This window comes from Dromiciops gliroides, chromosome 2 (assembly GCF_019393635.1).
Source record: "Dromiciops gliroides isolate mDroGli1 chromosome 2, mDroGli1.pri, whole genome shotgun sequence".
NCBI classification, from domain to species: domain Eukaryota; kingdom Metazoa; phylum Chordata; class Mammalia; order Microbiotheria; family Microbiotheriidae; genus Dromiciops; species Dromiciops gliroides.
Window position 1 is genome coordinate 253493913 of NC_057862.1, and position 72089 is coordinate 253566001.

At 38.1% G+C, this 72089-nt stretch overlaps 1 protein-coding gene across 1 annotated transcript; it reads right to left on the reverse strand.

Annotated features, from left to right (window-relative positions):
• Positions 1–448: 448 nt before the first annotated feature.
• On the reverse strand, positions 449–58648 carry SGPP1 (sphingosine-1-phosphate phosphatase 1). Its single transcript, XM_043983906.1, has 3 exons — positions 57634–58648; positions 15618–15707; positions 449–8068 (listed from the first exon to the last, which is right to left on the reverse strand). The coding sequence occupies exons 1-3, from the start codon at positions 58336–58338 to the stop codon at positions 7517–7519; spliced, it is 1347 nt and encodes a 448-aa protein (XP_043839841.1). The 5' UTR covers positions 58339–58648; the 3' UTR covers positions 449–7516.
• Between the last annotated feature and the right edge of the window lie 13441 nt (positions 58649–72089).

A 72089-nucleotide genomic window follows, 5' to 3' on the forward strand; every position in this document is an offset into this window, starting at 1 on the left:
TCTGTTTTTGCTCTTCCTGGTTTAGCTATCAGCACCCTGTTTGTGTTGTGAAAAGGAATATGGAAGGACTGCTTCTTTGCCTATTTTTCCAAATAGTTTAATATTGTAATGAATTGTTAATTTAAGTGTTTGGTAGGGGGCAGCTAGGTGGTGCAGTGACTAGAGCACTGGTCCTAGATTCGGTAGGACTTGAGTTCAAATCCAGCTCAGACACTTAACACTTACTAGCTGTGTGACCCTAGGCAAGTCACTTAACCCCAATTACCTCACCCCCCAAAAAAAGTTTGGTAGAATTCACTTAGTCCTGGTGATTTCATTTGTTCCATCTGGTCCTGGGGATTTTTAAGGGACCTCATTGATGGCCTTTTCTATTTATTTTTCTAAGAGTTAATTTAAGTATTCTATTTCCTCTTCTTTTAATCCACGCAATTTATATTTTTGTAAATATTCATCCATTTCACTTGTACTAGTTCCTAATAATTGCTTTATTTCATCTTCATTGGTGGCAAATTCACCCTTTTCATTTCTGATACTGGTAATTGTTTTCTTTTTAAAAATCAAATCAAACAACAGTTTATCTATTTTACCAAATGCCTTTCTCAAATACTTTCTCAATCAGGTGTTCCCCTCCCACATCAGTTTATCTTCTCCATCTCTCACCATCAGGTGAGAATCAGTGAGGGAAACAAATCTTGGGCGCCTATCAGTTTATTGCTCCCAACTTCCCAATCTTTGGTGATTTAAAAAATTGTCTTTGAACAGTATAATTTGTGCCCATGTGAATCACTGGAAGTTGGTAGTAGTTATCTCTTTTTAAAAGTTTTAGAAGCTTCTCTATGTCTTTGATACAAGCCCTGTTATTATCAGGTTGACAAGTATTCGCCTCCATACCTCAGAGTAGAGAGTCTCCCAACAAGCACCTACTCCTCTCTTCTTTCTCTGATCCTTACTTGTACATTTTTTTTTAATTTTTTTTTTTTTTTGGTGAGGCAATTGGGGTTAAGTGACTTGCCCAAGGTCACACAGCTAGTAAGTGTTAAGTGTCTGAGGCCGGATTTGAACTCAGGTACTCCTGACTCCAGGGCCGGTGCTCTATCCACTGCGCCATCTAGCTGCCCCCTCTCTGATCCTTACTGAACGAAGCTCTGTGGCTCTACTCTGACTCTTCCTTAGAGCATCTAGCTCCTTCTTTTTCAAGAGCCTCGAATTTTATTATTTTTTTTAATTCTAAGTATACAGTAGCCCTTTAATTATCTTTCTTACTCTGACATTCTTCTATTCTCTAACTACCTTACCAATGTTTTCCCCAGCAGTCACTTAACTCTCATTGCCCTGAAAAAAAAAATTGGACACTATAGTTATTCCTGCAGATTTGAAATAAATGTATTTTCTACATTGCCAGAAAGATCAGTCTTTGGAAATGTGTATTTCTTTAAGTTACAAAAAATGTAGAAAATAGTGAGGGATTAGAAGTGCAGTTTCTTCATATCTATTATTTAGCTTTACCACATTTTCTATTAAAAATCAGAATACTAAATAAGCTTGATTTTCATGGAATATTTGCTTGATTACATTATTTTCTGGGAACATAAGATGTCCTTTTTGAAATAAAGAAATCTCTCAACAATTGATATTTACAATGAAGATTTTTTTTGTTTGTTTTTTGGGGGGCAATGAGGGTTAAGTGACTTGCCCAGGGTCACACAGCTAGTAAGTGTCAAGTGTCTGAGGCTGGCTTTGAACTCAGGTCCTCCTGAATCCAGAGCTAGTGCTTTATCCACTGCACCACCTAGCTGCCCCAATGAAGATAAAATTTGAAGCTCTTAGGGATTTAGCACTCATTTTGTCTCCATTTACTTAAGTACAGACATAAAGTGTAGGAGAAAGAACACTGGATTAGGTCAGGAGACCTGGGTTCTATTACTAGCTCTATCAACAGGTCATAATGAGATCTTGGGAAAGTCACTTACCTTTTCAAGGCACTTTCATGTATAACATGAGGAGAATTGAACTAGATAAGCTCTAGAGTTCTAATGACCCTTTGAGTCATTTTTCCTCTGCAAATCATCTTAGGTATCCTTTCTATTAGCTTCCTTATGACATTAAGGAAGTTGCCAGTCTTTATAGTATTAGGGGAAACTGTGGCCTACTAAAGATAAGTCCCGCCTATGGATCCTACTCTATTACCATTCAAACTAAAAGCCAAACCAAGTTCCAAAAGTATCTTCAGAAGATAGGGCTAATTTTTAGCTTTGGGGCCCTAGAAGCTTTTGACTTTCCATGGGACCAAAAGAAGAAGAAGAAAAAAAAGCCCAACCTGGCATCATAGTCTCAAATTATTGCCAATCCTGTGTATTTATGTACAGTTTTGGTCTTCACTAAAAATCTAAGTCTGTATTGTATAGGACTCACATAATTAGTTTTAAAATGACACGCTAGCCAAAATTTTAATTTATATTAAGTAACTAGTTTATTGCATATTGGTCAACCCCACAAGATTTTATTTTCAATTCAATTCAACAAAGGGATTTAAAGACTTATGTTATGGTTAGTGGAAGTTGTACCGCTATATTCCCATATGAATTGAATGTATTTTTCTTTTGTAGATCTGATTTAAATATTGAAGGAAACAAGCAATAGCTTAAAACTGATTTGGCTACAAGCCACATTTTGTACAGTAGATGCATTGTACTTACTACATGCAGTTTATTTTTAAGTACCTGAATCACTGTCAGCCCTTAAATATTTATATACCCAAAGTGACAAAAATCTGATGGATACATAATTTGAAGTATTTGTTTACAAACTGAAAATCAGAAAAAGTCAACTATTTAGACTAATGAATAAAGAAAACTCAAATCTGAAAATAAATACTGCTGTGGTTAGGTTTTTTAAAACCTCCCTAGTATAACAAATCCACACAGATCCTCAACAGAAAAATATCAGAGTATAATAAACTTGAGAAAAACCAAAACATTTTGGTTGGCTAATTACCTTGAATTTCTTTCTTAATTTGTTAATAAAGAGTAAACAATGAATTACTATACACATATTACAGAAATTTCTTAAAAGTTTAGGCTGCATTTGTACAATTTTGAAAGAATTATAATGAGATTATAGACAATATGAAACTGGTTATCAGAATGTATTTTTTTTAAAAATATTCTTCCCATGAGGAAAGTGGATGGAAAAAACAATTATGGAATTCCCTTGCCATTCCCAGAGGATATGTTCTAGAGATTCCTGAGAATATAGTGCTAAATAGAATTCTGCAAGGAGAAAACAGCTAAAGCCCCTTAAGTAACTTTAGGAAAAGCAGAAAGCTTTTAGTCTACTTAATAAGAAACTTTAAGCAAAAATATCTTTCCAGCAAGGAGATTCAAAAATGAATCAAAGAAATAAAATCATAGTTGTCATAATAGCAAAATTAAGCATCTGCCTGTGTGTACCTTTTAGCTACAAGTTTTTTGGTCCCTATGGAAGAAAATTATAGGTACAAGTCATGAGGAAGCTGATCCTAGGGCTTATTAGGAGACAAAAGTAACAGGTCACATCTCTCTATTAGCAGACATGTCTCAAGTAGACAGAAGACATTTTAGGTAGGTACTTTTTTTGTTTTTAAGTGAGGCAATTGGGGTTAAGTGACTTGCCCAGGGTCACACAGCTAGTAAGTGTTAGGTGTCTGAGGCCGGATTTGAACTCAGGTACTCCTGACTCCAGGGCCGGTGCTCTATCCACTGTGCCACCTAGCTGCCCCTAGGTAGGTACTTTTTAATATGAAGAAGCTCTGTGCAAAGGCAGCTTTGAAGGAGAGAGCTGCCAAGCATTCTAGTCTGTAGTTCCATGATACAAAAACAATCACATTTTTAGTATGTTATAAAAAGTAATGTACAATGCAATGTACATTAGAGTCTACTGAATGTAAAAGTCTCCAAAGATATTTTTTTTAATCTAATTATACTGAATGAAAAAAGAATACAACATGCAGAGATTATTTGAAACCCTAAAGGGTTTTCTATACAGGGTTCTATAGTTCTTTCCAAAAGTGCTCCTTAAAATGTCATGTTAGTGCCATTTCTTTTTGTTGTGCTAAATTATTTACATCTTACGTAGTCACTCAAAATTGGGTACAAAAACTCGTTTCAATTTAAAAAACTAAAAGTAACCTATTTTACTCTGAATGGAGTTGTAATAGTTTTAAAAACTTGACAAACTAATCAGCTTAGCAACCTGGAAATCTTTCAGATTGCCTCAAAAGTTTCTTCACTTTTTCTTAAAATGTCCTTTAATCAGGTTTTAAAAAAATCTTCATCAGCAAGAAAGCCTAAAGTACTACTTCACCTTTAAAGCTATATTGAAAATATTTTTGGTATAAGCTGACCAAAAGATTTTTATGTATGTTCACTAACAGGAATAAAAGGACTTTGAGTAATAAAACAAGAGCTCAAAGTATTTCTAATGATAAGCATTAATTATATACAGTATGTATGAAGTAATTTATGATAGTTGGTTGCGTTTGAATTAGGCTCACCATTTGTCAAATATTTTGCTGAAGATTTTCATTTTTTACTGGATATACATTGTTATATTGCCCTTAAAAGATAAGTGTTATTTTTTGTAATTAAAAAGATCTTATATTTTTTCTCATTATGAAGAAATAGACAAAATTAATAATTTTCATAAGATCTTGAGTTTTCTGCATTTCTTCAAAAAGCACAGGTTCTAAAGTCATAAGATATGAGTTTGAATCTCAGCTTTGCCACTTGCTTACTACACTTGGATGAATCAGTCTTTGTGAGCTTATCTTTCTATTAGTAAATGGGGATAATACAGTTTATACATACTATCTACTTTCATAGGGTTATTGTGAGGAAAGTGCTTAAAGGACTACTTTGCATTGAGTTATCATTTTTCAATGATACTAAATGAACTAGTTTCTAACTCTTCCAAAAATGCATCTCAGTATAGTTTCATTCTATTGAAAAGTTACCTTTTCTCAGCATTTTGATTAATTTTGGCATTCATATCAATTGCAAATACCAAAATCATAATTTTGGGAAGAAATCTACATTTATTCCAGGAACTGTTATTCATAAATCTAAGAAAACGTTTTAAGGGTGCCTTTGAAACAATACATTTCACTACAATGCAAGGCTATTATAAAAGAATAAAAGGAAGACCCATTAGATTGTTAAGGAAGTGCTTGACTTCCCACCAAAAAGATGGTTACTACCTCTGTGACAAGTTCGTTTACCCTTACAGGCTGCCCCAGTCGGGCCCTCCAACCTTTAGCACATTGCTTGTCCCACAGCAGGTGCCATATAAATGCTAATTAACTCTTGACTAACTTAGTTTCCTAATTTCTAAGAGGAGTTGGACTAGATCACCAGATGTCTCTTCTAAGTCTAGAACTAAGATTTCACAATGACAAAAACTAATGGTTTAATCTTGAATGAGCTACATATAGACTGTTTAGGGGAAAAGCCTTTTTGAATGAAAATTCGAATCATCTGTTCAAAATGTTTGTCAAATAGTGCAGAAACAAATCTGTAGAAGGAAGAAAATCTTAAATTTGGCTTTTATTTTTAGATAAATTTAGCATAGGATAGGAAAAAACCAATGAATATATTCAAGCTAATATTGTTTTAAACTTGATAAAAATGCATAGTATAGTACAGAACAGACCTATAGAAAACATTCCCCTAAACTCATTCTTCTGACCAACAATTTGGAAAAGTTACTTTCTCATCTTTAAAAGAATAGCTATCTGGGGCAGCTAGGTGGCGAAGTGGATAGAGCACTGGCCCTGGAGTCAGGAGTACCTGAGTTCAAATCTGGCCTCAGACACTTAACACTAGCTGTGTGACCCTGGGCAAGTCACTCAACCCCAATCGCCTCACTTTAAAAAAAAAAAAAAAGAATAGCTATCAATCAGTGCCTGTAAATTTTAATGCCTAAATTGTAGTTAACAGATTGAATTTAGGCCAGTTGCCATAAACCCAAGTTCTCAATTAGAAGACTATAACAGTAAGCTGCAATAGCTATTATTTATCAAAACAAAAAGATTGTTAAAGCTATTCCTGGGTCAAAAGTACAGATAGTGCATTAAAATCACCAATATATTATCTTGATGTTTATGTAGTAATTTCCTCATACTTAATCCTAGGAAATAGTGTTAACCTAATTTCAAAGGAAATTAAACCTCAAACTATAAAAAGTAAACAGAATAAATGACAGCCTAATACTGCATCCAAATTTTATAAAGAGAAAAAAAAACTGAAAAATTATAGGATCTGGAGATAGTTATTAACTACTTTCTTTTAACTTATTTATTCTGTCTTAAGTCACTAGTAAATGGGTTAAACCAAAAAAGATCAATACTGTCAACTATAGGCCTTTGGAAATAGTTTTAAGAAGAATGTTATAAATGAAGCTGAGTTAATGTTCAACTGCCCTAGTCTAGATTTCAATTACATTTCCATCTGCTAGAAATATCAACCTGCAATACAGTCAAGACAAAGTGAAGAAAAATAAACTTCTTCCTATAACTTATAATGCACTAACAACCAAAAAACCCTACAGACTACATAATCCATTAGCTGTTAAGTCACTGAGAAAGTTTAGTTCATTCTATTTATTAACATACAAGTGACTGTGTGAAGTATGGTTTACTTCTAAACGCTTCAGAATTTTCTCAGCATAAGTTTAAAAAAATATTTCCCTAATTATATGTCATTGAAGATAAAGTTATCAGTCCCATCTTTACATCACAGTATACATGGCATTTCTTAATTCAGCAACAGAAAGGCACAATTAATTAGCAGTAAAATACAGTACCTGAATTGTCAGAAATAACAAGAATGAATACAAACCAAAGTATTTTACACTGTACACAGAACTAAAAGAATAAGAAACCAAAAAGTTTTGAATGCAAAAGTTAATTTTACTTAAAATTTGGTCCATTAAATGCCTCCTGTGTAGATCAACAAGTATAGCATGAAAGGTGGTAGTGGGAGGCAATAAACAAATAAGTGGTTTGCATACTAATTTTGTTTTCATTAACTATGTAATTAAATTAATAAATGGCTCACATTCTAGATAAAGGAAATTTTTTTGTCAGGCTATCACAACATACCTGGGTTATTAAATCCAAATACAAAGGCATAACTGTATGCATATTATTTGTTTATTTATACAGCCCCATCGTTTATTAAGATTCACATATAGTATATATTAGGTACATAAATATATATTATATGTAGATCTATAACCCAAATTATACAATAGCAATAAAACACCCCACAACATCATACTTAAGGGATATCCATGACTTTCTCTATGTTGAAATTGCTCAGCATTCTCCAAAACAATATCCAGATGCGGTGGTAAAAAGCACTGTCTGCTTTACGTTCACTTAAATATTTATTTAAGTAAAATTCCTGCAAAAGCATTGATCTGACTTTTGCCTCAGAATTATTCTCACATACTACCATCTTTTTTTATAAATGATAGGCCATCAAGAAAGGCCAATAAGGAAAAATAAGCAAGGAACCAGAAATGTGATAGAGAAGCCAACCATTCCATAGGTTAAATAACGATAAGTAAGTTCAATTTCCATGCACTGTCTTGCTTTTCTAATATCATCACTTTTTATACCAAACATTTTACAGGCCAATGGGATGGTGATCTTTTTCATTACAATTCTCATAAGTAGCAAAAATACCATTCCTATTAGAACTCGTAATATGACTTTTCCAAAACGAGTCACAGTGATGGAGGGAACAGCTAAAGGTAATGTATCGAGAGGAAGATCTGACATTAGACCAATGCGGTAAGCAGTATGAGCTCCACATGCAATTCCTGCACCACTGCCCAGGATCTGAGCTGTATCTCCTCGTGATGTACTCCAAGTATCAAGGGTAAAAGAAAAGATCCCCAGGGCTAAATGCAAACTGATGATAATTAGTGGAGAATATTTATAAGTTTGGTTGAAGTTATCAATCAGCTCCACATATGGATAGAAGACAGCTAAGATAAAAATAGCATACAGGAATCCAGCAATAATGTCCTGAAGATAGAAAGAAAAATAGTTTTAGTCAAGTGTATTTTTGCTCTTTTAAAGTTAAGACTTTTTTAAAATTCAGAAAACTGAAGGACTAATAACTTTAAGAAAACAATAACATGAACAAAACAAAATCTACACAATGGATGTAAATAAGAATAAGTAGAAGATAAAAGAATTCTCCTGTTTTTATAATTAACCAATTATAAAACTTAACAGATTTTTTTCAAATAAATGAAATTATGTCCAAAATTTAAGGTATAAGTTGTCATAATAAAAGTCAGAAATATGAACTGTTAAAGCATTTCAAAGAAAATTTCATTTTCATGTTTCAAATTTAAAATTATGAGCATAGTAAAATCAAATAAGCAAATAGTTTTTCTGCCCGGGGGGGGGGGGGGCCGGCCCCCGGGCCGCTGGGGTGGGTCGGAGGTGACGTTTACCTAGCACACATCCCCATTAAACTTCCAACAAATGTTACTCTGGATAATGCAGTAACAAATGAGGCACTGAATCTTTGAGCTATGGCTCAAAGGGATCTGGCTCCTTCTTTTTGGCAGACCTGGTCTGAGGTTCAGGCCAGTTGTGACTATACACAGCCTTAACCTCACTAAAAAGTGTTAGAACTGGAGGGAAAAGGAAAAGGGAATAATTACCATAGTTATTAATCATCTTGTATTAGCATAGTGATTTCTGCCAAAACTTTTTTCTTAAAAAATATATCAATTTCCTTTTTTAAAACTACTCAACTCCCAGTGATCCTCTTCTGCCCCACCTAAGAACTCCCCCTCACATAGGTGAATAAACAAGTCAAACATATGGCTTATCATTCTCAAATGATAAATGGTTAAGGAATATGAACTACAGTTTTCAGAGGAAGAAATCCAAGCTATCAACAGCCATAAGAAAAAAATGTTTCAAATAACGATTAGAGAAATGAGAATTAAAACAATTCTGAAATTCTACTTTATACCTTTCATTCATTCAGTGAACATTTATTAAATGCCTACTATGTGCCAGGCATTGTGATGAGAGCTAAGGATACAAAAAAGGGCAAAAGACAGTTCCTGCTCTCAAGTAACTTACTATCAGATTGGCAAAGGTAACCCTCCCCCAAAATAAAAATAACAAATGCTGGGGTGGGGGGGCCTGTGGGAGAATAAATGTAACACTTTACAGCTGGTGGAGCTATGAACTTGTCTGACCATCTTGGAAAGCCTATTAAACATCCATATCCCTTGTCCTAGCAATACCACTATGAGGACTACTGTATACCCCAATATATGGCCAGCACTAGCATGCTAGGGTCCACAGGGTCACAAAGAGTTGGACAGGACTGAACAATAACAGTGTTTAAGAAGCAACAAATATTATGAATACAGAGAAATATGTAAACAGAAACAAAACAACCTTTACAATATTGACAATGGAAATGGAAAGAACAACCACAAAACAATCGAAGATCAATATTCAGAAATCATAAAGAACAAAATGAACTAAAGACACCTTCAGTGTCTATGAAAGTATCTTGACATATAATGGGCACTAAAATTTTTGATCACTGATTAAAGTAATTTCCATGGTTAACATCAAGAAATGGAATAGTAGAGAGGAATGAAAAGAGCAAATTATCAACCAGTTTTTAAAAGGCCGGTTCTTTAAAAACTTTTTTGTTTTTTTTATTTTTTTTAGTGAGGCAATTGGGGTTAAGTGACTTGCCCAGGGTCACACAGCTAGTAAGTGTTAAGTGTCTGAGGCCAGATTTGAACTCAGGTACTCTTGACTCCAGGGCAGGTACTCTATCCACTGCGCCACCTAGCTGCCCCTTAAAAATACTTTTAAGGAATGAAAAATTCACAGATGCTCAAATCCTTAAATTGCTTAAGAGTTTTATATGATTAAATTCCAGAGTTAAAGATTCTACCATTATAATAACTGCAAACAATCATAATCTCATTTGTTCCTAATAACACCTCTGTGAGGAAAGTAGGGCAAGTAGTAAGAGGACTAGTGGTCAACATTATGAATGAGGAAACTGAGGCTCAGAGAAATATAGGTAACCCATCCTAAGACGGGTCATACCTGCAATTTCTGGCCTTATGACTAAGTTTAACGGGCTGGCTTCCACCCTGCCCTACCATCCACCCGTTCTGTTTCAAACACAACTTTACCTGACTGCTATAGGGATCTGAGCAGGAACTACTGGTAACGTGGGCTCTAGTTCTATTTTTTAATCCTCAGACTCCAGATACTAACAACAAACACATAAACAAACAAAAACCCCAAAGTTTACTCTTTTACAAACCCATGTGTGACTGCCCTTGTTTACCACTGTGTCCTCTACTACCCGCTATGTGATTTTTCTATGAAAAAAAGAGAACGAGAACCACAGAGATAGGCAAATGTGTCTGAATATCTGGTAATAACAGAAAGCTGTTAATTACTTTTTCTTTTCATCTATAATGATGTTTTAGATTTTTAAAATATATACTGTGCTGAAACATTTAGTGACCTAATTTTTATACTGAGACACTGTGATTGTGGTCTAAAAATCAGGAAAACCTGGGAGTGTGTCCTGACTGATACATTCCACTTAATGACCCTGGCTTAGTCACAACATGGGGAGCTCTAAACACCTCTCTTCAGGCTCTAAGGTACAGAGCAGCTGCACATCTGCACTGAGATGGGGTATTTTTTTTACCTAAGTTTCATATAGGAAGTATCTAACAACTAGTTCACATTCTTCACATATTAGCTATCACAAGGATTTATACTTGTATGAAACCACACATATTACAAAATTTGTTTTATAAGGTTAATACAAATAAAGTTAATCTATATTAAGAATTTTTAAAAACTAAATGCCTCTTAGGTAGTATGTATTTCCTTTAAAAGGTCTGTTTCACATTACCTTACTAATTTTTTTTTAATGGACTCACTGAAATATCTTAAAAAAAATTTTTACCCACCAAACTTTACTGTTAGAAACTTTTGAAACTGAAAGCTAGTCAGCTGAGTCAATTTGTACTTTGACAACTGTATTTTTCAATATGACAAAAAAATCCCTTGTTTCTTTCCCTTACTTTATTTTTTAATGGTTCTGTGAGAAATTTTCACAATGAAATGTTATATTCAGTATGCTGCAAAAGCACTTTACTTAAAAATATTATCTGGTGGCTATACTGAATAAACTATTTAATCATTTAAGACAGTGTCCTTGCCTGTGAGAGCAAAGTGAACTTTGATAAAATTGGCCTAGAACCAAGGAACAATCAAGTTCATATGATGAATATGAGGTAGCCTATATGTGAGCCAATAAAAAATCCATCTGACACCAAAATTGACATGAAAGTATAAAAAGTTCACTATTTTAGTTAAATTTAATAAGATTTCTGCAAATAAACACCCCAACAATTATATTTATGATTTTAAAAGTTTTTAAAAAGTGAAACGTATATAATTAAGGTTAAGTATTGTGGAAAACTTGTAAGCTCTAAAAATGATCAGTAGGAGTCAGAGGATGAATAAGCTGGAAAGGTTTTAGAAATCCTTTGTCCAAACCACGAATCATGAACTTTCTCTATGACATGCCTGACAAATTATTCATCTAGCCTCTGTTCAAATACCTTCAGAACACTACTGATCACTATAAAACTTACAGTATAATACTGTTTCCCAAAAATGTCATAATATAGATCCCCAGAAAATTCAGGGAACGGAAGAACCTAAAAATTATCTTATTTTACAGATAAGGAAATTGAGGACCAGTAAGATTAATACGTTGCTTTTTCTGTTTCTAGGAATAAAATTTCTGATAATAAAGTATATTGTTAGAAGACAGCTCCTTTATAAATAGAGGTACTACCAAAGCTTGACAATTCCAATATCTGTAAGCTATTTTCCTAAAGCATGGCTCTCTGTTGCATAACTATATGAAAATTTTTTAATATGCTGTACTTGTGTAGGCTCAATGATTGTGGCAATTAACACATGTAGTGTTAATGTGACAAATGTAGAAGTACAAAATGATTCTTTGGTGATGACTCAATTCAAATAATTTTAAAATAAGTTTTGATTTTTTAAAGGAAATTAAAATTTGAAAGCTTGCTTTAAAAAAATTACACTACAGCTCTTCTACTACTTTCTTGTAGAATATGGAAACTGTTACAACTATTGGCAACACTGAGGAAATAAAATTAATGATTATATGTTGTTTCCCCTCAATAAAATGTCCTTCTGGACAAGGCTTTTCCTTTTTTTTTTTTTTGTGGGGGTGTGGGGGTGTGGGGGGTGGGGCTTTGTATTTCCAGTGACCAGCAGTACAACTTAGTAAGATTTCAGAAAATACTTTTCGATTATATATATATATTTTTTTTTTTTTTAGTGAGGCAATTGGGGTTAAGTGACTTGCCCAGGGTCACACAGCTAGTAAGTGTCAAGTGTCGGAGGCCGGATTTGAACTCAGGTGCTCCTGAATCCAGGGCCGGTGCTTTTAACCACTGCGCCATCTAGCTGCCCCCTCGATTATATTTTAATAAAAAATAGACCACAAAATAACTGAGGAATAAAGTTGCCTTTGTGGAATTTAGAGTAGATTGTTATAGCTCCTTAACTATTGAGCTCAGAAGACTGCTCTAAAAAAGTCATGTAGCCATTCATTAATAAATTATAGAGAAATGCCTGCTTGTTTTTATGAGCTAATTTTAGAGTAAATACTGAGGAGAATAACAAAATATATCAGAGAAATTGGCTTGAATTAGGGAAGATGTTAAAATTTAAAGTATTAGCAATTTAGGAAAAGTTATCATGTGTGGTTCTATCAAGTATCATAATGTAAATAAAAGGGCTTATCAGTAATAATTCAAATATCCAGTTATAAAAGTGGTAAGATACAGAACCTTACTGACTTTGCATAGTCGTGTGTGTACAACTATTATTGATAACACTTTCAACTTGTCCTTGATCTAAACTTTTTAAAGTCAAGAAAATAAAAGGCATGCTCCATTGGTGATAACACACAAAGACCCAAAGAAACAGTAGCTGTTCCAACTGATAGGCTGTTCTGCAGAACTGACCTTGAACAGTCAAAGGAGGCAGATGGTCAGAACCATGGATGATGCTATTATACATCCGCTTCTGTCATACATCTTTTTCAACTTGTTGAAGATTTTAAAAATAGAAAAAAATGATCTTGCATCATAGGATCAAAAGTCTCATTACTTCACTAGACAATGTATACACAAAGCACAATCTTAGTGAACTATATCAATGTCAATATATATTTCCTTTCTATTAGTTGTTGATCATTTCTGAGTCAGTTTTGCCATTTGTAAACTAGGGATGAGTTTTAGATGACCTACTTCACACTATTGGGAGGAAATTCCTTTGTAAATCTCAAAGTATACATCTCAATATGCTATATAAAAATTAGTTATTATAATTACCTTTCGATTCAAAATTTAAAGAACACAAACTACTTAAGGACAGAGATCATTTAATTTTTATATTCCCAGTATCCAGAATAAGATCTAATAGTTACTTAATAAATGTCTGTTATATTTAAAGAAATACTACAACCACTCAATCAACAAACATTTATTATACAAAAAAAAGGTAATTTCTAGTGAAGACACTAGCAACTGGGGGGAATTAGGAAAGGCTTCGTGTAGAAGGTGGCCTTTGAACTAAGGCATTGGAAATAGTGCCAACTCACAGAAAGATGTATTTACCTGAAAGAAAGTAATGTGCTATAAGGCTTGAAAGGTAAATTGAGACAAGTTGTAAAAGGCTTTAAAAACTAAACAGGAGTTTCTGTTTATGGCTTGAAGTAACAGGGAACCAAGTGAGTTTATCAAGCTGGGGAGTGACATGGTCAGACCTGTGCTTTAGCAAAATCACTTTGGCAGTTATGTGGAGGTTGAATTGGAGGAGGGAGAACCTATATTTAAAAGTGGTAGTTATCCTTGAGAATATATAAGTTTTAAAACCAGATTTCTTATCACTTTGTATCTAATGAACATGTTCTAAAATAATTGTTAATAATGAAGTGAAAAAGAAAAGGGCCCTATCAGTCATTTATTTCATTCTGCTGCCTCAAAAAAATTTCTAAAATGCTACCTATTCTATTAAAGAAAAAAAAATTTTAACTTCCTATAGTTGATTTTCTAGAAATCCATTATATGCAAACTTTGCTAATTTTCGGAGAAAAAACAAAAGAAGGCACACAGAGTATCCAGATTTTTAATTTTTTTAATTTCAGGGAGAAGGATTAGGAAGAAAAAAAGTATATCTGAAATAAAATGTCAATTTAAATGATTTATAAATAACTTTAATTAAAAGCAAACAAAATTGGTATTAAAGTAGGGTTTGATACCTTCTGGAGATCCCTAAGTGACAGTAGATGCTACCTGGGAGTATGGAATCTGAGTAAGAATTAGTGATTGAAAGGGATATTTTTATGGGAAAAAAGACTAAAGAACAGTATTAGATTGTTAAAGTAAAGAAACATTGATTGTGGCAAATAAAAATGTCAACGAACACAATCTCTTCATCTGCAAAATGAGGAAGCTGGACTAAATCTTAAATCTAAAGTCCCTTTCATTTCTCCTGTTTTATGATTCTAAGTACAGTCATAAAGCCTGAACCCTTCCTAAGATTGCTGCTACACAAGCTGAAAAGCACGTGCTCACTAAATCACCTGATGCTCTGTCTGACTGACAGATAGCATGCAGTTGCAGTCACATAAAAGCTCTCACCCACTAGAGAAAGTACTGCGCTACTGCCAATTTGCAGCAGTACCTGAAATGAGATTTTTTAAAAGTACCATGATACTTTGGGCTCACTTTTCCCGCTAGTTACTGAGTTCAGGGCTTTCCTCATATTGCAATTGTCAGTCTTTGTGAATGGACCAGGGTGAGGCTGGAATAAAGAAGAGAATTAAAATCTGGAAGAAATGGGGGATTTCTGTAGGGGGAGGGGAATGTGAAAAATCTCTTCCTCATTCACAGGCATTATGCTGCCCCAACTGATATTGGCTGATTGTTACTAACAAATACTTGAGTATCCATAACATATAAAAAGCTAAAGTCTTTACCTTTGAGAAGTTTATATTCTAAATGAGACAAGGCAGATAAACAAGTATCAAAAAAGTGCTTTTTCTTCTGTTCCTATTTTTTCTTTTCACTTTAAATTTTCATTCGGTTGCTTTAACCTACAAAAAAATTTGGATATCCATGGATATGTTCCCATTAGATTTATTTTAAAATTATGTAAGTCAGATTTTCTTTAAAACTTTGGCAAGGTTAGAGTATAACTACTGATTGACTTAAAATTTATTTCCATCACTGATTTAGAAGCCTATTTAGTGAAGGGAAGATTTTAATTACTGTATATAAATCTTGGCAAGCTGTTCTCTATATTGATATTTTTGGAAAACAAAATTAAAAGAATTACAAATTATTTTCCCATTTAGATTTCATATGAGCTTATCATCATGATAAAATTACTTCTTAACTTTACAAGACATAAGAGGTATGAAGGGCAACATTTTCCTTACCAGAATGGAGTGCATTCCCAAGTAAATTCTACTTAGGCAAACCAGAGAACACCAGCAGATGGCAATAACCAGTCCATATATAAGAGGATACTAAAGGGGGAAAAAAAGAGAAAAGATTTATATTTGAACTGGGCTTAATATAATAAATGTTATTCTAAGATGTAAATAAACTAGAAACCAACTCCTTTTTAACATTCATTCATTCTTAGAAAAGGGTTCCCGACCATGCTAGCCCATCAGTTCTATGAGGGGCCAGAGAAAGTAAATAGGCACAGTAACAATACTGAACTTTGAGGAATCTTGCAGGGATGAAATAAAAATGGCTCAGTTCCTTTGGTACTCATGGCATCTTGACTTCCTAACTTTGATTTCACAGGCCTGAATTTTTACCCTAACAAGTCTACGTGCCCATCTCCCTCAGCCTTTTTTTTGGTTTGTTTTTGTTTTTGTTTTTTTTGCAGGGCAATGGGGGTTAAGTGACTTGCCCAGGGTCACACAGCTAGTAAGTGTCAAGTGTCTGAGGCCAGATTTGAACTCACGTCCTCATGAATCCAGGGCCAGTGCTCTATCCACTGTGCCACCTAGCTGCCCCTCCCTCAGCCTTTGGATCCTGGTGCTCTCCAGATAATCTGGCCTGGTTTCTCAGTTTATACTTTCTCTTTTTTTTAAACACAGAATCTTGCTTCTTGCTTCTCCAGGCACAAATGGGCCCTCTTCCTACCTCTGGGATTTGCGTAATCACAAGCAGTTGTCTATAATGCCTCAAGTGAGATATGACATAAGCAAACCATAGATATTACCCATGATTACTTGCACAGCAAAAGAATCATAAAAAAAAAAATCATGGGCAGCTAGGTGGTGCAGTGGATAAAGCACTGGCCCTGGATTCAGGAGGACCTGAGTTCAAATCCAGCCTCAGACACTTGGTACTTACTAGCTGTGTGACCCTGGGCAAGTCACTTAACCCCCATTGCCCCACAAAAACAAAACAAAACAAAACATTAACGACATGGAGGAGTATGGAGGAATTGATTACAGCAGCCCTTATTCATTGTGATGAGTTAATTTCCAATGAATCTGATGATTCCTTAGGAACCACTGTCTCACAGCATAGCATCTAAGTGGCATCTTACCAAGGAGTACAAGTATAAGTCCTGGCACTTTAGTAATTGGGTTTCAGTGAATAGGGCTGCCATAGAAGGGCCTGGGGGTTAGGAAGATGAATTCTCATCAGAGGAACCACCCCTTCCTGTGATCTATAAATGTTGCTGTTTGTTCTTCTTTCTTGAAAAGGACCAATGACATCAGGAGGTGATGTCTTGACTTGCAAGTGAATTGGACTGAAGTGAGGCTGGGCTGTGCAAAGTTACCAGCCTCACTCTCTCCTCCAGAGCCATCTGCGTCCAGTGGCAAGATATACATTAGGACAACCAAAGATGCAGTGGGATGCAGTGGGAGACCTTAGCCTTTTAAAGAAAGATCTTTCCCAGATCTCAGTTTGTCTGAGGCAAAGTCCAATCAGTGATTAAGGCTAGGTAAGAAAAGAAGCAAAAAACTCCAAAGAAAGAACTAATATTGATGGAACGCAGACTGAAGCATGTTATTTTTCACTTTCTTTCATTTTTTTCTTTTATTCAAGTTTTCTTGTACAAAATGACTAATATGGTATTGTTTTACACAATCATACATGTATAACCCATATCTGATTGCTTACTGCCTCAGGGAGGGGAGAGGGGGGAGGGGAGGGAAGGAGGGATAAAAACTGGAACCCAAAACTATAAAGATGTTTATTACTTAATAATAATAAATAAAATAAAAAGGTTAAGAAAAAGAAAAGCCAAAAAAATTCCCTTTTACCTAGTCAAAAAAAATATCAATCTGGGTTTCTGGCAAAACAGAAAAAAGAACTGCTATTGACATTCACTCTGGGGGCAGCTAGGTGGCGCAAAGCACCAACCCTGGATTCAGGGTGACCCGAATTCAAATGGGCCCTCAGACACTTGAAACTTACTGGCTGTGTGGCCCTGGGCAAGTCACTTAACCCTCATTGCCCCCCTCCTCCCCCCAGGGAAAAACAAAACAAAACAAGACATTCTCTCTGAGCCATCAGAACCTAAATAATAAACAAGTAAGACTTGGGCTGGCACATATTGTTGGTCAAATAGTGAAAGCCAGAGTGATTTGGGTTTAAGGCAAGGTCAAGTAGCTCTATTTGAATCCCCAAGTGAAACTATATGGGGCAAAAGAGTTAATTGTCCCAGTTGTTTTTTTTTTTTAAATGATAGAATGAATAAGTAGGGAGGAGAAAAAAAAAAGAAATGTATCCTGTAAACCCCAAGATATCTTGCAAGGTTTCATTGTTCAAAATGTATACTCCTTTGAGCAGAGCACCCACAGGTAAGGGTATGATTGGAAGGAAGGAAGGAAGGGAAGGCAGGCAGTCATTGTCCAACTGGAACTGGCCAGCTGTGTCCTCAGTGGGGCAGCTACTACTACTCACAGACTGCAGAACTAAGAGTGGAAGAGTCAGGAGGTGGAGGTTTCTGATTTATGCCAAAATGATGCCTTGGAAAAGAAGCACATGGTATGTGGCCAGAGAGGAAAGCTCCTAACAATGGACTTTCCCTGTTCAATAGTTGGTAGCAATTGGTAAACACGGATCTCCCATAGAAGCACATGTCAGAGACATATAGATGTATGGTCTCTTAGCATATGAGAAGTTCATGAACAATGTCTGTAGCAACCAACTCCCATGTGGAGACGGGGGTTTTTGGATTCCCTAGGGCCAGTATAATTCTAGAAGTGAGCATTTTAGCAGAAGGAAATTTTTTGAATAGCACTAGCTTTGGTAATTACCTTGTGGGCAATTCCAAGTTCAAGAGCTGGAGGATCTTATATTCAAGAAAGAAGTTTTTGATTCAGTAGGCACCTCTGAAGAAAAAGGCTACAGAGTTACAGCATGGCATTCAATTTGGGCAGTAAAGCCCATGTGTTATCCTGACAATGCAGTCCAATGGGAAGGGAATTGTTCAGCAGTTCCTCAAAGTATGTTTATTAGGGTGGTACGGCATTTGGAGAGACTATGTAGGACTTTACTGGAATATCTCTGCAGCCTTTGATATTGCTGATCACACTTCTTTTCCTTGACACTTTCTCCTCTCTCTAGGTTTTTAGGACACCACTCTCTCCCAGTTCTTCTCCTACCTATGTGACCACTCCTTCTCTGTCTCCTTTGCTGCATCCTTATCCAGATCACACTCTCTAACACTCACAGGTATCTCTCTGGGCTCTGTCCTGGGCCCTCTTCTCTTCTTCTTCTATACTTCTTCACTTGGTGATCTCAACAACTCCCATGGATTTAAATCTACCTATCTCACCCCTACTTATCTGACAACTCCAATCTCACATCTCCAGCTGCTCCCAGACATCTTGAACTGGATGTCAGTAGACATCTTAAACTCAATGTGTTCACAACAGATTTCATTGTTTCCCCCTAAATTTCCTCCCCCTACCCCCCATTATTAGGGCAATACACCATCCTTCCAGGTCTTCAGGCTCACAACCTCTTGTCACATCCTGGACTCCTCACTATCTCTCACTCCCCATATCCAATCTGTTACCAAGGCCTGTCAATTTCATCTTGTAATATCTCTCAAATACACCCCCTTCTCAACTCTTGACACAGGCACCACACTGGTGTAGGCCTTCATCACCTGACACTTGGACTACTGCAGTAGCCTGTTGGTGGGTCGGCATGCCTCAAATCTTTTTCCACTCTAATCCATCCCACATTCAGCCACCAAAGTGATTGTCCTAAAGCTTAGGACCGATCATGGCCCCCTCCCTCCATTCAATCAATTCCAGTGGCTCCCTATTTCCTTCAGATCGAATATAAAATCTGCATTTAGTGTTCAATGCCCTTCACAACGTAGCCCCCTCCTACCTTTCTTAAACCTTCTTACACCTTACTACCAGCCACAAACTATTTGATCTGGTGCCTCTGGCCTCCTGGGTGTTCCACAAATAAGACACTCTTGGCTCTGGGCATTTTCTCTGGGTGTCCCCTATGCCTTGAATGCTCTCCTGCCTCAATTTCACTTACTTACTTCCCTGGTTTCCTGTAAGTCCCAGTATCTTTTTCCCAACTCTTCTCAATTCGAGCACTTTCCCTTTTAATTATTTCTTATTTATGCTGTATATAGCTTACTTGAACATATTTGTTTACATGTTACCACCTCCATTAGATTGTAAGCTTCCTGAGGACAGAAACATTCTTTTACATCTTTTTTTTTTTTAAATCCCCAGTGCTTTAGCACAATGCTTGGTACACAGGAGGAACTGAAGAAATGTTGATTAATGTTGATGTCAGAGGGGTGCACCAATAGCAACCCCAAATTGAATTCCTTTCTTGGAGGAGCTGATGGGTTGAGGACCATATGTGTTTTCCATACATCTGTCTGTTCTTGGGCTCTGTAAGTCTCTACATTTTATGGATTTTCTACAGAACAAAATAAAGGCTATGCCATACCAAATATCTTTATTGTACACTGGTTGCTTATATGGGAGCTAGAAGTCCCTTATAGCAACATTTGGAGAAAACTAGAAACAAGTTACATAAACGAGCAAGCTTCCAGTGAATTTAGTAGCTCTTTTATGAATACTATACAGAAAGACATGGATAAAAATTTAAACAGGATAAGAGAGAAGAAATGGATTATGAGATGCACTTGTTTGTATTTGGTCTTATATATACACTCTGATTGCTCTCCAAAGGTAAATTAGTCTCTAAGAAACCTTACCATATGACAAAGACTGTGTGGTCTGGTGGATGAAAACTTGGGGCAACAGGGTCTGTTTAAGCAGCTATGTGATTTTAGACAAATAACTGCTTCTGTGCCTCCACAGAAATGGGTGGTGCAGTGGCTAGTACAGAACTTGGAGTCAAGAAGACCTAAATTCAAATGCTACATTAGTCACATACTAGCTGTGTGATGCTGGGCAAGTCACTGAACCTCTGCCTCAGTTTCCTCACCTGTGAAAAATGGAAAAAAATAGCACCTAACCTCCCAGGGTTCTTGTGAGGATCAAACAAGTTAACATAATATAACGTCCTTTGCAACCCTTAAAGTGCTAGGTATTACTATTTTAGCTATTCAGATTATTATCTACTTGACATGGGATAAAACAAAACAGTTAAGATAAAACCTGGAAGATTTAAAATTACTTATATTAAATGATCTCATACAGCCTTTTGTCTGAGGAGATCGTGCTATTCCTAGTCCAGGACAGTTAAACTAGAAATGAAATGGACAATTTTTGCACTTTTTTTTTTTAAGTGAGGCAATTGGGGTTAAGTGACTTGCCCAGGGTCACACAGCTAGTAAGTGTTAAGTGTCTGAGGCCGGATTTGAACTCAGGTATTCCTGACTCCAGGGCTGGTGCTCTATCCACTGCGCCACCTAGCTGCCCCAATTTTTGCACTTTTTAATATTATTTTGCACTATTATATCACTTAGAAAAAGTACCTATTATTCTATGGTCTAATACCAATCTAGAAGTGACTTAAAAACTAATTGCAATCATTCAATTTTTGCTACACAGTTTAATGTTAATGTTCCTTTTATTTATTCTTTGGGTTAATTAGAAATTGTATCTTCTCTGAAAATGTATTTAATCATATAAAATGTTGTTTAAACCAAGAAGAGATGTAGATTCCATAGAAGTAGACTTAGAACTCAGAGGAAAAGGAAACAAAGGAAAAAGTTAAACTTGAATTAATATCAGTTAATTTTTCTTCAATGTTTCTCCATTTAGAATGTATTTCATATAAGACAACTAATCACTTCTAAAGGATGTTTTTCCATCACAAGTAATCAAGCAGTTGGGGGCGGCTAGGTGGTGCAGTGGATAAAGCACTGGCCTTGGATTCAGGAGGACCTGAGTTCAAATCCAGCCTCAGACACTTGACACTTACTAGCTGTGTGACCTTGGGCAAGTCACTTAACCCTCATTGCCATACAAAAAAAACAAAAACAAAAATCAAGCAGCAACCTCCTAGTGAATTCATTAGGATTTTCTTTTTTTCCCCCTTTTTTCCTTTTTTTTTTTTCGGGGCAATGAGGGTTAAGTGCCCAGGGTCACGCAGTTAGTGTCAAGTGTCTGAGGCCGAATTTGAACTCAGGTCCTCCTGAATCCAAGGCCAGTGCTTTATCCACTGCACCATCTAGCTGGCCCTTAGAATTTTCTGCTGTTTCTTCTATTACATCTGTGTACCAGTTTTGTTGATTAGGTGGTAAAAGGGAAGTCTCAGTATGTGCTAAAATAAACATCATTGCTTAGGAACCATTGTTTGCAGTAAACTAGAAATGAATAGCCAATAATTCTGCACACAACAAAGATCAACCATGAAAAAAGCATGAGAAATGTCTTATTAACTGTAAAAGCAATTGAAACAACTTGAATAAATGTTTGATTACTTATCTATTTTTCTCCCATCAGTTTGTCCCTCCTGATTTTCCCCTAGAATTTTACTTGAATGATATATTTCTGGGCTAACTGGTCCAGGTTTATATTTATTCAATAATCAAATGACTGGATCAGGCTTTTTTTAGTTGCTGGCCTCATACTCAAAGCCATTCCACATAGTCAGTAATCATTAGAGCTTATGCTATTATGCTATTCTAGTCTAAGTTTTCAAGAATCCAGGGTCCTCCTCACATGGTTATGAGGCACAGGGCATGGTCCCAAGAACAAAGTATGTCAGCTTTCTGATGACCAGCACAAATAAGTATAGAAAGGCTCATATCACCAATAGGCTAGTCACTACAACTTACAAAGCAAAGAAAAATAACAGACAGCTCACCTCACTGAGGGCAAAGTGTGTTTAGAATCACATCTATTTTGGGGGGGGTGGGGCAGGGCAATGAGGGTTAAGGACTTGCTCAGGGACACATAGCTAGTAAATGTGGAGGGCCTGAGGCCCAATTTGAACTCAGGTCCTCCTGAATCCAGGGCCAATGCTTTATCCACTGTGCCACCTAGCTGCCCCTAGAATCACATCTATAAACATTAATTTAGCTATTGGTACTAAGTGTGTGAGTCATGTCTAATGACCAATGACTTAAAATAGCATTGTAATCTCATCAAATTTGACATTTTCAGTATAAATTAAAGCAATCAATCAGTATTAAGTGCCTGCTATGTACCAGGCACTGTGCTAAGTGCAGAAGCAAAAGGAACTTAAGAGCTAAATGGAAGGCTGGTTCACAGATTCTATTTAGAGGTAAATAAAGGACTTGGTGGAATTTTCTTCCTCATGTGTCCAAAGACAACAAGAAACAATTTCACTCAGTTACCACATATTGTAATGCTTCTTATGATAAGCATTCATATACAGACCACTATGAAGATAATTGTAACATGAAGATAATTAACAGCATCTATAGCAGAGGATGAAGAAGTCAATAAGACCTTTCAAATTAAATTAACAAATACTTCACTATGTGATTTCAGGGGACATTTGGCACGGAGGAAGAAAGCAAAACTTAATGATGATAGTTATCATTCATAGAGTGCTTTAAGGTTTGCGAAGATCTTTACACATGTTATCTCATTTGATGTAACAACTCTGTGAGGTAAGTGCTATTATTATCCCTATTTTACAGATGAAGAACTCAGGCAGCCAGAAGTTAAGTTACTTGCCCAGGGTCACAGAGCTGAGGGAAAATCTGAACTCAGGTCCTCCTAACTCCAAGTCCAATACTCTATTCACTGTACCACCTAGGTGCCCCATAGTACAGGAAAAAGAAACCAGAGTACAATGACTTGTAAACTATATCACACAATTATAATAAAAATACTTTCTGTAAGAGGAAAGTCAGGAAGTGCTAGACATGATAGGCACCAAGTAACAGTCTCTTTCCCCCAACGTAATGGTTTATATTTTATTAGATAGGCAATAATTGGTTACAAATATAATAGTAGTGACAAAGTAATTTCTTGGAACATTAGTACCTGGGATGGGGAGGGAGATGAGAATGGGCTTCCTGTAGGAGGTGGCACTTGAACTGAGACTGGAAAGAAGCTAGAAACCATTTTTCTTTTTCTTTTCTTTTTTTTTTTAAGGGAGGCAATTGGGGTTAAGTGACTTGCCCAGGGTCACACAGCTGGTAAGTGTTAAGTGTCTGAGGCCGGATTTGAACTCGGGTACTCCTGACTCCAGGGCCAGTGCTCTATCCACTGCGCCACCTAGCTGCCCCCTAGAAACCATTTTTAAATCAGCTATCCATGTAACATTCAAACTATTGAGCTGTTAGAGCAAAATCCACAATCAACAGGAAGAACAAAAATGAGAAGCTATGGCACACAACCAGGGAAACTCCAATATGACCTACTTAAACAACGTACTGATGCTGAAAAATTGTAAATTATTGATATATAAAAGACACAAATGATCATTTTACCATTTTCTAAAGAAATTTAACCTATAAGTCAACTACCACAACAAAGACAGCATTGATGAGGCAGTTCTCATCTAGCAAACACCTGGTCTTCTTGCCAAGCAGGGTGATGTATAGCAATCCTGAACAATACTGGTTTAGAATAATGGAAGAAATACAGGTGGAGTTAATTAATTACTTCATGAATAAAGCAAGAAGTAATGGATGAAAAAAGTTTCAAAGAAAGCCTGATGAGAAACTCAACTATACCAAAATAGCTCTAAATCACTGAAAGATGAAACCAGAAGGTAGACAATGAAGAGAAAAAAAAAAATGGCAAAGACCTTTAAATATTTCTAACATAAACTTGTTTCATCATCAAAGACAATGGAGATACCACAATTGGACTTTAACATCACAATCTCTGATGTGTTATATAAGGAAAGAGACATGGCACTAAAGAACGGAATAACAGCAGAGTGAGACAAAATATATACAGAAGAGGTCTGTGTTAATATCAGGACCTTGGTGAAGGTGTTGTGGGATCAATTCCCAGAGTAGCTGAAAGAGGAAACCAAAAAGTAGGAGATTCATCCTCCCTCCCTCCTTCCCTCCCTCCCTCCCTCCCTCCCTCCTCTCTCTCTCTCTCTCTCTCTCTCTCTCTCACACACACACACACACACACACACACACACACACACACACACACACACACACACACACACAGCATGGTGCCATGGAGGGCTGGCTATGGAGTCAGGAAACCTGGATCAAGTCCTGCCTTTAACCTAGTGGCTATACATATAACTATGGACAAAACATTTAACTTCAGGGTGCTCCCAGTGCTTAAAGAGTTAGAACTCTTTTAAGAGTTCTAACTTTCAGGGATGCCTTGTTGAGCAGTATTAGAGAAGCAAAACATTTCCCAAACTAATGGAATTTCGGCTACAGAATAGAACCCCTTCCACAACAATAAATCATTAAATGCTTGTTCAATAAATTATAGACTTTATAAAGGAAAGATGTGTTGATTTTCTATGCCAAGAAAATATCCAAGAAAAATATTTTTAAATTCTCAAAAATTGCAATCATCATATTTTAAAAATTGTGTTCCAAATTCATAGTCAGTTAAAACAACCTTGATATAAAACGAATACAAAGATCAAAATAAAGGAGATCTCAAATTTTGGATCTCTTATATCCTTTTGATTTTTAAGTCTACAAATGTACAATGAAAATACAGATATTGATAGCTCTAAGTTATAACTATTTTAAAGAAATGCTTAATATTATGAAAACTGGAATACAACTTGATTCATGTTTCAAGTAACATCATTTTTATTCCTTTATTTTTTGAGGGAAATTAAACAAAAACCAAGGAGTTTATTCAATGAAGTTTTTTTAGATCACGTTTAAAAGATTCTTCATTTACTCCATAAATAAATTTAGAAGTCCCATGTGGCCCTTACTATACAGATTTATGAGATCTGATATGTTTAAGATTTTACCTAATAGATGAAAATGAAGAACTATTACCCTGTCACTCTTTTAGTTCTACTCAAAACTTTAAAGTCCAGATCTGTGATTTAATTTTTATTGAGAGTTCCTGGTGAGGAAACTTACATAAAGTACAGATCTGCAAAGGTCCTGACACTTAAAGTTGTTAGAGAGCTAAAAAGTCAATATATAGAAAAAGCTACAGAGCTTCAGTAACTTGCATAAGTTCCTACAGTCAATATGTGCCAGATGAGAAGCAGGATAGTTTCTTAAGAATTGAAATTCGAGTACTATATAGAAGGGAGTGGAAAGGTACATGGTGGGTGGGAACATGTAGAAATATATTACAAATAAAGAAATTTCATTAAGAACAGCATATTAAAGGATGTGATGTGGGAAATGCATGATTGAGAAAGAAGGTGAGTGGGTCACACTGGGTGGAAATGACAGATAAACAGTCTGAATGCTCCACTAGTAACCTTTCCTCCAGCTCATTTTGGGGGGGGGGAGGGTTGAGGCAATGGGGGTTAAGTGACTTGCCCAGGGTCACACAGCTAGTAAGTGTCAAGTGTCTGAAGCCAAATTTGAACTCAGGTCCTCCTGAGGGCCGGTGCTGTATCCCACTGTGCCACCTAACTGCCCCTGGTAACCTTTCAATATCAGGAGAAAACCAGTATGGCCTCCAGCATGTTGGGTATATCCCCTGGAATGAATTTGTGGGAGGACATGGGCAAGAACTGGAGAAGGAAAAGGCAAACTACTTCACTATCTTTGCCAAGAAAACCCCAAATCAGGTCACAAAGAGTCGGACACTACTGAAAAATAACTGAACAATAAGCAGGCAAAAATATACAGGATGGGCAGACATTGATGGGTTGTGGGCTGCATCTCAATCTATTAGATCACATATTCATTCGAATACACCATTTTACACAATAGCCTATTCAAATATGAATTGTCAACTTATTCCAAAAGTACTAAGATAAAAAGTTGGGGGGGGGGGGAGTAGAATTCATGAATGAAACAAAATCTATCACCACAGCAACTGCAGTCTTTGGGCCATGATTGCAAAGCTGCCAAAACTCAAGCTCATTTTTAGCCAACTCTGCCTTAAGCAGCTTGTTCACTTTTAGTACCTGACCCACTTTGCAAAACTTTCTTTTCAATTTCACAATCTGAGAATAACTAAATGACATTTAAAGAGCCCCCTATCAACATCTCCAGTATTCTACTCAAAAGTAAATGAGTGGGAATTGTCTGTAGGGGATGACTTGTAAATTCATAGAATTACATAGCAAGAGGTTTTAGCATCATAATTTTACAGATAGGAAGGACATTAGAGATCATCTAGTCTAACCTTGTCAAACTAAGGAAACTAAGGCCCAGTGACTTTTCCAAAGTTAAACAGACAAGTGGCAGAGTTTGGACTTGAGGTAGAGTTTGTGATTCCAGCCCTGGTCCCTTGATTTCAAATCTAGTGCTTTTAAGGTTTTAGTTGCTGAATAAATTCTGATTTCTAGATTATTCTAATACTTACAAACATCGAGGAGTAATCTTAGTATATACATGGCAGAGGAAAAACAAGAGCAAGATCCTGGATCTGGAATAGTTGAGAGAATATCTAATATGGCTCCTTACTTAATTCCTGTTTGTGAAATAATTCTCCTGGATATATCAGTCTTTTGATGGGGCTGCAGGAGCATAAAAAGCCCAAAGTAAATTTTTAAAACCACCTGAGATTCCTTAATGCAGCTTGGGGCTCCCAGATTCACAATGGATGCTCTTACAACTTCAGCGTAAGGAGGACAAAGCTTGGCACTTCCTTGTAGGCCCAATCACTGAAATAAAGTTAAACCAATGGTACCATCGGCCACTAAGGGGCCCCAGTCCCACATATGCTAATGGGGGAGAAAAGTCCCTTTGATTCCAGTCATACGGAAACATAACATCACAGAATGTTATTACTGAAAGGGAACTTATAAGGATCTTTGTCATTAACCACAACTAATTACAGTTCAAATAACTTCCAATAAATTTAGAAAAAAGCCTAATTATTGTAAAGTTGCACTAGATATTTCCAAATGATTTTTAGAATTAGCATTTCCAGGTAGGATTTAAATTTACAGTAATTTTAGAACATATTCATTCTAAGTGTTTAAGAAAAAAATCAATCTTGGCTACTGTGTATCAGTGAGAACAGAGAATTTCCTTGAATATGATAGAGTAAATACTTAGCTATTTATATTTATACAGTTCCTATGAGAATGCAAACTCCTTCAGGGGAGGGACTATTAAAATTTTGTTTTTGTGCCCTGGCACCTACCTATAAAGTGCCTTTCATGTATACGGGCTTAAATAAGTGGATTAAATTATGTCATATATTACCAAACTTCCCATACTAAAAGCATAAAATAAATGAAATGAAAACAAGCTATAACCACAACTGAAAGATTTTCTGATGTTACTTTCTATGTCACTGAACTCAGACATTAGTGTACTATATATATTGCAAGGCAATGAGGGTTAAGTGACTTGCCCAGGGCCACACAGCTAGTAAGTGTCAAGTGTCTGAGGCTGGATTTGAACGCAGGTCCTCCTGAATCCAGTACCAGTACTTTATCCACTGTGCCATCTAGCTGCCCCTTTCCCATTATATTTAACTATTTGGGGGGTTGGGGTTTTTTTTTTTTTTGCTTATTTTCTTCATTTTCTTTTTTTTTCTTGGAAGCTTTGGATGTAGGGGCCCTGTAGTTGATTTCCTCATCTGATGGTGCCCCTTGATCTTCCTTGTCACTGAAGAAACTTTCTATAGTTCTGAACTTTCTTTGCTTGTTCATTTTTTACTTGACTTTAAACTCTCCACTGGGGGGCCCTGTTTTTTGGTTCCACTACTGTTCCCAACTTCAGAGGGTCCCAGGTGTTTTGGTTTGAGGGAGGGCAGATTTTACTTTCTCCTAGCCTGTTCTCTGACCTGAAGATAACCTCAAGCCTACTTACTAAACAACCAACCATCAAAACTTTCTGTGGTATGGTTCTTAGCTTTGATGAGCCTGGGCCCCTCCCCCACCTGGGCCTCCTGCTGCTCAGGATTTCTTCCTGGTTCCCTGCTGGGGTGGGACAGCTGAATTCCTCCCCAGTTCCTAGCTGGTACCCCTGCACTTCCCCCCCAACCAGCTGTTCAGCTCTCTCACCCAACTGCACACTCAGTTCTAGAAGATGCTGGTGCTGTAGCTGATTTAGAGGCTTTGGGGGTAAATTTCTCTGGTGGCGTGGATGGGTCTCTGTCAGTGCAATCACGGGGTTGGACTTTACTCATGGCTCCCTGTAAGCTATCTATAGCTGAAGAATAATCTCAGTCTGTATTTTTGTGTGTTTTTCTGTTCCAGGGGTTCTTTTATTCCTGTTTGGGGGGTAATTGTATCAGGAGCTCTGTGCGTTTAATATCTTTCCTCAGCCATCTTTCTCTTTAGATGGATTGCATTTTTCATAAATCCTGCTGATAGCATCCTGTTCATCATTTCGTTCAGTTACTATTGCTAACTGTATTACCCTCCATCCTATTCCCTCCCCTTGATATTTACTCTATTTTCTTTTCTATCTTCTTTCACCCTATCCCTCCTCAAAAATGTTTTGCTTTTTACTGTCCCCTCCCCCAATCTGCCCTCCCTTCCTTCACCTCTCCCCCCTTATCCCCTTCCCCTCCCACTTTCCCAAAGGGCAAGATATATTACTATACCTACTTGAGTGTGTATGTTATTCCCTCTTTGAGCCAATTCTGATGAGAATAAGGCTCACTCACTCCCCTGCTCCTTTCCCATCTTCCCCTCCACTCTATAAGTTTTTTCTTGGTTCTTTTACGTGAGCTACTTTACCCTATTCCACCTCTCCCTTTCACTTTTTTTTTTTTTTTTTTTAGTGAGGCAATTGGGATTAAGCAACTTGCCCAGGGTCACACAGCTAGTAAGTATTAAGTGTCTGAGGCCGGATTTGAACTCAGGTACTCCTGAATCCAGGACAGGTGCTCTATCCACTGTGCCATCTAGCTGCCCCTCCCTTTCACTTTCTTCCAGTGCATTCCTCTCACCCCTTAATTTTATTTTAAAGATGTCATCATGAGGCAGCTAGGTGACACAGTGGAAAAAGCACCAGTCCTGGACCCAGGAGGCCCTGAGCCCAAATCTGGCCCTAGACACAAGCCACCCCACCCTGTCTGCCCCACACACACACAAAAAAGATAAACAAAATGTTTTACAGGTATCTTCCCTTCATATTCAATTCATACCTGTGCCCTCTGTCTAAGTATATTCCCTTCAGTTGCCCTAATGCTGAGAAAGCTCTTATGAGTTAGACATATCATCTTCCCATGTAGGAATGTAAACAGTTTAACTTTTGAACATCCCTCATGATTTCTTTTCCCCGTTTACCTTTTTATGTTTCACTAAGGTCTTATATTTCAAAGTCAGATTTTCTATTCAGTTCAGGTCTTTTCATCACAAATACCTGAACATACTCTTTTTCACTGAAGTTCCATTTTCTCCCCTGAAAGATTATGCTCAGTTTTGCTGGGTAGGTGATTTGGGGCTGTAGTCCCACTTCCTTTGCTCTCCAGAATATCATTCCATGCCCTCCAGTCCTTTAATGTAGAAGCTGCTAGATATTGTGTTATCCTGACCATAGCTCCACAGTACTTGAATTGTTTCTTTCTAGCTGCTTGCAATATTGTCTCCTTGACCTGGGAGCTCTAGAATTTGGTTATAATATTCCTGGGAGTTTTACTTTTGGGATTTCTTTCAGGAGGTGATCGGTGGATTCTTTCAATTTCTATTTTACCTTCTGCTTCTAGACTATCAGGGCAATTTTCCCTGACAACTTCCTGGAAGATGTCTAAGCTCTTTCCTTGATCATGGTTTTCAGGTAGTCCAATAATTTTCAAATTCTTTCTCCTGGATCTATTTTCTAGGTCAGCTGTTTTTCCAAGGAGATATTTCATATTGCCCTCTATTTTTTATTCATTTGGATTTGCTTTATTGTGCCTTGATTTCTCATAAAGTCATTAGCTTCTATTTGCTCAATCCTAATTTTTAAGGAGTTATTTTCTTCAGAGAGTTTTTGTACCTTTTTCCATTTGACCAATTTGGCTTTTCAAGCTGTTGACTTTTTTCATGATCCGCCTGCATCACTGCCATTTCTCTTTCTGTTTTTTTCTTCTACCTCTCTTACTTTATCTTCAAATTCCTTTTTGAGCACTTCCATGGCCTGAGACAAATTCATATTTTTCTTGGAAGCTTTGGATGTAGGAGTTTTGACTATGTTATCTTCTTCTAAGGGTGTATTTTTACCTACCTTGTCACCAAAGAGATTTTTGATAGTCCACTGCTTTTTCTACCTGCTCATCTTGCCCACCTATTTCTTGGCTTTTAACTCCTTCTTAAAGTGTAGCACTGCTTCCAGGATGCACTATCCCAAGCTTCAGGGGGTCCCAGGTGGTACGATTCAAGGAGAGGCTCATTCTCAGCTTGACTGGTGTAAAGAATCTGTAAGTAACCATGACCCTGCTTACTCTATAACTCAGAAGCAGAAATCTGATTCACTGTGGTTGTAAACTTGGTGTGCCTGTGTCCCTCCCACACTGGGCCACTGCCACTTGATTCTGCTTCCTGGTTCAGAACATGGGTGCTCCACCTCAGCTCCAGCAGAGACCCCTGCTATCACTCGCTGGCCAACTGCTGGACCCCCTTACCCATGAGCTGAGTTCCAGAAGTAGCCACTGACACTGATGAGTCTGAGGCTCTGGAGGCGCAGCCTGCCTGAGGCTGGATTTGCACAGCACAGCTGAGCCCCTCTCTCACCTTCATACAGCAGACCTTCCCTGCTGCCCTTTTAAGCTGTTTTTGGCTGGAAAATTATCTCATTCTGGTTTTTTGTGGATTCTGCTGCTCCACGAATTGTCTGATGGCACTGTTTGGAGGTATGTGGACGGATGGTGTGGGTAGCTCTGAAACTTACAGCCTTTGCTCTGCCATCTTGGCTCTGCCCCCAACAGAGTTTTTTAAAAATTATAATAAATGGGATATTTAAGCTGATAAAAGTAGGAAAGTCAAATATTAAATTTCCTGAGAGTTTGGAATGAATAATTACATCAGCATAACATAAGAATTTAAAACAATACATTTTAAAATTATAGTTATGAAAAATTATAGTTTTGATCTTTGTGTTAGGCTGGCTCTCTTTCAAACAAGTAAAAAAATAACCAAATAGTAGATTAGATTCAACAGGAATCTATAATTTTATAATTTATACAATATAATTTTATATGAACTCTACAATGTAAGGTTACAAATTGGTAAGCATTAGTCTAGCAGTGATACTTGTTCATACAGGTCATAAGGCCTTCTTTAATAAAAATTACCCTGAAGCAGGGGGAGGAGTATAGAGATGGAATCCCATGCCTGATGGAATGCCATGCCTTGTAATCATCTGCCACAGCCTCATCCCAGACTATAAATGTTTTTTCCCATTCAGTATTGACCACTTCCACAAAGGAACACTGGCAGATTTCCCAGCTGTAAGATTGCTGGACAGTTTCCTGAAACAAGCTCACTATAGCTCATCTTTTGTCTATCCCAAAAGATAGAGACTAAACACACAGATCACCATTTTACTTAACTGCTCTATAACAAAGCATGTTAAACTGTGGGTCATGTAACTGAATGTGGGGATCTCAAAAAATTTGGCAACAGTAAAAGGTTATATATACCTATTTTATATACATATATATCCAGGGCCACATAAAATTTTCTTGGGCAAAAAGGGGTGACAAGTGGGAAAAGTTTAAGAAGCCCTGTCTATAAGACACTTTGTAACTCCACTTGCAGAACAGTAGGAACAAATCTAATCTAAAGCTCACAGAGTAGCACTTCAGGCTCTTGGGGTGCTTGCTAGAGGGGATGGGACAGGAATAGTTCATGAATTTTCAAGGTATAGAAATAGTACTATAGAACAAATCTAGCTCCTTCCTGAAAAGGAAGTTTGGATGTTCCAAAAGAAGGGTGTTAGGGGAGAGAATTTGCTTTTTGAAGAAGCAGAGAAAGGCAGTGAGCTCTCAAACTCATGACATGATCGCTCCAAAAAACATCCAAATAACACCATAGGAAAATGCCCAGAGCAGCAAAACTCACAGAAGAATGTGCTAAAATCATCTTCTAACCAAGAACAGTTTGGAAAGTCAGAAGGAGGGAGCTGCTGTGCTGATACAGGAGTCGAGCCCAATCCCACAGTCACCCTGACACAGATCCAGTCCCAGGAAGGCCTCACCAGAGAAGGAAACCCCCAGAGCCTCTGAATCAGCTGAAGCGCCAGTGTCATCTGGAACTAAGCTCACAGTCTGGTGAGAGGGCTGAGCCCTGGGCAGAGGGGAGACTACAGGGGTCTATGCTGGTGCTGAGGCAGAACTTGGATTTTTCACTCCTGCTGAGAACCAGGAGGTAGGCTTGAGTAGCAGTAGCCCAGGTGGGGGAGGGGCATAGGCTCATCAGAGCTAACAACCACAATACACAAAGCTGGTTGATTAGCAAGTTGGTCTGGAGTCATCTATGGACCAGGGAACAGGCCAAGTGAATGAAGAACCTGATTCTCCTTAAATCATACCACCTGGGACTTCTTAAAGCTTGGGATACTGCAGCCTGGAAACAGTGCCTCACTTTAAGGAGCTAAAAGGCAAGTAAAAGAAAGGCAAGATGAGAGAAAACAGAGAAAGGTGATGACCATAGAAAGTTTCTTCAGTAATAAGGAAGACCAAGGGGCACCCTCAGAGGAAGATGTCAACATCAGGGCCCCTATATCTAAAGCTTCCAAGAAAAATATGAATTGGTCTCAGGCCATAGAGGTGCTCAAAAAGGACTTTGAAGATAAAGTGATAGAGGTAAAGGAAAAAATGGAAAGAGAAATGAGGGTGATACAAGGAAAGACATGAGAAAAAAGTCAACAGCTTGAAAAGTCAAATTGGCCAAATGGAAAAGGAGGTACAAAAGCTCTCTGATGAAAATAATTGCCTAAAAATGAGGATTGAACAAATGGAAGCCAGTGACTTTATGAGAAACCAAGACACAATAAAGCAAATCCAAATGAATAAAAAAATAGAAGGCAATGTGAAATATTTTCTGGGGAAAACTGTGAAAACCATGATCATAGAAAGAGCTTAGATATCACCTTCCAAGATATTCTCAGGGAAAATTGCCCTGAAATTCTAGAAGAAGAAGCTAAAAAAGAAATTGAAAGCATCCACCGATCACCCCCAGAAAGAGATCCCAAAAAGAAAACTCCTAGAAATATTATAGCCAAATTCCAGAGCTCTCAGGTCAAGGAGAAAATATTGCAAGCTGCCAAAAAGAAAGAATTCAAGTACTGTGGAGTCCCAGTCAGGATAGCACAAGATCTAGCAGCTTCTACATTAAAGGACGGGAAGGCATGGAATATGATATTCCAGAGGGCAAGGGAAATGGGATTACAACCAAGAATCACCTACCCAGCAAAACTCAGCATTATCTTTCAGCAGAAAAAATGGGACTTTAATGAAAAAAAAAGACTTTCAGATATTTGTGATGAAAAGACCTGAACTGAATGGCAAATTTAACTTTCAAATACAAGACCCTAGAGAACCATAAAAAATTGGAGCTGGGGGACATACCTGGGTCATACAGTGGATGACTGTCTTGTGTCTGAGGCCAAGTTTTGGCTGGGATCCCCCTGGGTCCAGGGGTGATGCTTTGTCCACTGTGTCACCAAGCTAGGTGAGGACATCTTTAGGGTTAAATTGAGGGGTGAAGGGAATTCACTGGGGGAGGGGTTAGGGAAGAGGTGAAATCCTACATGAAAGAAACAGGAGGGGGCTTGTGGAGTTGGGGAAGAGATGGGAGAGGAGCAGGGCAGTAAATGAATTTTACACTCATCAGAAAAGGCTCAAAAATCTTAAACTCATCAGAGCTGCCTCAAGGAGGGACTAACACACACACCTAACTGGGTGGAGTAATCTGTTTGGTCTGGGCAGTAAAAGAGCCTAACACTTGTCAGAATTGGATCAAAGACCTCAATCTCAATAGAATTGGCTCAAGGAGGGAATAATGTACACACTCAATTGGGTGGAGTAATCTCTCTGACCCAGCAGGAAAGTGGGAGGGGAGGGGGATAAAGAGAGAGGGGCAAGAGAAGGAGGGGCAGAGTAGGTGAGGGGACAGACAGAAGAAAATCCCTTTTGAAGAGTGATAGGATAAAAGAGGATGGATAATGGAATAAATATCATGGGGAAGGGAATGGGATGGAAGGGAAACAGTTAACAATAGTAATCATGAAAAAGAGAAAAGGGGGAAAAATTGTACAAAAAATATTTATAGCAACTCTTGGTGGAGGCTAAGAATTGAGAATCAAGGGAATGTCTATCAACTGAGGAATGATGGAAAAAACTGTGCTATATGACTGTAGTGGAATGGTCTTATGCTACAGGAAATGACAAACAGGATGATTCCCAAGAAACCTGGAAAGACAAATGAATATCGATATATAGTGTAAAAAATTAATTATTAATAAGCATATCTAATCTAACCTGGAAAATTATAATAATTGTACTTATGAAAAATTATGATTATATGAACAATGATAAGTTTAGAGAAATTATAATTGGGTCACAAGTCCCTTCGTGGTTGCCATTCAAATGTAGAAATATTTTAAATGACTGGGTCTGATTTTGGGGGCTAAATCTGACTGGGGTGACTAATCTGGGACTTTTGACTATTTGGCTGACTGCTATTAACTTAGTATGGGCCATTTATAAAGTTCCACCACACTGCTCCCAAATTGATAAGATAAAGATTAAGAAGCCTCTTAACTAAATAACCAAAGCAGAGTTTATTTATGAGATACTATTTAAAAAAGAATACAGGGAAATAAAATGTACAACCTGACTGCATTCCTGGGTGCTTTCACCTGCTGCCCCTGGAATTTTTCCAATACAATAAGGGCCTTAGCCACCTCTCCCCTCAGGGTATGTTACACTTTCCCTGCTCAGCTACTTTCTTCTAACTCCTCTTAATCTTCACTTTCTCCAACCTTTACCCTGTACTGACCACTTCTGTGCTCTCCACTGCCTCCTGGTCAATCTGTCTGTTTGTCTGCTCCATCAGTCTGCCCTGTCGCCTTTGCCACCTTTGCTGCTCTTCTAATCTTCTCAGCCAGCCTCCAGTCCTCTTCTCCCCCTCCCTGAGTCTAACCCCCAGGTCTATATATATCTTTCCTTCTCTCCACTCAAATCTCGGGGCTTTTTGCACCCACACACCAAGCCAATCCACCAGCCTGGGCTGCGGCTCGGGCTGGGGCGATGCTCGAGTATCCCGTGCCTCAGCACAGGCTATCTGGCATCTTTCAGATAGCTCTGCTCAGGTCGGAGGGAGCTGGGGGCTTTTTTCCCCCCAGCTGTCTGACCTGGCATCTTGTACAGCCCATGGGGCTTTTTGGCTCAGCTGAAGCAGAGGGAGAGGGGCACCAGCACCTCCCACACAGAAAAGACCCTGAGGGCCTAAGGCTTTCTGATCTCAGCCCAAAGGTAGGGTCCCCAAATCAAAATAAATTTCCACAATAGTGAAGTGAGCAGAGCTGGGAGGACATTGTGCATAGTGACAGCAGTATTGTTCAATGAGCAATTGTGAATGATTTAGCTACTCTCAGCAGTACAGTGATCCAAGACAATCCCAAGGAACTGATGAGGAAGCTTGCTATGCACCCCCATAGTGGTGGGTTGTACATATATAGCCTGGTTGTAATCTTGTGGAGGGGGGGAGGAAGGGAGAAAAATTTGGAACTCTAAATCTTATGAAAATGAATGTTGAAGACTACCCTTACGTGTAACTGGAAAAAATAAAATAGATGTTTGTTGCTAAAAAAATTAATAAAAATAAAATTTTTAAAAAAGAAGCAGAGTAGGGTTAATATGGGATAAGTCTTTATCAACTCCTTTTTTCTCTCTTTGCTCCCATCTTTTTTGGTTATTCCCATTTTCTTTGTCACCTGGCTGTCTCTTCCTTCAGTTTTTTAAAAAAACTAATCAAATGTTTTATTTTATTTATATATAACAATGGGGTCATTAATGGTGGTACTATAGGAGTAAAGACCAAATTGCTTTGTAACTTTGAAAAAAAAGGCAAATTTAGGCTTAATGGTGGCGGGGGGGGAGGCAAAAATATTTTAAAGAGAGGTGATGGGTCCTACTCCTTTCAGAGCTTAACACAGGGGCTGGGTATGCTACAAAGTGGGGATTCCTTTCAGATATAGCTGGCTACAGAGGTCCCTCTTCTAGCTCTCAAATTTTGTGATTCTGGCTTATGATCTGGCATCATTAGAGGGACTATCTGCATCAGTGAAATCATGTATCCCCTGGAATAGTAGAATATAAAAGCATTCATTCATTTATTCAACTCCTACTGATTAAATTCTTCCCACTGGAGGACCATAAGACCATAGCTCCAAAACTAGAAGACCATCTAGTCTACTCCCTCATTTTACAGATAAGGAAATTGAGGTCCAGAGATGTTAAATAAATTGCCCTCAAATCACAAGTAGTAATAGTTAGAGGTAGGATTTGAACCCAGGTCCTCATTCCCAAACAGGTTCTTTCCACTGTAGAACTGGAAGGGATATCAGGTCACCCAATGTTCAAAATAACTTAGCAAGTGGTTATCTAGCCTTTGGTCCAAGACTTTCAATGAAGAAGAACCCATTAATTCCCAAAGCTCTGCTTTTGAAGAGCTCTAATTGTTGGAAATTGTTTCCTTATCACAACCCTAAATTTTCCTCTTTATAATTTATTCATATTGCTTCTTAGAGCCACAGGTGAGATTTGGGTAATATATAGACACCAGAGGATGAGCAGTCCTGAAAAGAGACTGGCAAGCCCTCACACCAGAGGTGCTAGTTGTCTCTGGACACCCTAAACACCCCAAGAAGTTGTAGCATATGCAGCAGCCCCATCCACCCCAGTAAACAGTCCTGGCAGACAGGCTAAATGGAGTTGAGGGTAACTGACAGGTCTCAAACCAGTCTGTCAGTTAAGGGGATATTTACCCCAAGTATGTGAAAATTTCCCCTGGCAGAATGATAAAAACAATTTGTTCCAACCACCATGAAGGCAGCTGAAGCAAGAACTGTGTAGCACTCAGGTTCTGGCAGACAATGAAAATATCATCTTAGGCCATCACCAATCATTTTGACTTTCGTCTTGCCTCTGGACTTGAATGACTCTGGTAGAGATAGTGAGGCTGATACCTTTGTGCAACTGTTTCACTTATGTCTAATTCACTTGCAAGTCAAGACATCACCCCATGATGTCATTGGTCATCTTTGAAAAATGAAGGACAAACAATATTGCTTCTAGTTCTGCCCTCTGGAGCCAAGCAGAACACATCTAATCCCTCTTCTACAAAAAGCTCTTAAAATACGCAAAAACAGCTGTTGTGTACTTTCATCAGTCTTCTCCCCAGGATAACTATCCTCATTTTCTTCAAGCAGGCTTCAGACGGTCTGATCTTAAGGTCCTTAATCATCCTAGTAACTTTCTTCTGGATGCTCTCCAACTTATCAATGTCCTTCCCAAAATGTGGTGCAAAGAACTAAACACGATACTCTGGCTAATTCAAATATAGTCTTTGCTGTCAAACAAAGTTAGCATCCAACAATGGATGTTTTTAAATGTTTCTATGTTCGGCTCTAGGTAAATAAATAACCATTCTCTGTTAAATCATAAAAGTGTAGTAAAAAGATGGAGATTATTCACATTAGTTTTTATTTATATAACACCTTTAAAAACACATATTTTATTAATGTCTTTTGCTTATATCTATTATTTATTTATTTACTTACTTATTTTGCGGGGCAATGGGGGTTAAGTGACTTGCCCAGGGTCACACAGCTAGTAAGTGTCAAGTGTCTGAGGCCGGATTTGAACTCAGGTACTCCTGACTCCAGAGCAGGTGCTTTATCCACTGCCCCACCTAGCTGCCCCATATATCTATTATTTATAATACATCAAGCTGTGTGACCCCAATTGCCTCACCAAAAAAAAAAAATACATCAAGTTCCCCTCTCTCATCCCCCATGATTGAATCTTTCCTTGTAATAAAAAAAAAAGTTAAACATAAACACATAAAATATGTAGCACTTTTGAGAGCTAGAACGTAGAACATTACTTGCAAGGTTCTTTATCAACAAGTAGTCTAGAAATCACACAAGAAACTATAGAGTATCTTATCACAAATGATTAAGCCCTACTGAGTAATTCTGGCCATTTTATCTGTTGGTACAGTACATAGTAAAGCCCTTGGAATAAAGAAGGAAGATTTAAGCAGGAGACAGTAAATCACATTTGGGTTCTCATGTCTACCTACAAGATTTGATTCTTTACTATTATGAAGATATACAATTAAAATGTCTTAAGGTAAGAGGTGAAAATGATAGAAAGAACACAATCTATTTTGCTGGATGACCACCCCCTAACAACTCTGCCCCCCAAATAGTAAGAAGTCAAGAATATAAGGTAAAAATTGGTATCTACAACAATTGGTAATGTCATGAAAAACTATATAATGTAAATATAGCTACAAAAGATACATACCTATAGTTGGTGTCAGTGAGTACTTTAGAAGAAAAAATTCTATCTACTTAATATTCTAGGCTAATGATTTGAGAGTTTGAATTTCCATTAAAAGACACACTCTGGTCTCCAGTCAGTCAATATTATTTAAACACCTACTATTTATCCAAGCATTGTGCTAAGTGCTGGGGATACAAAGAAAGGCAAAAGACGTCCCTGGTCTCAAGGAGCTCACAATCTAATAGGGAGACAACAAACAAATGAATATGTACAAACAAGCTACATACAGGATAAATTGGAAATCATTAATTGAGAGAAGCCATTAGAATTAAAAGGGATTCAGAACGACTTTCTATAGAAAGTACATTTTAGTTGGTTTTTGAAGGAAGCCAGGTAAGTCAGGAAGCAGAGCAGAAGAGAAAGAGAATTCCAGGCATGAGGGACAGCCAAAGAAAATGCCAAGAGCCAAGAAATTGAGTATTTTGTTCCAGGAAGACAGCAAGGCCAGTGTCACTGGATCAAAAAGTAAAGGGGGGGGGGGTGTGGCAGGGAGTAGGATCTAAGAAGATTTGAAAGGTAGGTTATGAAAGGCTTTAAATGCCAAATAGATGATTTTGTATCTGATCCTAGAAGTGATAGGGAGCCACTGGAGTTTACTGAGTATGGGGATAACATGGTTGGACTGGAGTTTCAGGAAAACAGAGCATAGCCTCTTGTATATGTTCTAGTTTCTTTATTAGAGCTCTTTGGGGAGCTTTCAGGGAGTACTGAATTTAAAAGTCCTTGATTCAAAAAATGACTCACTTTCTACTCCTTGTTTCTTTCATAATCATGTTATGACTCCAAGATGTCATTAACTTTTTTCATCCATACTAAAAATTATTAAGCTTCACAATGTACTTAATATACATAAGCTTCCACAAACATTTAAAAAACTGTATATTCAGCCTAATTATATTGTTCCTATTGAAGGAAAAATATATATTACTCATTAAAGTATACTACTTCTCAGTATATTTCTTCAGAGATCTATTATTTCATTGGCATAGACACTCAACTATTCAGACAGTAACCCCTCTATACTTCTCTAGCTTGTCTTTTTTTAAGAGTTGACAGAGTAGAAAAATTAATCACAATACAGCCAACTTGGGGATATGCTTTAACTAGACTGGTTCTCAGACAATACACATAAAATTCATTACTGGGACTATGTCCAAAGCCTTTCCCATATGGTAGCACCTGACAGAGATCACAGTCCACAGGCACTGCCTTGCAGAAACCAGGATCACCTCTTTGCCATGAGACGCTGGAGTAATATACATACATGATGTAAAATTATAAGGTTTACAGAAATACAAATCAGTATCCACAGTTATTACAATGGCTATGTTGCTCAAAACACCGTGGAAAGGGAACAGATTCCAGATCTTTGGATAGGATATCTTGTGTGTGTGTGTGTGTGTGTGTGTGTGTGTGTGAATTGGGGTTGTGACTTGCCCAGGGTCACACAGCTAATAAGTGTCAAGTGTCTGAGGCCAGATTTGAACTTGAGTCCTCCTGACTGAAGGGCTGGTGTTCTTTTTAAACATACTTTCCCCATCTACTCCAAACTAATTCAAGAAGCATTTTATTAAGTACAAGGTAGACAAAACAAAACAAAAATCATTCCTGACCCAGGGGTGCTTTAATCTACTGGGGGGGTGGGATGGAGATGCATGTAAAGAGATAAGTTATATACATGGGGTAATCTGAGGAAGAGAAAGAGAGTACTAACAGATATGGGGAACAGGAAAGGCTTCCCATATTAGATGGCACATGACCTGACACTTGAAGGAAGGAAATTAGCTATTGTAAGAGGCAGAAGGGAGGAGAGAATACATTCTGGGTATGAGAGATCTCGTTGTGAAAGAAGCAGAGATAACAGGTAGAGTGCTGGGCTGAGAGAACAACTTAGTTTTCAAAACCCTCATTCATCCTAGTGGACAGTAAATAACCTTTATTAAATGTGAATAAGCCACACTTCTCCCTTTAAACACTAAACTTATACTTCTCCACTGGCTGATATACTTACCCTGCAACTGCTACGAAGAGTCCAAAACAGTCTGGATCCCTCCAGTTCCAAAAGTTCATTCCTGCAAATCACACCAGTCATGTCTTATTCCAAGCACCTCATCTATTCTGATTATCACTGCTACTTAAACTAATCTACCTCAGGGCAGCTAGGTGGGGCAGTAGATAAAGCATGGGCCCTGGATTCAGGAGGACCAGAGTTCAAAATCCAACCTTTAACACTTAATAGCTGTGTGACCCTGGGCAGGTGACTTAACCCCCACTGCCCCACAAAAACAAAAACAAAACAAAACAAAAAAAAACAAACAAACTAAACTAATCTACCTCATTCTCACTCCCACAACACCTTATTGTTGTTGTTTAAAAGTTAGTAGTTGGTGAATTATAGTTACTGTACTTCCACAGCACTGTTTTCTAATCTCTAAAGTCCATTTCCTTTTCTTTCCCAAGGGCTGCCAATTTTCAGCAAAAATGTAATCAAATAAAAATCTGACCTGAGGCTTTAAAAATATAAACCTTAATTGCACCAATGTGGAAAGATATGTGGTTAAAAAGCAATTTGGCCTCTGTGAATAGTGAAAAAGAACAGTAGGTTGAGCCACTATTCCACACTTAACAGATGGTTGCCACACTCAAAGGGAAGCAAAAAAGATGGAAATGCAAGGAGAGAAAAACTGAAGCACTGTGTTTCTTCTCAACTTCTGCAGCTCTACATTTCTAGCCAGGTGGAGAGGATTGTTTAGCACATAGGGCCTGTCACCCAAAGAAGACAGTCCAGAGGCAGCTAGGTAGAGAAGTCTATAAAGCACAGGACTTGGAGTTCAAATCCTGCCTCAAACACTTATTAGCTATGTGACCTCGGGAAAGTCGCAACCTCTTCCTGCTTCAGTTTCCCCATCTATAAAACGTGGATAATAACAACACTGAATGCACGGGGTTGTTGTGAAGATAAAATGATCTTATATTTGTAAAGCACTTTGTAAACCTGAAAGTGCTCTGTAAATGCTAGTCATCTTTCTAGCTTCTCAAGTTGCTACTCACTGGAAGAGAGAAGGTGAAAATGGCAATAAAGAGAGACCAAGTTATTAGAAAGCTGAGGTAAAGGGTAAATGTTGAAAAGCAGGATGGAGAAGAAAGGAAATAGCAACAGTCTTTAATGGAAGGCAAAAACTCAACAATGAAAACTAAAGAAATAAGGGGAGGAAAATATGAGAGAAGGAAAATATGGGAAGGAGGAAAATATATGGGTGAAGAAATGAGAGAAAACAGGAAAAGATCCTTGTATGTTGGCTTTAAAAACTGACAAACAGAATATTGAATACAGTAAGATTTTGTTTCTTATATGAACCAAAATGAAACAATTTATCAAAATTTCAAAAATAATTTTCTAGTTTTTAAAGTAGAAAACCATTAACTACTTGTCAAACAGAGACATTATATATCTTAAATTTGTGATAAATTCTCTCTCTCTCTCTTTTTTGGTAGGGCAATGAGGGTTAAATGACTTACCCAAGGTCATACAGCTAGTAAGTGTCAAGTGTCTGAGGCCGTATTTGAACTCAGGTCCTCCTGACTCCAGGGCCAGTGCTTTATCCACTGCACCACCCAGCTGCCCCCTAAATTTTCTCATTTGACAGATGTTCTGTAACTCTCTTTTTGCTCAAAGCGCTGAATCCTTTAGCCTGCTAAATATATGCATGTAGACTCTGAAGCTTTTGCATAATGAGATTTGGGGAAGATGAGGGAAGAAAGAGGAGATTCAGGACCTGGGAGTTCTCAAAAAGATAATAACCAAAACCAATACAAATAAGCAACTACTTTGTGATTTAAAGACTTGCACAGAATGTATGGCCTGCTACAGTCATGTGACTTGCCCTGAATCACAGAGTCAGTATGTGTCTGAAGCAAAAACTTGAATCCAGGACTTCCTAACCTTGAGGCTTGCTTTCTATCCACTATGCCATACCACTTCTCAATGGATTTTACTTTCCCCCACCCCCAACAAAAATTAAGTAAATCTTTTGTATAAATGTAAAATGACCTTTTATTCAATTATTAACTCATGGCATATTGGATAATAACTATTTTAATAATTTAAAATATATAAGACATTGTCCAAAGTGAAACCAAAATTGTCAGTATCTTTCCCTGCTAATTAAAACCAGTTAAACCTAAATGAAATCAGTTGGATATTTTCAATTTTTAAACTACTATCTAATCTGCACAGAGCATATTCTATAGGATGGGGGATAAACTTATCAAAACATTTCCTTGGGGCAGCTAGGTGGCGCAGTGGATAGAGCACCGGCCCTGGAGTCAAGAGTACCTGAGTTCAAATCCGGCCTTAGACACTTGACACTTACTAGCTGTGTGACCCTGGGCAAGTCACTTAACCCCAATTACCTCCAAAAAACAACCATTTCCTTCAGTTACTGAACTAAACAGTTTTCTTATCCCTATATATTTGGGTATACTGTTTTCTACAAATATTTGCCATACATACTTAGAATTTACATAAGTAGTTTCCACTTTAAGTTTCAAGGTCATTGAAGGTCCTTCTTAATTTCTCATTATCTACCTAGAATAATTATAAAGAAATTATTTATAACATTTTAAATAATTATGATAGCTGTATTTAATACAAAGTCCTTTGTACCACAGTCCATATTGTACCAAAACCTATATTGAGTGTTGTATGGGATATGGGGATATCATCTGTAATGATTCTAATATTAAAATAGCCTAGAATGTAAACTTCCTGAGAGTAAAGCTAATTTTATTTTCTATTTATCCCTAGAAGCTAGAACAGTGCCTTATAGGAGCTTTAAAAAAGTTATTGCTTAATTGACCTATCCATTCCCATTCTATTTTAAGTGTACCACTTAATCCAACTTACATATTTTAGGAATGGATAATGTAGAAATAACAGAAATTAAAAGTATGAAATTATGTTACCTTAAAAAGGACCATACTTTGAACAAAACAAAATAAATTTAAGCCTTTAGTAGAGATTTACTTCTGAATGGGGCATCTGTCCCTCATTTACTCTTTTTTTTTTTTTTTTAGTGAGGCAGTTGGGGTTAAGTGACTTCCCCAGCATCACACAGCTAGTAAGTGTTAAGTGTCTGAGGCTAGATTTGAACTCAGGTACTCCTTACTCCAGGGCCAGTGCTCTATCCACTGTGCCACCTACCTGCCCCCCTCATTTACTCTTTAGCAGAGCTACCAAGGAAGGACTAAAATGCAAAAAGGTGAGGGACAAATAAAAAATAAGAAGTTTGTGTAATTCACAAAGTACAAGTTGAGCCAAAAGTCTGTTTGTTTAAAGCTTTAGCTTAAAACTGTACTAAGACTTTTGAGACATGGTGTATATAAAGAGCCCATGAATAAAAACCAAGGGAGGTTAATCAGAGAAACTGCCAAGTCCCCATAACAACTTGTTGAGATTATAGGGCATAGAGATTTGTTGGAAGGAATCTTCCGTGTGCCCTGGCACCTTGTAAACTGTCAGTAGAAAGCAAATGCCTCTGATTGGCTTCTAGAATTGCCTTCCAAGATGACTGACAAGTACAGCAGAGGAAATAGACTCATTTCAGAAGAGCTGCCCCTCTAAATAAATGTTCTATAAAAGTGACCTGTGAAATTATTTGGCCCTGATTCAGGTGTTTTCTCCCCCACTGGAGAGAGTTCCACCTCCCTTATCCAAAAGAAAATGGTGATTTATAGAAGAAGCATGTGATTAGCAGTATGTGTTGCCTAATTGGTCTGAGATTCCTGGATCTCAAGTGCCTGGCCAGCTTCTACTTTTGTTTCCTGTGAAGAGGTCAGAGAACTGAGTTCTTGAGAATGGGCTTCCCATGCCTTAAGTATTACTTCATAGTAAACCCTTAAGTTTGAGAGTTCTGGCACCAGGTGTCTAACTTGACATTTCCTCTATGGCATTCTTGGAGAAGGAAGAAAAATGCCAATGTGGGCCATGGGGCTGGAGGACTTGAGTCATATCATAATTGGGAAAAGGGAAAAGGAATTACAGGCCTTGACAACCCTTCTCTGCTACTGCAATAAATTACTCAAATGAAAACAGGTCCAAGAGAATTAGAGCAGGGGGAGGAGGACAACAGGGAAGGATTACATTAGCAGCCTCCTGTCTTTATGTTTCAGAAGGAGCCTAATGGGCTAAATTGCTTGATGTTTCTATATTTATTCATGGACTCCTTTAAGTCCTTTGTATCTTAAGCATTTTCTGTGATATGTGAAATAAAGGCTGTCTTAAAGCCAAAGCCCATTTAGTATACTGAGTGTTCTATGGGATGCAGAGAACCCTTTACCCACATCTGCAGAAGCCTAAACTTTGTTTTGGAGATTTGCCCAAAACAAAGCTCTGGTGCTGGGGCAACAAACCAAAAAGAGAATCTGACTCTTTGAAGTCATGCTTCCGGGATCAGATACACCATTCGTGAGAATCCATGGTGGGGGTAGGGGCTGGCTAGGCCTTTTATAAATTTAACACCAACTATATTTCCCACTAAAAGTTCTTGCTTAATTTTGGTGACTTTGCTCTATGTTTTGTAACTTCTGTGAAAACACTTTATATCCAAATTTAAATACTTAAAGAATACATGGACTTTCCACTACTATAGCATACTACCTCAATCACAGAGAAGTATTAATTTAATAATAATTGTGAACAGCAATATAAATCTGGTAAGAAATACATTTTTATATTATGAATAATTTGATCAATGGTAAGAATAATGATTTAACTCTGAATATTACCATCAAACATTAATATATCCAAAAATATACATATGGATTTATGAGGTCATCAATGTAGGCATTCTCTCCATTGGTGGAGACTACAGCTCATTCATGCCTGCCAATCTTGTCCATGTCCTCCCATGAATTAAATTCAAGGAGTCTAGTCAACATCATCATCCTAGGGGCATAGATTTAGATCTAAAAGGGACCTTGGCAATCATCTCGTCCACTCCTACCCCTACTTTACAGAAAAGGAAAGGAGGATCAGAGAACTTAAATAATTTGCACATGGTCACAAAGGTAGTAAGGGGCAGGGCTAAGATTTGAACAGGTCCTTTGACTGTGGGGGAGGAGAAATTCCTAACTTTCTCCTGATAAAGGAGTAGAACAGTGAAGCATTCAGCCTGACCACCTGTCATTTCTCTCTCTTACCACATGACCAAGTCATCTTTTTTGATCATCCATTACCCCAATGCCAACCTTGATTGTAATGTTTTTTCAAAGGTCCTCATTTGTTATATGTTGCTACAACATAATCACCTTGGTGTTTTTTGTAACTTAGTCTGTAGTATTCTGTGACAGCCATGTTTTATAATGCTGGTAGAATAATGGTATTAAAAACATGAGCCTTTATTATATAATGATAGAGAAGCTATACCAATCTTTCAATTTCTGATTCAATTCAATTTACATTTAGTGCTCCTATATGAAAGGCACTAAAACAAAACAAACTGTCCCTCAAGAAACTTAATTGGGGAGGGAGTGTTACAGCAAAGATACTATATAGGAGGGGGCAACTGAACTAAACCCTAAAGGAAGTTAGAGATTCCAAGAGGTAGAGGTAGAGTAAGAGAACATTTCAGTGACAGCTGGCAGAGAGTAGGAGATGGACAGAAGCTCAGGAAAAAGGCAGGGACAGAAAGCTAGATTTAGAAGTCATCAGCACTGTTGGGGGAGGGGGAAGAAAGGGGAAATAAAGAAAAGGGCTCAGGCGCAGCTAGGTGGCACAGTGGGTAAAGCACCTGCCCTGGATTCAGGAGGACCTGAGTTCAAATCCGGCCTCAGACACTTAACACTTACTAGCTGTGTGACTCTGGGCAAGTCACTTAACCCCAACTGCCTCACCCCCCCCCCCAAAAAAGAAGAAGACCCAGGACAGAATGCTGGGGAATAGAATATGGCTGATGACCCCACAAAAGAACCTGAGAAGTGGTTAAACAAGTAGAAAAAATGCAATCATAAGATCATAGATTATGAACTTCCTCTTTTTTACAAACCAGGAAACTAAGGAACATAGAAGTTGAGACAGTAAGTCAACAAGCATTTATTAAGCACTTAGAAAGTGCCATGCACTAGGGATACAAAGAAAGGAAAAGGTAGTCCCTGTCTTTAAGGAGCTCATATTCTAACAGGGAAGACAGCACACAAAAACAAGTACAAGACATACAGAGGATGAATTTGAGGGAGGTGACAACTTGCTTAAGGGCACACAGCTATTAAGTGTCTAAAGTATGCGTTGAACTTAGGTCTTCCCCACTCCAAATTCAGCAGTCGAGCCACTATACTGCTTAGCTACCTCCAAAAAAGAACAGTATCATAAAATCAAAGGAAGGAGAAAATATGTAGGAGGAAGGGATATGAAAAGTCATGAAAATAGCAAGAAGGCTTAAGACTGAAAAAAGGTCTTGAATGTCAATTAAGAGAAAACTCATTAAATACTAAAAACAAAATATGGATCTAAAGCCAAAGATTGAGTGATGGCTAGGATCTAAGTTAAGATCAGAAGGTGGGTATAAATTATGCTTAGAAGCTGAGTGGGGGAAGAAGACCAGGAAGAAAAGAATAAGCCTGCAAGGAACCCTACGGTAGGGCACTAAGAGCTTGGCGGCCTCACAAGACCATCTGGGGAAAAATGAGAAGATTGGATGGAAAAACATCTTGGATAGATTTTGGGGGAAGGAAACGTTGGACAGTGTTTTCCACATCCCTTCCCAGCAAGTAAACCTTACAGGACAAAATCGGATTGATTTTTAGGACCAGTCAGAATAGATCCATTATGAATTCTGGGGCCCCAAAACCCATAAAAATCTTCTACATTCTATGCTGAAGCCAGAAATTCTTTTAACATGGGAAAAAGTTTTTCATTATCCACTTCGAGATAAAAGACAAACTATAAATGCATGCCTGAGTTAACACTTGAGTGTGAATGAGTGATAATTTAACTGAAGCTCAAGGGCAGATAAAAAAATATCCTAATCATGTTGTTAGATCCCGTCCTTTTTTTTTTTTTTTTTGACAGGGGGAGGAGAAGATGATATAAAGGAGAACTGGCTACAGGAAATGGAAAGAGGGATTCACATCAGATAGTCCAAGGACAGGAAAAGGCAAAACTTCTCAAAAAGCAAGTTGGTCTAAGGTCAGCCTTTTACCTTCCATTTGGAATGGGAAAAATAGAACCTATGCACTAAGGTACTTTTTAATACAGCTTCACATGATTTATGAGGTTTTTACCTTTCTCTTAACACTTCACATAAAGGAATTCATTAATCAAAATATCATTGTAGTGTAACTGACTTTCATACAGCCTATTACATAGCTTAGTGATTCTTTTCCCTTTTTTGTAGGGCCCAACTATCTATTTTACTTCACAAAATGTACTACACAAACACACACACATCCTTCTCTGAATAAAGTTAACAAGTAAACACAGCAACATTTGAGATTTTTTAGGTATCAGAAACCTCTAGAGCAGGAACTTTCTTAACCACTGCTAATATGAACTTGTCAATAACTTTTATATTTTAGAGGGTGGCCTGAGGCTGACAGGCTTTTTTCCTTTGCCCATAGAAACTGGTCAAGTGTCAAGAGGAAGGAACTGAACCCTAATCTTCCTAACTAGAAGACTAGAACTATCATCTATTCTATATTGTGTCTCAAAATTTTATTTTCACTTTGTGTTAAATTAAGTGTTCTAAAATCGATCACATTCCTCCCAGTCCTATTAAGTGATGGCATAGCAACAGAATACCAGACCTGGTATAGGGTTCAAATTCTGCCTCAGACACTTAACTGGCTATATGATCTTGGCCATGTAACTTGGACTCTGTTTCATCTGTAAAATGGGGATAATAATAGCACCTAGCTCACAGATAGGGGAAAATAAAATAAGATGTTTTAAAGTCCTTTGTAAACTTTAATGTGCTATATAAATGTTAGCTATTATTATTTGGGGGGGTGGGGCAATGAGGGTTAAGTGACTTGCCCAGGGTCACACAGCTAGTAAGTGTCAAGTGTCTGAGGCTGGATTTGAATTCAGGTCCTCTGGAATCCAGGGCCAGTGCGTTATCCACTGCCCTACCTAGCTGCCCTGCTATTATTATTATAAGAATGAAATGAGATCATATTTGTAAGGGGCTTTCTGAACTTTTAAACACTAGATCAATGTTACCTTATTATTACTAGAATACTCTTCCACTGTCCTCATCATTCTTGACCTACTTTTTAACTTTTTATGTTTCATCCTGGTTGTCCATGACTAACTAGCCCCATGCCTTTCTCCCACTTTGGAAAGATTTGAATGGTGGTTAAATCAGCATAGATCTAAGAACTACTCTTTAATATTTAAATTCTGTTATTATACTAAAATAACAGAATACAGACAGTTCTCAATTTACATAAATTTGTAATATGCAAATTTGACTTTACAAAACGAATTCTGAAAGAAATTAATATTCCAAAAAAAATACCTAGGTTAACAATGTACCAATGTACCACCTGTCCATATGCTTGGCACTCAAACCCTCCAATTGAAAGCAGAACAAACGTGAAAGACCACCACTGCCAGATGGCATATATGCATGTGGATATCTCATAAGTACTGAAATTTACATACTTGTAATACTTGTGACACTATTTGCCATGGTTATACCTAACTGACAGATTCATCTTAGATCCCAGTATTCCAGAGTTGATAGGAACCTTAGAAGCCATTGAAAAATATAAAGATGACTAATACCTAGTGAAGAATGATGGAAAGCCATTTGGGTAAAGAACAAAGGAAACAGAAGCAATTTTCCTCATTGGAGTATATTGCAGACCACCTGAATGGAAAACGGATTAAGATGGATAACAGATTACAAGCCTTGAACAGAGGTAAAGTATAACAATAATAGGAGACTCCAATTATGCAGAGATTTCCGGGAGCTCTTTCTCTGCCCAAAGGGTCTTGAGTTCATGTCATATTAGGATCAGCTCAAAGAACCAGTTATATTTAGCCTAGAGATGACTCAAAGGGGGGGATGGATCATAATGACTGATGTTCAAGTAGTTGAAAAACTATTATATGGAAGAAGGATTAGACTTGTTCAATTTGGCCTCAACAGACATGAGAAACAATGGGTGAAAGTTACAAAAAAGAAAATATAAGTTTGATGTTGAGAAAATCTTCCTAGTCATTGTAGTTCAGTCATTCAGTTCTGTCTGACTCTTCATGACCTCATGGACCAATAATGTCCATGGGGTTTTCTTCGCAAAGATACTGGAGTGGTTTGCCATTTCCTTCTCTAGTAGATTAAGGCAAATAGAGGCTTAATGACTTGCCTAAGGTTATACAACTAGGAGTGTCTGAGGTTGGATATGAACCCACGTTTTCCTGACTCCAGGCCCAGAACTCTAGCTCTCTCTTTCCTAAGTCCTTAGAGCTATCAAAAAAAGGTGATGGGGTCCCCTAGGGGAGAGAAAGCCTTTTCATTGGAAGTTTTCAAACAAAGAATTCCTCAGAGTTAACCAAGGAACCCTTTTTGAACTTATTCTGGCTGCAAACTACTTAGACATTAAAGGTTTGCTTGATGTCACATGCAAGACTATTGCAAATATGATCAAGGGGAAAACTCCAGAAGAGATTCGCAAAACATTCAATATCAAGAATGACTTCACTGAAGAGGAAGAAGCCCAGGTATGCAAAGAGAACCAGTGGTGTCAAGAAAAGTGAAGCTTTGTGCCTGTTGACACTGTAACACTGTAAGGATCATTCCAAATAACTAGTTGCACTGCTCTGTTTATAATTGTTAATATTAGACAAATGCAGCAGCAAATCCATTGTATTAGCAGGATATCTATCGTTTGCATTGCATGTGTAGTGTTTTTTGAGTCCAGAGTCTAATCCTATGGCTATTTAAACCAGTATAATCAAAAGTCTTTTTACTTTGGTCTGAATAAAACTGAAACTGTGTGGGTTCTGTAAAAAAAAAAAAAAAAAGATTTCAAACAGAGGCTACATGCACACTTGCTATGTTATAGTGGGGATTTCTTTCCAGCTTGGGATTGTGGGATTCCAATCTAATTTATACCAGAGCAAGAATCTTTGCTACAATATATTAAACAGTCACCCAGCTTTTGCCAAAAAACCTCTAGGCTGGGGGGAAACCAATACCTCCCTAGACAGCACATTCCAATTTAAAAAATATCATTGTTTGGAAGCTTTTCCTCAGATGAAGCCTAAATCTGTTTTTCTGCAATTTCCATCCATCAAAATCAGTTATTCCCTTTGGGAGCAAGGAAAACTATTATAAACATTAATACATTACATTAACACATGTCTCTGTGACAGGGCAGTTGGGTCCAAAATTGAATAGGAGAAAGAAAGCTTTATGGACTAAATTTGATAAAGTGCTTTTAACAATTCCAACCTCTTTACAAACAAAACCAATGCAGCCAAGATTAGAAGGAAAGAAGGAAACTGGGTGGGGGGGGGATTTTTTTTAACAGCAAATTTCTCTGATAAATATATCTCAAATAAATAGATGAGTTAAATTTATAAAAAATTAATGAGTCAGGGCCAGCTAGGTGGCTCAGTGGATAAAGCACCGGCCTTGGATTCAGGAGTACCAGAGCTCAAACCTGGCCTCAGACACTTGACACTTACTAACTGTGTGACCCTGGGCAAGTCACTTAATCCCCATTGCACCACCAAAAAAAAAAAAAATTTAATGAGTCATTCCCCAGTTAATAAATTGTCAAAAGATATGAACAGATGGTTTTCAGATGTCAGAAGTATCTATAATCATGTGAAAAGTGCTCTAAATTATTACCAGAGAAATGCAAATTAAAACTCTAAGGTACCACCTCACGCATATCGGGCTGGCTAATATGACAGAAAAGGAAAACAACAAATGTTGGAAGTGGATGTGGAAAAACTGGGAGACTAATACACTGTTGGTACAACTGTGAACTGATGCAACCATTGTGGAAAGCAATTTGCAACTATGACACCAAAGGGCTATATGATATGAAAAGGTATAATAATTTATAGACTTTAATACAACAATACCACTACTAGGTCTCTATCTCAAAGACATTAAATAGGAAAAGGACCTATATGTACAAAAAATATTTATATCAAATTTTTTTGTGGTGGCAAAGAATTGGAAAGTAAAGGAATGTCCATCAATTGGACTGACTGATATGGACTGAGGCAAAGTGAAGTGAGTAGAGCCAGAAAATCATCATACACAGTAACAGCAATATTGTATGATGATCAACTGTGAATAACTTAGCTATTCTCAGCAATACAAGACAATTCTGAAGGACTTATGGATGAAAAATGCTATCCATCTCCAAAGAAAGAACTGATGGAGTCTAAATGTAGATTGAAGCATACTTCTTAAACTTTTTCTTGCTTTTTTTGGGGGGTGGGGGTGTCCTGTTCTCTTTTGCAATATGGCTAATATGGAAATACACTTTTTAAATTTTCTATTTTAAAAATCTGTTGAAAGGGCAGCTAGGTGACTCAGTGGATAAAGCACTGGCCCTGGATTCAGGAGGACCTGAGTTGAAATCTGGGCTCAGACACTTGACACTAGCTGTGTGACCCTGGGCAAGTTACTTAACCCTCATTGTCCTGCAAAAACAACGACGACAACAACAACAAAATCTGTTGAAACTGATGATGGGGTAAAGGCGTGAATTTTTGGAAGAAGCAAAAATTATCATTTACCCTCTTTTCTGGAAAAATTTCTTAAATGAAATGTGATGTGAGAGGGTTTCTTATATATACCTATGGAAAGCAATGAATGTAGATACAAAGGAGTTGGAAGCAGTATGATTAAATACCGAGTGACATCAGTAAAGAAATTTGAATTAATTTGCAAGACTAGCTTAACCAAATGTTAAAAAGATATCAATGGAACTGGCTAGATTTCAGATTATTTAAAAATACTTATTTCAGGACACATACACATAATGATTTTTCAGTCATCTCAGTCTAATTCTTCAAGACCCCATTTGGGGTTTTCTTGTCCAAGACACAAAAGTGGTTTGCCATTTCCTTCTCCAGCTCAATTTATAGATGGGGAACTGAAGCAAACAGGGTTAAGTGATTTGCCCAGGGTCACACAGCTAAAAAGTGTCTGATGCTGGATTTACATTCATGAAGATGAGTCTTCCTAACTCCAGGCCCTTCACTATATTCACTGTACCACCTCTAGCACATAAAAATACATAATAAGTGCCTGACAATATATAGATATTAAATGACATGTTTGTTCATAAAGAGAAATGTGCTTTCCAATTCATGTTGCAAACAAATCCAACTGATAAAATAAGAATAATAATCACTAATAGTAACATAAGGCAATGGTTCTCAAAACAGTTCATCCCAGAATTACCCATACCCATCCCCCCACCTCCTCCTATAGCAAAATATTTTTAAAATAAAAATAAATCCTGCCCTAGTAACTGCTTGAGGCAATACAGTTTCAGTCTCTCATTTTGATGTCACAAATAACTCTAACAGGCTAGCAAGTTAGGAATGCAGACTTAAGTAGGACAGCGGTCCAAATGACAATCAAGGTTTATGCCCAGAGCCAAGAGAAATTTTTCCATAGGATTAAGAAGGGTGGGGCTCAGAGAGGAATACTGTTGCTTGGGAGAATCAACATTCTTTCCTCGAAATTTATTTTTGGACTATATCCAAAATCATGCAGGTAAATGGATACACATAAAAATTCACAATCATTTATGGAGGGGTCAAGGATGTAGAATAAATAGGTTTAATGAATATAAGATTAGAAAGAGCTAGTCAAAAAACTTCAAATACACATTCAATCTTGAGCAGAATTTTGACAGCAGAGAGGTTTTTCCAAATAAGGTAAAAGTGATGGCATTAAGATCACTCAACTTTGACATAGGGCCCATGGGAATAGTTATAGCAGGTGATGGACAGAGGGCTATGGGGTCACAAGGTGGTTTTTTGGGGTGGGGGTGGGGGGGGCTGTTGGCTTCTGATTCCTAACAACAATTTCAAGGTAAGAATTCCCTTCACCATCCATCCCTAGAAACATGAAAACCCTATGAGTAATACCAAATCAGCTGACCTATTGTAGCATTTTAAGGAAAGATGAGTAAGCATATGGCTTTTCACTTCACTAAAAGAAAAGATCAGGTAGGTTTTTTTCTATTACAGTCACACATGGGTTCTGGTAGAACTTTCATTAGATGAACTTTCAAAATGACTACGAATTAAATTTTTCTTCAAATAGAAAACAATTTTATATTTTGAAAAGAGGTTTTTCAAAAAGTAAGGTTTTTAAGACTAATTTTACAAGGCTTATTGTTAGTAATTTTAAAGTCAATAGAAGTAGATCAACTACAAATAAAATATACTAGGTTAGCCAAAAAAGTTGCACCTTGATTCAAATAAACCTAGTGTCAAAATATCAAGATTTACATTCCATAAATGACTCATACTTCATGCCAGTGTCTAAAGACCAGTGAATAGCATCTGCTCTGCATGAAGAGACAAAAACATAACTAGCCTTTTTTACCTACACTGTTAACATGAATAGAACCCAAATAACTACTGAATGAAGTCAATTTAAGAAGAGGTTCTTCACAGAAGTACTGTACATCTGGAGACGATGTGCTATAGCCTGGAAAAGAAAATATTTAGGATGAACGTGAGACCTATCTTCAAGTGTCTGAAGGGCTATAATTACTGTGGAAGAAGGGTTAGACTTGTTTTGCTTAGCCCAGAAGCCAGAACTAGGATCAATGGGTGCAGTTAGATGAAGGTAAAATTTAGGCTTGATATTAGGGGGGAAAAAAAAACACCTCCTTTACAGAGCTATGCGAAAAACGAATGAAGCTGTTTTAGGAGGCAGTTTGTTTTTCCTCACTGGAGGCCTTCCAAGAGACCAGAAGACTTACTACTTAAAGGGTATGTAGTAGAGGGGGTTCTTGTTCAGGTAGGCATGGGTTTAGAACTAAATGGCCTAAAGAAGTCCCTTCCACCTCAGAGATTCTAGGATTCTGTGATGCAATAATCTTAGTATAGCAAAAAACAAAAGTAAATGGCCATTAACAGATATAACTAGGATTCCAAGACATTCTAAACCCCATTCCTCAGTGAGTCAGCTTTAATTAGGAAGTGTTAATTTTACCTTGAAAGATTTACAGTTTTCATCTCCACAAGCAAAAAGAGCACCACTTTAAGATCTGAATTATCACTTCAAAACTGTCACATACAGAGCAGAAATCTGTTGCCATGTGTAGTGGATAAATCATGTTATTATAGTAGAATCCAGTTACTAGCATAGTGAATGCAAGTACTGGAAGTCAGAAGACCTAGGTTCTAGTCCCAGCTGTGACCAATATTAACCAAATCTATGATATAATGAAGCACCTTTTAATGAGATTTTAGTGAGAATGGTTTGGTTGTTTTTTGACACAGCAAAGGAAAAGAAAAGTTTTCATGCTTAGGAAGATCATCCTATAAAATAACGCCATAGGAAAATGCGCGGAGCAGGAAGATCATCCAATAAGAAGATATAATATAATGCATTTTACTGTTAAAGCTTGATTGGGGGCAGCTAGGTGGTACAGTGGATGAATCACCTACCCTGGAGTCAGGAGGACCTGAGTTCTAATCTGGCTTCAGACACTTGACACTTACTAGCTGTGTGACCCTGAGCAAGTCACTTAACCCTCATGGGGGGGGGGGGACGACACTTGATTGGTCTGCAGTACCTCTTTAAAATTTAGTAATGGTAGGGGCAGCTAGGTGGCACAGGGGATAGAGCACCGGTCCTGGAGTCAGGAGAACCTGAGTTCAAAATCCGCCTCAGACACATAACACTTACTAGCTGTGTGTGACCCTGGGCAAGTCACTTAACCCCAATTGCCTCACCGAAAAAAAAAACAAAAGAAAAAAAAATTTAGTAATGGCCATATGTAGAATGCAAACACAGCATTCTACAAATATACTTTATGAGGGAAAAAGTTGGTTATAAAAAAGAGGAACATTTATGAAGAAGGAAAAAAGGAGTATAGGAGGGCAAATAAGATAATCAAGATTTTTAAAATCCACTCTGGAGAAGAGTTTGTCCATATTCTTAAGTAACCAGTCTAAATTAGAACCATATTTATTACTCAATCTCTGGATTTCTTTAAATTATTAACATATCACTAGCTGAAAGTTGGAAGGCACATCCTACTCAAAAAGCATTTTTAAACCCCACATTTTCCAGATTCTGCAACAATAAAAAGTAATAGTTCAGCAAATGAAACTAATTAGTGATCCAGAAGATAAAATGGTTTTTTCTCATAAGCAAATAACCTTATCCCCAAGTTCCCAAGTCTACTGTATTCCATTAATTCTAAATAATTTTTAGTCTGATCTATAGTCCTTCATAGTATGCCTAGTATTAATATTCCTGACTCGTTGAAGTACATTTTGCAATTATACTCGGGTTGTGTTGCCACAGAAAAGAAATATTTTGCATCTTAATTCATATTATGGGCTGAGTCATACACTGCTTGGGTCTTAACTACACCAGAGTTAACCTTGAGAGTTGGGGTGATTTATCTGTGTCCTCCCTATATAAGCTTAAACCAGGGTCAGAAATTTTAGTAAGAGCATCTCAACAAGCAGCTCATTAACAAATTCAGAACAGTTCCCTTCCCGGAGATTTAAGGAAAGATTTGTTCTTTTGACGTAGGGACCAATGGAAGGAAAGCGTTTGGAAGGGGCTGGTCAAAACTCAAAGGGCAGAAGTAAAGCAACTTAAGGCAACGAGTCTCAACTAAACCCCTCACCCCACCCCCGTCCCTCCTCCACATTTGCGCCTCCAGGCTTTCCTGATTCCTTCAAATCCAGGCTCAAGTCCCACCTCCGGCCGAGGCTTTCCTTCGGAGACCAACCCCAATTTATCCTGTAAAGATCTTGTTTGCACCTAGGGTTTTTTGCACTGTGGTTTTCCTCCAGGAGACGGTGAGCTCCTTGTGAGCAGGGATTGTCTTTTATTTTTCTCTGTATCCCCGCCGCTGAGCTCAATAACTGGCACACAGTAGGTACTTAATAAATGCTTTAGTTTACTGACTTCTCAAACCACATAGAACTCCTCCTCCCCCAGTTTAACCTCGACCCTCCCGATACCAATCGGCCCCCAGGCAAACCTCGTCCTTCAAGGTAGGCAGAGGCGGGTGGTAGGGGAAGGGACGGGAAGGGAAGGGAAAAGGGAATTAAGAAGGAACGGAAAGGAAGGGAAGGGGAAAGAGGAGAAAAGAAAGGGAAGGAAAGGAAAGGAAAGAAAGGGGAAAGAAGGGAGGAGAGGGAAGAGCTTACCTGCCAGCGGCCGTAAGTGAGGAGGACAAGGGAGATGGGAATGGCTGTGCCAGACATGGCATGGGTGGAGGGCATGCTGTACTCCGAGTTATAGAAAACCTCTAACTTGACCACGGGCGGCGAGGCGGGCCGGGGCCATCGGATGACGTCCTTGGCACACTGGCCCAGGTACATGACCAGGACCCACATGATCACCAGCCTCCGGCCCACCAAGGCATCGAGGTTCCAGATCCAGAAGGGGAAAAAGGTGATGTAGAAGAGCTCGTTGCCCAGCTCGGTGCCAAAGCAGAACAAGTAGAAGAGGAACCAGTTCCGCACTCCGTACACTTCCCCTTCCTCCCCGGTGAGGGAGTTGCGCCTCAGACCCTGCACTTTATTCTGGAGGGTCGCCTTGCTCTCTCGCTCCCCCGCCGTGGCCGTGGCCGCGGCCGTGGCCGGGTCCGCGCCGGCCTCCGGCAGCCCATTCCTCACACCGTTCCTGGCGCCGCAGCCTCGGATCTTGCCCCCGTCGCCCTCCGGGACGGCCGCCCGGTCCCGACTGCGACCGCCCCTCGCCTCCGGGGCCGCCCCGGGCTCCCCCAGCGGCGGAGGGTCTGCCCCTGCCAGCCGCGGCTCTTCCACCCCGCACAGCCGCTGGAAGCTGGCCACTCTCTGCGGGTCCCGCAGGCAAACGAGCAGCTCGGCCAGGCGCTGTCTCAGCGACATGATAACGGGCTCGCCCGCGGCTCTCCGCGCAGCCCGGCCGCCCGGCCGGGGGGTGGGGTGGGGGCTCTGTCCCAGCGCCGCGGAGGAAGCGGCGGCAGCGGCAGCGGCGGCGGCGGCTGAAGCGCGAGCCCGAGCGGCCGCAGCGCCTCCCTCCGTCTGCTCGGTTCCGCCGTGTGACGACGGCACCACAGGCCTCCCCGGCGGCCGCCCGCGCGCCCGCCCTCTCCTTCTCTCCTCCCTCTCCTCGTCTTCTCGGCCGCCGCCGGGGCAGCTAAGCCAGCACGCGCTCGTGCGCCTCCCGCCAGTTCTCGCCCCCACAGAAAGGGCGGGGGCGCGGGAAGGCCCGGGTGAAAACTGGCGCGGGCTGGGCTGGGGGAGGAGGGCGTTCCGGCGCAGGGATTGGGGGAAGGGATTGCTGCTCTGCGTGGGAGGGATGGAGGGAAAGGGTTTTTTGGGTGGCCGTTGTCTGGTTTTGGTTTTTGTTTTTCTTCCAAGCCTCACAAGGCCACGCGGGGCCGGGCACGATAGAATTGACCATAGTGTACTGGGGCAGTTTGTTTCGAAAAATAACTATCACTCCTCTCGTTGCCTCCCTCCCGGCCCTTCTCCCCACACTCATAGGGTTCATTGGTTTCATTTTGTAGGCTTGAGAAGAGGAGCCATAGCAACCTCAGAGCCAGTTTGGGGGATGCCAATGGAAAAAGGATTAAACCCTACCCTGACCTTGTTGGCAGACATCGAAGTGCACTTGTACCTCCTGCTGATGTAGAATCAAAGGCTAAACAGAATCGAGAAGAGCAACCAATATGCACCTGCTACAAGAGATTGAAAGAGGTGACTCCCACTGGATGGTTATAAAATACTACTGTAACAGTGATGATAAAACCAATACTGGAACCCTGCAATCTACTGGACTAGCAAGGCCCTTGTTTGTGCTGGGCACTTCATTTAAAAGACAGTTTCTGAATGGGGGGCGGGGAGCGGGAAATGACCCCCAGTTTTCAAAAAGTTCATTTCAAGAAAAAGAGCTTAAGGAAATCTAAATACATTTGACCCAAGGAGGTTTTGGTTCCACAAGTTTAAGGCATTTTTGTTTCATGGAATCGTTTAGTTGGCTCTGACTGGAACTTATATTACAGTTTCCCATTCGTTCATTTGGGTAAAGGCACTGCAATGATAATAATAGCCTGAATATGACACAAAGCACTTTTTTTTTTTTTGGCCGGGCAGTGGGGGTTGAGTGACTTGCCCAGGGTCACACAGCTAGTAAGTGTCAAGTGTCTGAGGCCAGACCCAGGGCTGGTGCTTTATCCACTGCACCACCTAGCTGCCCCCCACAAAGCACTTTTGATCTCATTTGATCCTACCGCCCTGTGAAGTTGAAGCTGAATATTAACTCCAGTTTACAAATGAGGAAACTGAGGCTGAGTCACTTGTCCAAGGTCAAACAGCCAGTAAATATCTGAGGCAGAATTTGAACTCAGATCTTCCTGATCCTATCCATTGGACTACTTAGCTGCAATGAAGACATGCAGTATATGACACAAACCTTTGAATACGTTTTTGGATTTGCTAAATCTCTTTCAGCTACACTATGACAATTTTTACTTGAAAATCCCTATCTTCTAAAATTCCAGAATATTAGTTCTCCTACTTACTTGAGTAGGGAGAAAAACATTGACCTGGAAATGAGAACCAATCTTTAGTCCAAGCTCTGTTCTTTTTTTTTTTTTTTTTAGTGAGGCAATTGGGGTCAAGTGACTTGCCCAGAGTCACACAGCTAGTAAGTGTTAAGTGTCTGAGGCCGAATCCAAACCAGGTACTCCTGACTCCAGGGCCGGTGCTTTATCCACTGCACCACCTAGCTGCCCCCAAGCTCTGTTCTTAACTGGCATCTTGGGCAAGTCACTGAGCATTTCTGGGTGTCAATTCCATCATTCGTAAGTAGGGAGTACACATAGTATTTTAAGTTACGATGAGGGAGAAAGTGAATCCATTTTGTCACTGTGAGGAAACTTGAGTGAACAACTCCTAGAGGCAAACTGAGGAAACAGCTTACTGCTCCAGAAGTATAAAAGGCTTGTCTGTCAAAAATTAAAAGGTTGGAGTTTATGATCTCTGAGGTTCCTTCCACAACTCTTAACAACTTATTTGGACAGATTTACATTTTTTCTTCTCTTTCAAAAATTCAAAAATCTGATACTACTTCCCCCACCCTCAGCTCACTCAGCAAATACTAGAATAGTACAGTTCTAACAAGAAAACATTGTCTTTGTAATTCAGTGGAATTAACAAAATGTAGAATAAAGGTATATAAATCCATAAAAGAAACCATAATCAAAGATAGGTGGAAAGGTTTTATGAAATTGTAAATGAGACAGTAAGAAAAGAATGACTACAACAGAGTGGGAATAGTTATAACTGTCAGCTAGGTGACTCCAGTGCTGGGCCTGGAGTCAGGAAGATTCATCTTCCTGAGTTCAAATCTGGCCTCAAACACTTACTGGCTGTGTGACCCTGGGCAAGTCACTTAACCCTGTTTTGCCTCAGTTTCTTCATCTGTAAAATAAGCTGGAGAAGGAAATGGCAAACCACTCCAGCATCTTTGCCATGGGGTTATGAAGAGTCAGACACAACTGAACAACTAAAACAAGTTAACTAGTTTAGTTTAACAACTAAAACATGGCTGACTTCATGAAGCAGATTACCTTGTGGATTGACATTTGCAGAAGAAAAGGAAGAAAATTAGTTTGGTTGTGGCAGAAGGAAGGGCCCTTTAGATAAGGCCTTTCTTTTCAAATTTTGCCCGAGGAATTCTGGATCATATGTACTTTTTTTTTTCTTTATTTTTTTTTAGTGAGGCAGTTGGGGTTAAGTGACTTGCCCAGGGTCACACAGCTAGTAAGCGTTAAGTGTCTGAGGCCGAATTTGAACTCAGGTACTCCTGACTCCAGGGCCGGTGCTCTATCCACTGTGCCACCTAGCTGCCCCCTCATATGCACTTTTTAAGGCCAAAGATGATGGAGGAATAGGGAAGGACTTCATTTATAGTAAGCTGACCTATTCTGTCTCTTAGGGCTAACTTCTAGTTCTTTTTGCAACAGCAGATTTTTTTCCAGAATGTAATGTTCTCTTTGAAGTTAATGGGGGCAGAAAATGAGGGGGGAATGAGTATCTGGACCTATGAGTTTATTGAAGAGGAAAAATTACAAGCTCTGTACTTTCGATTTGCTTGACAAAGCTTGAAGTGCCCAGTATTGTCCTTTTGGTACAATAAATATTTGTAAATAATGATGACAGAGTCTTAACTATAAACAGCCAGAAGCCTGGGGAAAAGAACAAGGACTATTACTTTTTTCACATTGGCCTGTTCATAACAAATTTATATTACAATTTAATTGAAATACATTATTGGATTCAAATACATATAGTTCTGAGATAGGCATTTCTTTTTGCAAGAAGGAATTAATTTATTCTTTTTTAAAGCAATTTGTTTCTAAGTAATCTATGTTTGATTTGGAGAGATCCTTGGTGGAGGGATCCTAAGACTAAATGGATCTAAGTATACTGGTCAGAAGGGTTGTATTCCAGTTGGAAGTCCACAACTAGCTAGATAAATAACCTTTCACTGGTTGAAATGAAAGCTATAGTATAAAAATGGAATGTTGGAAGGATCACTGGATATTGTACCATAGAACTTGGAGGGAAGTCTGAAGGCCAAAAAAGTATTATTTTTGTTGTTATTACTTTGAGTTCTCTATGAATATTATTTGAAAGCAACAGGCAAGTGTAAAAACAAACAATAAAAAACGTTTTTTGACCTTGAACATTTTCTCTTCTTAGGAAACGGACTTATTTAAAATGTAAACATCTCACTTGACCACTGAAGATCACTTGTCTGTACTGCTACTGTACAACTACTTTTTTTTTTGGGGGGGGGTGAGGCAATTGGGGTTAAGTGACTTGCCCAGGGTCACACAGCTAGTATGTGTCAAGTGTCTGAGGTCAAATTTGAACTCAAGTCCTCCTGAATCCAGGGCCAGTGCTTTATCCACTGCACCACCTAGCTGCCCCCTGTACAACCACTTTTGCAAAATTAACTCAAGGAGTACTTTAGAAATATAGAATTAAAGAACCACTAAAGTTATCCATAGGAAGTTCAAAAAGAAATTATTCAATAGGAAGATATAAATATGCAATTTAAACAGATTTGGAAGTTTAATATTAATCTGTTAGGGAACCTATCCTGTAATGGTTAAACTATGTGCTTTCTTTTGTCCATGAACTTTCTACTCTGAAAATAATCTACTTCTATTCCCAAGATATTAAAAAAAGATAGTTATCAATGCATACAGTATTGGGGGGCAGCGTTTAAAAGTATCAATGAAGAAATAAAAAATGACAATAGCTTGCATTTACATGGCATTTAATGATGAAAAAGCATTTCAATTTACCTTATTTATTGTTGGAAGAACTTACTTATATTTACAAATCTGGTTAGTGACATTTTACATTTTGATTATGTTTTTACATTATTTGTCAAGATTTAGAATCACCTTTGAATTTTCTAATGACAGATTCTTTTTAAATCATCTTAATGCAAAACATAGAATTGGGAGAAATGTGCTTATAAATTTAGAATTAAAAGGAAAAGACTAAATAAATGTCAAAACTGTCATGTACTTAACCCAAAGTTTTATAAAATTTCCCTCCTTTACATATACTGTTTTCTTATTAAAGCCCCATCTTTATAACAGTCTTTTCCCAAAGATAGATTCTGTAAAGAAAATGGTCAAGTCATGTACAGACTCATAAGCTGTGCCCCCCTCCCTTTACTTACTCTCATTCCTGTCCCATACAGACAGAAACAACCAAGGAGTTGCTTCATTGCCTAACACACCATTTAAATCCTCCTTTATTCCTGTTCTTCTCACACCTTCCTGTTTTAATTTGGATCTCCTTTCCTCTTCATCCTTTTCATCTTTATCACTATCTACCCAAGCCCCACTAAACTTCCTTTAAAACTTTGGCCATGTTATTCTTCATAAATAAAGGAAATGAACAAGCTAACTTTGTTTTATATTACCTTTTGTATATTACTGTACAGTTTTAAAGACATATATCCTCTTCATAGACCTTCACATAAAAGTGTCTTAGTGCTTTTTGGTGCTTAAAACTGCACTCAGATTTTTGGTACACCCTGAATTACTAGAGAGATTTGGAGAGAAACTTGAAGAGTCACAAGCAATCCTTTCCTGCCCCCTGACACTTTAAACTTGAACCCATAATTAAACAGCTACGCAACATCCTTCAAAGCAAAGCCTCTTCTGACCCCTCCATCTGCTAATATCTCCCTTACAAATTACTTTATATTTATTTGGTATGATTGTTTTATATACTTACATCTGTACATGCTGGTTCCTTCAACAGAATATAAATTCCGTGAGTGGAGAAACTATTTAATTTTTTTTGTTTTTGTGTCTCTGGAACCAAGCACAGTAAGCTGACACACAGTAGAGGCTTAGTAAATGCTTGTTGATACGATAAATTGATTGATTCAGCCAGGGACCTGAAATCTATTTTTATCTAATTTATTCAGTTTAGGAATTGAGTTGTTTCTAGTCTTTGTATTTATGATGATGATACACTAAAACTTGAATTAACTTGAATCCTTCAACAATAGAATATTCCATTTAAAAATATTATTAAAATATTTCTATATTTAAAGGTATTTGTTTTATCAATGTAGCATACCCTCTATCAGCACAGATTATAATCTACCCAGGCCTCCCCATTCTATTCCATTCTCTTCAATATTCTCTCAATAATCTTCCACAAATGACCCACCCATTTTACTAAAGGACTCAGAGCTTTTCACATTTTGTGTGTACGGGCACCATATTAAGGCTATTTATTGTATTCTTATTTATTCTTGACACACCATACATTTCCTTGATGATATCTCTTATGCTACTTTTTGTTAAAAAAATTCTAAAATGCATTGGTTCACTTTTCTAGTTAATAAGTACTGCATGGTAAGCATAACTGAATAATAATTGAGAACTTTCAGTGCCTTGGTGTCAGCAATGGGAACAAAAACTCACAGAATTTTGGAACTAGAGGAAATATTAGAAATAATTTCAGGGGCAGCTAGGTGGTGCAGTGGATAAAGCACCGGCCCTGGAGTCAGGAGTACCTGAGTTCAAATTCGGCCTCAGACACTTGACACATACTAGCTGTGTGACCCTGGGCAAGTCACTTAACCCCCATTGCCCCACAAAAAAAAAAGAAATAATTTCAATCAACCCTATCATCATACTACAGTGACATTGTAGAGTATCCTGTAATGTTATAATAATAATATTATAATAATTGTATCTCATAATGTTGTAATAATATTTTTTTCTATCCCCATCTTTCATCACTTCAACCTCCTACACAAAAATCCTACAGCTTGCTATTTCTTATTAACATCAAATCCAAACTCCTCTAACTGGTTTTCAAGGCTCTCTACAATCTAGTCCCACCCTATCCAAACTTATTTCCTACCATTTCCTAACACGTCTAGATCATAGATAATAGAATAGTGTCATTAAAGGAACCTTAAAAGTTATCTAATCCAATCCCTATATTCTACAGAAACTGAGACTTGTCCAATGGACTTTTCACCTCATACCCATCATGCTTAGTGTCTTTGCTCAGACAATTCTCTCCCACACACCTTCGCATGAAATATCCCATCTTTCATCCATCTAAATTTTACCTATTTCACAAGAATTAGGTCAAGTCCCACAAAAGTCCCCTGTGAAATATTCTCTTACTGCCCCAGTCCAAGTTAATCCCTTGCTGTTTTGAATGTCTATTGTGATTAAAGTGCCAAATTGAGTCTCATTAACTAAATTGTCATCTGTTTTAATACATTTTTCTCTCTCTCTCCAACTAGATTTTAATCTCCTTGTGATAGCCTCCATTTGGCCCAGCACAACGCTAGGAACAAAGTAGCTTTAGAATAAGAACCAAGGGCAGCTAGGTGGCGCAGTGGATAGAGCACCAGTCCTGGAGTCGGGAGTACCTGAGTTCAAATCCGGCCTCAGACACTTAACACTTACTAGCTGTGTGACCCTGGGCAAGTCACTTAACCCCAATTGCCTCACTAAAAAAAAAAAAAGAATAAGAACCAAGCTGATTATAGATGTGTTCATAATAGATATTTTTAAAAAATATTTCTAAAATAGTAAATATTTTGGGTCTTAGGATTGGGGTCTTCAATTCAAGTGAGAAGGAGAGGCTGGAATGCAAGCAGAATATCATGGAGATGCTTGGGAAGGGACTCATCTGATTCCAGTTTGTTGTAGTACATTATAAAAGCATTCCTATCTTCAGTGTACTTGATGGGCGTTCATGGTTGCCAGGTTAGTGATCAGTACCATGCATACCAAAGCATTTCTGGCAAGTAGGTTATTGGTATCTTTGATTTGTGCTACTGAATCTTGCCTTCTTGTGCTACTGGGGCATGGAGGAATGCCAGCTGTTTCCCTTTCTTCCATGTCATGTTTCTCATTCTGACAGTTCTGAATAAAGCCAGATCATGACCTTATGCCACAGTACTTATTTGGGGCTAATCCAATTAGGAGTATTAGGTGAACACCCAAAGGGCTAATGTTTCAGAGTTCCTGCCAGACCTTTAATGGTCTCAGGGCACATAGTGTCTACATGGTGTGTCATCTTGGCTGGCATTCTCTTACTTTTCCATTCCTTCCCCCCTCCACCTTCATTTTATGATCCTTATGAACTATGACTATGGGTTGGGTTTTGAGGGAATTATCATTATTAGTAATAGTAAATGATAGGAACAGGGACTGAACCTGTGGTTTCATTGTTACAGAGAATTCCTGATCAGAAAACTTTCCATAGCGATGCAAGTTTGTACCTTCTCTGCAACTTAAGGCTTAGAGAATTGCCTAGAACACTGAGAATTTAAGTGCCTTGTCCAATGTTGTTTTTTGTTGTTCAGGTGTTTCAACTGTGCCCAACTCTTCAAAATCCCATTTGGGGTTTTCCTGGCAAAGATACTGGAGTGATTTGAAATTTCCCCCTCCAGCTCATTTTACAGTTGAGGAACTGAGTTTCCTCAAAGAAGTTAAGTAACTTACCCAGGGTCACACAGCTAGTAAGTGTCTGAGGGCAGATTTGAACTCAGGTCTTCCTCACTCTGGGCCTGGCTGCTATATCCACTGTGCTGCCTAGCTGCCCAAGGTTATATAGGATATTTTAGAAGCAGGACTTGAACCTAGGTCTTTTTGACTGAGACCAGCTCTCTGTTATGCCATGATGCCTCAACCATTACCTGTTCACCGCTTCATCTAACATCTTGGAGATTTTGTCAGTTTTTTACCTTACAGTACAAAACATTCAATTAACCCCTTATAAATACCTGTCCTTAATTCTGCACTTTTGTCTTTCAGTTAGTCAAGAATTAGTTAGGGGGAGGGAGGGAGAAAATTTTTAAACTAGACATCTTATAAAAACAAATGTTGGGGCAGCTAGGTGCACAGTGGATAGAGCACCGGCCCTGGAGTCAGGAGTACCTGAGTTCAAATCTGGCCTCAGACACTTAACACCTACTAGCTGTGTGACCCTGGGCAAGTCACTTAACCGCAATTGCCTCACTTTAAAAAAAATGTTGAAAGTTATCTCTAAATATAACTGGAAAATAATAAAATATTTATGTGGGAAAAAAAAGAATTAGTTAGAAAGTCAAGAACATTAAGGGACTATACATTACAAGTATTACTATGGGGAGATACAAAGAAAATATTCTCAGATATGCTCTTCATTTAGAACAAAACAGTGTAAATAGCTTCAGAAATTTTGATCACATACACAATACAATAAACATACTTTTAGACCATATGAAATTCCTAACAAACAGTAATGGTATTAGTTTAAGCGTTCTTTGGATGTGAATCTTAGACCAGTTTTAGCATCATTTTATGTTCCTAACTAGATTTCCCGTCTTCCCTGCAAAGAGGCATACTACACACAAAAAAGTCTGGCAATTTAAAATTTAATTTAGAATATGATCATTCCATTGCCATCTAAACTAGATTCATGGCAGTTCACTGCCCAAAACTGGTCATGTGATAAGAATGGGTACTTAATGGTTTCCAGGATGTCCTAAGCTGTCCCTGAAAGGTAAGCTGTCTTTAGAATTATTGTGCCCAATGTGAGCAGTTAATATGCTTCCAACCTGTCATTCGAAATACTGTTGTGTTAATGTTCCCAACTCAGTAGCAGGGTGGGGTAATTGGTAAGAAGTAATCTTAGATTTTCTTATATTAGAGGGAGAGAAAAACTATTATAATGATGAAGTTAAGAGACAAGCATAACAGCAACAGCAACAAGAAAACATCCATGGAAGTATTCAGATGTTGAAAATTAATAGCAGATTTATGACTCATATATAGTTGGTTATGGAATAAATATTTGTTTATCTTTAACATACCTTATGAATACTTTACTTTCCAAAGGGAGAAAGTAATAATTTATCTGATATTTGCCAAAGGCAGAATTTTAACCACAGTCTAATTTGTTCTAAGCCCACCACTCTCCACTATTCCTCAATTCTACTTTGAAATGTGTCATTTGGTATTCTTATAATTTTATGAATATATTAATAAACCTGACTGACTTTACATTTTCCATTTTTAATGAATTTTAAAGAAGCATCTGTGGTGTGATAATAATTTATATTTATAGAGCATTTCAAAAGTTTATAAAATGCTTTCTTCATGTCCATTATGTCAGGGGGGAAATCGGTGTTGGGGGCTCCTTAAGTAGTCCTCTTTAAAGAATTGCACCCTCTCGAACACAAATCCAATTAGAATAAGATAGTTTTTTATTTAGGTACTAGAGAAAGGAGATAGAGAAGTCAAGACTTCTCAAGGGGAGATGGTTCAGAGACACAATTCTCTGGGATACTTATTTCCTCAAACAGAAAAAAGGCCAAAGGTTTTTTAGATGGTAGATGGAGTGACCGAATGGGGTGACCACCTAACAATGGAAAGTTCCCTTTGGGGGTGGAGAAAGGCCTGAATGAGAGGTGGTAGTCCAGACTTCTGGAATTACCTCTGCACCCTGGCCAATGAGGCAGCAGCCACTCCTAATGGGCTTATCTCCCTTACTTTTCAGGGTGTGTCTGTCCTTTAGTTTAGCCCGCCAGTTTAAACTTTAATAGTCCCAAATTCCTCGATAAATCCCAACCCAATATCAACCATATAAAGTAGATTGCACAATTACTATTCTCATTTTTCTGTTGCTAAAACTGAGGCATGGAGAATTAAAGTGACTTGCCCAAGGGCACAGAGATAGTAAATGACAGAAATAAAATTCAAACACAAATCTTTAGACTTGGTGTGGGGCAGTGGAAGAGGTACTAGACTTGGAGTCTAAATACTTTGGTTTGCATTCTGGCTCTGACTGCTATGTGACCATGTGTAAGTAACTTTCCCTCTCAAGCCTCAGTGTCCTCATCTATTAAAAAATGTACAACGGGGGGGGGGGGGGGGGGGGGGGGCCGGCTAGGCGGCGCAGTGGATAAAGCACTGGCCCTGGATTCAGGAGTACCTGAGTTCAAATCTGGCCTCAGACACTTGACACTTACCAGCTGTGTGACCCTGGGCAAGTCACTTAACCCCCATTGCCCGGCAAAAAAAAAAGTACAACTATGCTATCTATATACTATCAACCTTACAAGGATATTGTAAGGATCAAAAAGGAAATGTAAAAAACACTTTGAATATTATAAAGTTTATTATGAATGTGAGGCTTTTTATTTTAACATTTAATAGCAGTTATTCAAGTTTGTTGCAATGATAGTTTCACTAAAAGATTTAATTGAAATAGAAGTTAAATAAAATAGTTTTATAGTATAGTTTTAAGAAAGCTAGAATGTAAATAGAATTCTATTTATAAAAAGGGAAATATCCTTGTGGAAGTGCAAGATCAGAATGTCACAAAGACAGATTATTTCACGTTTAGTAGCCATTCCTTAAACTACATAATCTCTACATAGTTCAGAAATGCACACTTGCAGATAGTAGGTGGAAGTAGGAGTGTACTGGCCTTGGTTCAAATTGGCTCCTGAGAGCCAATTGTCAAATTTTCAATGTGACCATTTAAAACTTGAGATTTTTCAAATGCTGCAAATCAGGGCTTGATTCATTGTCTTATTGATTGTCTAGACTTAAGGAAGTGATTGAGAAAATGTTAATAATGTAGATTAACCTTAAAAGCGCATTGGGCATAACTCCCTACCTACCCCTGGCCATTCACCCCTACCCCAGAGAGTGGGTTGTTAAACATGTACCAGCAAGCCTCTGGTTCCAAATCATTAGAATCTAGAGTACACTTGTTAGGGTACTTATAGGAGATCTTCCTCTTTAGTTATGGGTTGAAGTAGATGACTTCTGTGAGAGACAATACTTTGCACAGGCAATTACATAAAATACATATAAGGAACTCCTCATGTGGAAGTTTCCTCCATGAATACAATTCACAATGTATGTATAACCTGTTAGATAAGTCCTAGGGAATTACTTGCAGTAAAATGTACATTATACTTGAAAGAATAGGCTATATTTAAGCAAGTGCCATTATAAAAATTGTAACTTTGCTCATGATCTTTCATTTGATAATTGCCAAAGACAGAATTCGAACCAAGGACTTCCTGGTTCCAAGCCCAGCACTCTCTCCACTTCTCAATTCTATTGTCATGTGTGTCATTTGGCATTCTTGTATCTTTTTATGATTATTAATGAAACTGACCGAAAACTTGTCTTCAGATAGATTCCAACTACAGAGTTGAATGCAATGTCTGTATTTCCCATTCTAGAAAGGCAATATTTTCAGGAACAATTTTTTTTTGGACTAGGCCTGGGGTTTCGGGTCAAATGTGATTTCTATGGATGATAACATGAGAAAATCACCGTTGCCAAAAGTAACCAGAAACATTACTTTGAATTAGAACTATTTTCTCTGAGAGTAAGTATTATTTCTAGAACAATTAAAATTTAGAGACCTGAGACTCTTATCTTTCTGTTGGTGGCCTTAAATTTATTTTTAGCTCAAGAACAAAAGCAATTTCTGAAATGATTTATTATTTGTTATTAATTAAGGCAAGACATAATTTTGCAGCACTTATTAGAACACAGTTAAAATGTAACATTAGAATTCTGCTTTTCAAGTTACTGACTCAACAGTTATTCAATGCTGGGAAATATACACATTTATTTATACATGCATGTGCATATATACATCTATATCTAGCAAATAGTCCTTATATTTAGGAAGCATATAATCTAGATCAATATCTAAGATTATATTAGATCAATATCTAATAACATTGGCTCTATCTCTCTTCAGTCATTCAGAATTGAGGAATCCAACAATAGTCTGACCATAGAGAGTATACCATTCCAGTTTTATTGAATCAATATGTCAATGAGAACATTTCCTAGAATAAGTATAGGCATCCAGCCTTCTGTGATTACGTGTGAAATTGTGCCTACTAAAAGTGTGGGGTGAGGGGGGAAAAATCATGTATATGACAATGCAGGGATTCCCAGAATTGCCTGACTGGTTATTTCACTTGCAGGGATAACCATTTGGGGTTTGGTATTGATTACTTAGATCAATGTAATCTACCCTGTCAGGTTGAGACTATACATATGTATGTGTATGTATGTATGTGTATGTATATACAAAAATGCATATATATGTCTTTATATATCCTTAAGCATACACCTAAAAGGAATTTCTTTTTAAAACCCAAAGCTTTTATCTTCGTATAGAAAACTATTATTATTATAGATAATATCACTGAATGTCTTTCTGTGGTCCCTGAAGGGATTTTATAGAAAAACTTCATCACTTACATCAATCATAAGTAATTGCCTGATTATCTAAAGGAGTTAGTGATGTTGATTCAGAAAAGTAAGCCAAGGAAGTGCACATCATTATTAAACTCTCTCTCTCTCTCCCAATTGTATTATTTTATAGTTAAATAGACATTATGCTTGACTGAATAAAATATATTTAAGCAAGTGTCATTATATCATGTCTACATGTTAAGATTAGCATAAGCATATAGAAAAAAATTATAAGAAAAGCTTTTCTTCCCCAAAAAAACTTGTCCAAGTTTTATTGATTTAAAATTTCCTTCATTTTCTCTCTGGCAAACTATGACTTGACAAGCATCTGTGATGTAAATGCTAGGCATTCATATGCTTGTTCCATACACATCAGAAAAATGAATAATTCTTAGAGTCCTGGAATCCTTTGAAATCCTGGGATATTTGGAGGCCCCATTTCCCTTCAGAACTGCATTAATGTGTTCTAGCACATTCTAGGGGAGTTCTGACTGGTCTGAGATGGGCTCAGAATATCTGGTTCAGTCCATAAAAATTTTATAGTTACAGGTTAAAGAAGGAGTCTAAATCATTGTGAGCCATCTCATAAATATGTCTCTGGTCTTGTCCTTCATTATACCTAATTTCCTAAGATTCTTTGGACCAAGTTAGAGGCATCCTAAGATTGAGCTGGAATAGATTATTGGGACTATACTAGATCAGCCCAAATCTCTTGCTCTTTGGAAGAATAAACAAGAATCCCCAGAGAAACCCTGGAACATTTAGGCAATACAAGAGTGCAAGCAGCAGAGACATATATTTTGGTGGAATTAGATGTCAAAG

What these genes read in the sequence shown, in the direction of transcription:
- SGPP1 (XM_043983906.1), bottom strand. Translation starts at nt 58,338, where the DNA reads ATGTCGCTGAGACAGCGCCTGGCCGAGCTGCTCGTTTGCCTGCGGGAC. An exon ending in TCACTTACGGCCGCTGGCAG is followed by an intron (nt 15,708 to 57,633) that starts GTAAGCTCTTCC and finishes TTCCCCCTTTAG; the next exon opens with TATCCTCTTATATATGGACT. An exon ending in TGGGAATGCACTCCATTCTG is followed by an intron (nt 8,069 to 15,617) that starts GTAAGGAAAATG and finishes TTCTATCTTCAG; the next exon opens with GACATTATTGCTGGATTCCT.